Source organism: Papaver somniferum, chromosome 1 (genome assembly GCF_003573695.1).
Source record: "Papaver somniferum cultivar HN1 chromosome 1, ASM357369v1, whole genome shotgun sequence".
Taxonomy (NCBI): domain Eukaryota; kingdom Viridiplantae; phylum Streptophyta; class Magnoliopsida; order Ranunculales; family Papaveraceae; genus Papaver; species Papaver somniferum.
In genome coordinates this window covers 83542758-83614846 of record NC_039358.1, presented here as the reverse complement: position 1 = coordinate 83614846, position 72089 = coordinate 83542758, and the positions used below count along the sequence as shown (strand labels likewise).

Here is a 72089-nt window from a genome sequence, read left to right as displayed (position 1 = left end):
AAGGTAGTAGCCCCAAATTCAAAATTTTCAAAAACCAACAGAATTTTGAATTTCTCTATTTGCACAATCGGTTGTTTCGTGATGTTTATTATCTACTGATTGTACAATCGGTAGTCTGACGATATTATTTTATCTACCGATTGTGGTAGTTGCCCCAAATCCGAAATTTTCAAAAACCAATGGAATTTTGAATTTATCTATTTGCACAATCGGTTGTTTCGTGTTGTTTATTATCTACAGAATGTACAGTTGGTAGTCTGGTGATGTTCTTTTATCTACCGATTTTGGTAGTTGCCCCAAATTCGAAATTTTCAAAAACCAATGGAATTTTGAATTTCTCCATTTGCACAATCGGTTGTTTCGTGATGTTTATTATCTATCGTGATGTTATTTATCTACCGATTGAGGTAGTAGTCCCAAATTCGATTTTTTTCAAAACCAATGGAATTTTGGATTTCTCAAAGAAGAGAAGAATATAGTCACAATCGGTTGATAAAAAATAATACTAAACTACCGATTATGAAGGGACATATAAGTATTTTCAACCTATTTTGTCTTATCTAGTCGCCCCTAATTCTTTCGGGGTTGCCCCTAATGACGTCAGGCTAATTAAAACATTAGTAATTTTCATTTTTTTTTTGCTGAGAAACACACCACTGCATTAACTTAAAAGAAAATTACAAACTTCAGCCAAAGGCTCTTTCCTCAACAAACTGTCTAAAAAATGAGGCAAAAAACCCGAATATCTTTCAAACTGAACTTTCTAGCCCGACGTGCAAGCCGGTCTGCTAGCTTGTTCTTAAGACGCTTAATATAAACAACTTTGAAACTATTACGACTAGAAAAAGAAAACCGACACTCCTTAAAAGATCATTGCAACGCCAATCTACTTCACCTTTGCCTTCATTAACAAAATCCACCAATTGAAGGCAATCACTAACAAACAGGACTTTTGAAAGATTCATCTCCAAATCCCGGGAGATAGCCAAAATTAGGGCAGCTGTCTCAGCACCAAGAGCACCTGAAATCCATCCAAAGTCCGCTCTAGACTGTTTTATTCTTCCTGCATTGTCACAGAGAATAATACCAATACCCATATTAAAATTATTGAAAAGAGCCATCAACGAACATAATATGATCAACAACTTGAATGGAAGTTTTAACATCCAATCTAGTAGTGTTTTTTTTTGCTAAAGGAGGAGCGACATAAGTATTAATAAGTCTTCTAGCATCCATGATAACTCTATCCAGATTTATCAAAACATTTCTAAACACTACATCACATCTGATTTTCCAGATACACCATATTACTATAGAACCAATGCTTGGCCAGTTAACAACAAAAGGAGAGATACCCATAATTTTATCAAACCACCTCAGAAAAACATCTTCAATCTAATTACAATCAGTAACAACTAAGTGTTGCAGGGAAAGCGCAAACCAAATATGAGAATCTATAGGACACAGGAAGAACAAATGCATGCCAGATTCAATATTATTCCTACATAAAGGACAACAGTCATTAACAGCAGGATTATAAAGTACAAGGGTAGAATTTACTGGTAACATCTGAGCAAAAACTTTCCATATGAAGAATTTGATCTTTGGAAGACAGTCTAAAGACCAAACTTTTTTCCAAAAAGAAGCTTCCTCCACCGAACTAGATTCATTTGTATAAACATTGTAAGTTGTCTTAATTGTGAAATCACAATTTTTCGTATGAGCCCACATAACACTATCTTTTTCATTACTATTTATTCTTAGAGACCTTATCTTTATAATATCATCAGGAGCAAACAAAGAATTTAGAAGACCAATATTCCAGTTGTTATTTTGAACATCTATAAGTTCACTAACAAAAGTGTAATCATTAAAATTAGGATTAATCGAAACCGGTGGTGAATTACTACAAGGTAACCAATTTGAAGACCAGATTTTCGTAGAAGTACCATCATTAATCTTGCTCACAATATTAGCTTTTAAGAAGACCAAACCTTTAACAATACCTTTCCAGATCCAAGAAGAATTTTCAGTTGCTTTATCTATTTCCATCAAGTTTTGATTGCGAAAGTACTTATCTTTTAAAAATCTAGAAAATAATTGATCTGGGTTTTTACAAATTCTCCAACCTAACTTTGCAATAAACACCCTACCTAATACCCATACCTAATACCCCTAGTAGGAACAAAAACCTCTCTAGGCGATCCATTAACTAAAACAGAATACGAAATCGTACTTATACATTGAAATATCATTTGACACCATTCATCCGAAAAACCAAGTTTTTTAAAGACAGGGAGAATAAAGGGCCATTTTAGCCTATCAAAAGCTTTCGACAGATCTAACTTGATGGCCATAAAACCATTTTTATTATTTTTTTCTCTTTCTAGTTTTGAAGGAATGCAAGATTTCATGACTAATTATGATATTATCCTGAATTTGTCTATTTGCAATGAATGCAGATTGAAAATGAGAAATAAGAGAGTCAAGTAGAGGTTTTAATCTATTTGTTAAAAATTTTGAAATAATTTTATAAACAGTATTAGTTAAACTTATAGGTCTAAAATCATTAGGAGAGGAAGGGTTGTTTACCTTAGGAATAAGCGCAATTAAAGAATGGTTCAACTGCTTGAGAAGAAACCTATTGAGAAAGAAAGATTGAACATGATTTATAACCTCAACTGAAACTACCTCCCAATTATCTCTGAACCCCCACCCCCGGAAAACCATCAGGTCCCGGCGATTTCCAAGGAGCCATATTGTTAACAGTAGAGAGAGTTTCTTCAGTAGTAGGAATAACTACTAAATTATCATTCATTTCTTTTGTAATAATTGGCTGAACATCTTTGAGGACTTCTTCTATATCAACATCACTTGGTAAGGAAGAAGTATAAATACCTTTAAAATGATTGGTTAATAGAGAAACAACTTTCTCTCTGCTCTCCAACCAATTACCCTGACCATCTCTTAAAGTATGAACTGTATTATACATGTTCCTTAGCTTAATTGAGTTATGAAAGAAATTCGTATTCTTATCATATAGGGTAAAGTAGTCACTTCTCGATTTTTGTTTATAAAAAGAGTTTTCAATTTCATACCAGAAATCCAGCTGTTTAGAATAATTCAGAATATAAGAACTAATCTGTGGAGTATAAGGCAAAGACTGGAGCATTTCAATTTCAGAATTTAACTTAGTTATCGTAGTTTTAATATGACCAAAAGAATTTAAGTTCCATTTTCCAAGACCTTGCTTAAGATTTTTAAGATAACCATCAACAACAAAACTTGGCGAACCATTAAATCCTTTATTCCAGGAATTAATAAGAACATTCTTAAAGTCAGGGCTCAGTTGAAAACATTTATAAAACTTATACGGAATATGAAGACCTTGTTCTTGATGAAAACACTTAAATAAGATAGGACTATGATCAGAAAAGACCCTTCCGGAATTTGTTACCCTAGTATGAGGCAGAACAGAGACCCATTTATCTTTCATAAAACCCCTATCTAGTTTTTCAAAAATCAATTCAAAAGGATTCTTGAACCTACGATTACACCACGTGAAAGGATTACCAAAAGAAAAAATTTCATTCATTTTTAATTGAGTTAAACTATTTCTAACAAAATCCGGTGCAATAGAATTATCAGGATTACCACCCTGCTTCTCCGAAGCATGCAAAATAAAGTAAAAATCACCAAATAAAATCCAAGGCCTATTACCAACTTCATACATATGATTTAAATAATTCCATTGATTCCTCATACCCAAAGCGTTCAGAGAACCATAGACAAAAGATACTAAACAATTTTTGATGACCGGAGTTATATCACATATGATATGAATCATATTAAAGGAAGAACCTATCACTTCAATATTTGAATTTGCAAAATAACCTACTGCCAAACCCCCAGATTTACCAACAGCATGCACCACATACCACGAATCATAAGGAAGATGATGTTTGAACTTGTTTACGATTTCAGAGTCTACCATAGTTTCTAAAAGACAAATTACATTAGATTTAAATTTTCTATAAATATTCAACAGATGAAGCCATTTTTTATCCGAGCAACAGCCATTCATGTTCCAACAGAGAAATTTCATGATTCTATAAAAAATTAATATGCAAAGAAAGCAGGGTATTCTAATAAAAGCTTAGAAGATTAACAGATTAGGATAAACTTGCAAGGTTATGAGCAAAGGAAGGCTCAGCATCCATAGTGTCCAAAGAATCCACCATCATGAGATTTACTTCATTTTCAAATTCTTCTTCTGTGATAAGAGGACCAGGAGTTAATACTGCAATATGCATAGGTTGATAGACAACTTGTTTTTCCATACAGCAAACTACTACTTGACTGCTTGACCCTGAAATCTCCGAAGACTGATTGACAATCAAATCTGATGTATAGCTAAGTTCAGTTGAAGAGTTAAAACATAACCACCAGAGCTAGAAAAAAACTGTTTGAGATACAGTAGTACACGAAGCTGACCAAAAGACATTAGAATCTATACTTTCAGTATCCGATGACCCACCCCTACCCAAATTGAAAGATTCTAAACTTTCTGAGTAAGTTGTAATTAGCTTACCCAAAAACCAAAACTTCACTCCACAGTCCAATATACCATCAACAGAAATAACAGAACCTAGTTTTCAATAGCAAAAATGGCAAGTGTTAAATAGATTTGATCACTACTAGTCACCAGAAAGAATGAAATTCATTAGTTTAAACAGGAATGATTAAAGAATATCCAATCATAATTCTTCTAGTGATTAACTAATTTTATACTTGCACAATTAAAATGAACCACACTGAAAATAACAACTTCCAAAGACAAACCCTTAGAATTCTTTAAACAAAACAAGCAACCAGCAGAATCTATAAGTCTAGAGAACAGGCGATCATAAGCTGGAACACTGTCTAAGCATAAAAACTCTTAATAATTGCATCCAAGAAGTAGTCCAAGTTCAGAACTGAGAAACCATTTCAATAAAATCAAATCCCTACAAGAAGTAGGATCTCATAATGCTAAGAATAGCATCTCCAAGCAACATCTTCAAAGAAATTTCATTCAAACCAATAAAGCAGCTTAGATAGTAGCAATGAACCATACCCGGAAGTAACCTCTATGCATCAAATTAATCATGTATCACTTTGTTTAATCTCATGATGGTGAAAACCCAAACCCTATGTTGCCGCCTACCTCATCTCATAACCTATCAGAAAAAAAAAGAGTTAGAAATAGACGATAACAAGATTTACAATCAGAGTAACACAGAGTCTAAGAACAAAATCAATACACAAAACAACTGATAATAAGAAAAGAAATTAAAGATATTGGATTGATAAGACTAGACCATCAGCAAACTAGGGTATTCAAAATTAAAACAAAAAATAAGAAAACTAGGGGAACTATTAAGACAATTAGACCTAAGAGAAGATAATGATTAAGAGAATATCATAATAACAGAGAAATTGGAAAAATCAAGAAAAAGAAGAAAAATTAAGGGAACATTATCTAAATACCCCTGTTATGAGGCCTTTGTAAAAATACCGTTATGAACTTTACAAATACCTCTAAGCTTAATACATTACTAAAATACCCTCTTTATATGATGTATATACAAATCATTACCACTAAACTATTCAAAAAAAAAAAAAACTCTACTACTCACCACCACTGTCCACGCCGCCCTCCACCACCACCGTCACCACCAACCACCACCACTTTCCGCCACCGCTATCCACCAACCACCACCGCCGTCGACCACCACCTTTTTCTGCCACCGCCAATCACCACCACTGCCGCCGCCAACCACCACTTTCCGCCACTGCCGACCATCAGCCACCACCAAAACCGACCATCAGCCACCACCACCATCGCCGACCACCACCACTTTCCTCGTATCCTCCACCCACCGCCGCCATCAACCACCATCACCGCCGCCAACTACCACCGTCATGTGGAGTCAACTTGCTGAAGTTGTGTCCATATCATAGGAAACTAGCTCAAGTTGTCTCCAACAAATAGTGTACAGAAACAAGTTGCAAAACAAAATGGAGCCAACTAACTCAAGTTGTCTCCGAATCTGAGGCAACTAGCTCAAGTTGTCTTCAAAAGTGAAGGCAACTAGCACAAAGTTGTTTTCAAAAGTGAAAGCAACTAGCCTAAGTTGTCTCCAAATATGGAGGCAACTATCACAAGTTGTCTCGGTGCAACTACACTATCATCAATTCATTTACAACCTACACTTCTAGCTCAGTGCAACTTCACTATCACCACCAGTAACAGCTGCACTATCGTCACCAGTAAGCATACCCACATCTTCAATTGCAAACCCAATAAGCAGACTCACATATTCACCATACTGCAAGTCTACCTGCAACAACTCCATGACCACAACCATCTACAAACACTTGCAACATGAGCCAACAACTGTAATCACTTCCATATCCCTTACTCAAACACCATCAGCAACACACAAGCGGCAACAAATCCTTGTTCTGCTCTTCACTGCCTGGATACATATTCAGTCCCTGATCAACTTCCTAAGCATTCATCTATTCTTTTGACTTGAAAACATAAGTATCAGCAACACAACCATCTTCTTCATTGTCTTCTTATATTATGCCTTCTAATCTCCATGGCATCATCATTCCAGTCAACATCACATAGCACAAACAACTCCTTCCATCAGCTCATTTGTAACTGTACTAGCTCCATAGTTATCTCCTTATATGTAGTTATATGGAGGTAACTGGCCAAAGTTGTCTTCGTATATGGGGGTAACTAGTTCAAGTTGTCTCCAAATTTGGAGGCAACTAGCAGAAGTTGTGTCTAACGACATGAAGTTATCTTCAAGCAATACATTCCTTGAACCACTATTCCAACTGCACCTTTTCTTCAAGTGCACAACTGCAACACATACACAGTGCAACACAATCCTTGGCTGCAACACCTTTTCTTCAAGTGCACGATGCATCATGGTGAATTCTACACTCTTCCTTGGAAGTTAAATGAAACCCATGTCAGTACCTCAATCAATAGAAGCAGCATTAGCTCTCCCCACTCATCACTCAACCAATGTAACTGCAACACCAACATAGCCTTAAGCCAATGTCACTACACTTTATACAACCCATTGCAGCTCCAACAATCTACAACCATCTTCTGTTACTGCAACACCCATTCTCATCTGTTACACAGCCACCAGATTCCAATTACGGCACCACCAACAACCACCTGCAATCTCCCATACAACCACTGCATAAACATTTCAATTCCATTAGTACCACCAGATCCTCCACTGTTGCATTCTTGACCTAGCCATCTGTAACAGCAAACACAAATTCCCCCTTCAATCAATCAGCAACCTGCAGCTTCCTGGTTTCACCAACACTGACTGTCAAAATCCAATGTCATCTGTAGGATCAGAATCTCGCAACAGTTATGTCTCAGCGAAGTTAACAATGGTATTGCACAAAAGCGTCGCAGAACAATTTCAGAAACGACATCAGCAAGGATCATGAGAAAGGTGTGATAGTCTCGCGAAAATTAGAAAGCTTGCGAACTCAACATTTGTAAGGTTGCGAGAATGTCGCAAACCATATCCGAAAATAAAGGATAGATTAGTTGTCATCCACTATGTATTTCCCTTATAAATAGTCATTCGAGTTGTAAAGGAAAGGGAGATCTTTTTTGAGTGAGAGATAAGTAAATAGGAGAGAGAAAGTTGAGAGCAGAGATCATTCTTGATTTCTTTATTTTCCTTGTAAGAATATTCAGAAATTAATCAATAAAATTAAGAGTGTAAACCTAAAAATAGGTTGGTCAACGATAAAATCATACGAGGGGTGTATTGTAGGATTTCCTGCAACTACATAATGGCGCTAGAAACAGGGAGATTGAAGATCGAAAGTTGAAGATTGTTGATTGAGAAAATTCAAATCAAGAAAGTGATTAAACAAATCAGTGAATCAGTTGGATGAAAGATGAATAGAATTAATGAAAATGGCAAAAAATTGGAGTGTAATATGATAACAAAAAGCTTGGTTAATGAATTCCATGCAAACATCAAAGGAAGAATACATAAACGAAATTTTGAAGGAAAGAAAATTATGGCGGTAGAAAAAACTTCACCTTTGAAAGATTGGGAAAAGCAAAGAATTGTGTTCATGGCAGAAGAAATACCAAAAGAAAATTTGAATCATACATCTCCATTGGTTGTCACAATGCCTATTACACGAAAATAGAAGGATACCGCAATAAAATCCACAGGAGAATGGATGTTGAACAGAACTTTAATTGATGCAGGAAGTTCAATTGATATAATATTTTATCATGCATTTCGGGGAATGGGATTTAAAGATGAAGAAATGTCCAATTCAACATATTTTGTTCACGGATTTGGAAAATCCACAACAAAACCTAAAGGAGAAATAGTGGTACGAATTCCACTTGGAGAAATCGAAACACATGTGACATTGTGCGTGGTGGATATGGAATCGCCATATAATATGTTATTAGGAAGATCATGGATACATGCAATAAAAGTTGTGGTATCAATGTTGCATCAATGTATTAAATTCCTCACTCCAAGTGGAATAGGTGAAATCAGAGGATATGTTGATAATACGAAATTATGTCATCAAATTGAAGTAAGGCGTTATGAAGAACAAGCAAAAAGGAAACAATTTCGCAGAAAATTGGTAAAGGAAGCAAAGAAGGAAGAAGAATTTAGAGTATATATGATAAGGGTGAAAGAAGGCAAAGGAATACCCAGCGAAATTTCGGAAGAAGGAGAAGGATCCATAAAATCAATTAAAGAACCCACACCAATGGGAGAACCTAAACCCAGTTACACTGCCGCAGAACCAACAAAAGAAATAAATGTTGGGACTGAAGAGGAGCCTCTAGTGTTGAGAATTGGAACCAAAATGGATATAGAAGAAGAAGAAAGAACTGTCAATTTACTGCGAGAATATAAAGATATTTTCGCAGGAAACATGGATGAAATACCAGGAATAGATCCAACAATTGCTTGCCACAGACTGGAGATTAACAAAAATGTGAGACCATTTAAACAGAGAATAAGAAAAATCGCAACAACTTACCATTCCCAAATAGAAGAAGAATTACAGAAAATGCTGGAGGCAGGAATTATAAGAGAAGCTAAATACCCAGAATGGATAGCGAATATGGTCATTGTCCCAAAGAAAAACAAGGGAATCAGGATTTGGATAGATTTCACTGATTTGAACAAAGCTTGCCCTAAAGATAGTTTTCCGTTACCCGATATTCCTCAAATGGTGGAATCTGCAGCAGGAAATGATAGGGTATCATCTTTAGATGGGTACAAAGGGTATAACCAAATTCCTCTCGCTGAAGAAGATCAAGAACATACTGCTTTCTTTGCTCCTAGAGGTTTATATTGTTATACGAAAATGTCGTTTGGTTTGCGAAATGCGGGAGCAACATATCAAAGAATGGTAGAGAAGGTGTTCACAAAATGGATACACAAAACATTAGAAGTATACGTGAATGACATGTTGGTAAAGAGTAAGGAATCTAAAGACCATGTACAAGACTTGAGGGAGATTTTTGAACAAATGCGGCAGTATAACATTAAATTGAATCCCGAGAAGTGTAGTTGCATCGGGAAAATTTTTAGGCTACATTGTATCAAAGGAAGGAATACAGGTTGATCCGGAAAAAGTGCAAGCAGTTCGTGACATGCCAACACCAGCAACAATAAAAGATGTACAGAAGTTGAATGGGCTTCTAGCTTCGCTGGGGAGATTCATTTCGCGATCATCATACAAATGCAAATATTTTTTTCGATATGCTCAAGAAGGGTGCGAAATTTAAATGGAGTGATGAATGTGAAAAGGATTTTCAAGGAATCAAAGAACATCTTATGAATAAAACTATCTTACAAAAGGCAGAACCAGGAGAAGAATTATTGATTTACCTTGCGACAACGTCGCATGCATTAAGTGTTGTATTATTGCGAGTAGACGCAGGAGTGGAGAAACCCATTTATTACATTAGCAAAACTTTTAATACCGCAGAGAAGAATTACTCAAAAATTGAAAAGTTGATCTTAGCATTAGTTTATGCATCATTTAAGCTCCGCATATATTTTCAAGCACACAAGATAAGGGTATTAACAAAAGTACCAATTGAATCAGTAATGAAGAATTCTAAAAGATCAGGAAGGGTAGAGAGATGGAATGCACAAGTAGGCCATTTTGATATTAAATATGAAGTTTTATCTTCACCAAAATCACAAGTTGTTGCGGATTCCTTGGCAGAATTTCCTTTAGAAGAAGATGAAGCAGTAGAAGAAATGATGGATGTAGAAGACGAACATGGAGATCCAAAAGATTTATTAACAGAACCAAATAGATGGGAAATACTGGTAGATGGATCATCAAATGGAGAAGGAAATGGAGTTGGAATTGTTTTAATTTCTCCAGAAGGAATAAAGATGGCTTTTTCATTCAGGTTGGAATTTGAATCCACTAATAATGAAACAGAATATGAAGTTATGATACATGCATTAAAATTCGCAATAGAAATGAAACTAGAAAACGCCAGGATCACTAGTGATTTGCAGCTAGTTATTCGCCTAATAAAAGGAGAGTATACTACAAATGAACCATCCCTGAAGAAATACAAGAAGCTGGTTGAGGAATTGTCAGCGAAAATCCCAAAAATAAAATGAAGGCACATTTCAAGAAAGGATAATAGACTCGCAGACGCTTTTTCTTTCATCTCAAGTATGATGACAGATCCAACTGCGAGATGCATAAAAATACAAACACTTTTGTCACCATCAGTCAATAAAGAATAGGAAGATGTGGATGTGATGGTCATAGATAATGAAAAAGAAGAACAAATAAATAATGTCGCAGACTGGAGAATGGAGCTTCACGCATATTTGGCGAAAGGAGAAACACCAAGAAATAGATTGGAAACACACAAGTTAAAAAGCCGAGCAACGAATTATGAATTAAGAGATGGGTTTTTATACCGAAAATCTTTTAGTGGACCATCACTCAGATGTTTGACACGAAAGGAAGGAGAAAAGATGCTGAAAATATTACATAGTGGAGACGCTGGCAATCATAGTGGAGGAAGATCTTTGGCACATAGAGCAAAAATGCAAGGTTATTACTGGCCATACATGCATGAAGATGCAAAACAAATATCAAGACGTTGCGAAGATTGTCAGCGGCATGGAAAGAAGATACATGCACCAGGAGCACCATTGTCATCTTCAACCAGTGTGTGGCCCTTTGGAAAATGGGGCTTAGATATTGTGGGGCCATTTTTACCAGGAACTGGACAAAGAAGATACTTAATAGTCGCAACAGATTATTTCACAAAATGGACAGAAGTGAAGGCAGTACAACATATTCGCGACAAAGATATCTTTACATTCATATTCGAAAATATCATTTGCAGATTTGGAATTCCTGCACAGTTGGTATCTGATAATGGGAAACAGTTTGAGGGGCAGAACATAGAAATGTTACTCAATGCATTCAAGATAAAATGTGGAAAGTCCACTCCTTTATATCCACAAGCTAATGGGCAAGTAGAAGCAACAAATAAAACAATTGCAGATATATTAAAGAAGAAATTAGAAGGACATCACAGATCATGGTGTGAACAAGTACATAATGCAGTATGGGCTTATAATACAACTAGAAGAGAAGCTACTGGAATGTCACCTTTTTGTAACATATGGAGTTGAAGCGGTGTTACCAACAGAAGTTGTTATTCCGACAACAAAAAGAGAAGCTTGGGAGAAAAATCTTAGTGCGGGTTTAATTCTAAACAAACTTGATGAATTAGAAGAAAAAAGAGAAAAAGCTTTACAACATATGGAGAATTATCAGCGAAGATTGGCTCGAGAATATAATAAACGTGTCAAGATACGTGAATTTCAACCAGGAGATTTAGTTCTGCGAGAAACACCAATATATCAGCGAGAAAATGGTGGAAAATTAGCGAAAAAATGGGATGGACCTTACATCATAAAGGATAGTTGGAACAGAGCTTATAGATTAATGGACCCAGAAGGAAGAGATTGGTCATAGATTAGATAGACCATGGAACAGATTGTACTTGAAAAGATATTATCCGTAAGAAGCTTTGAGAAGTTATGAATTTGAAAGAATAATTGCAGGATTATTCATGACAAAACAAGATCATGATGTGCGAAATTTTCGCAGAGAACAATGACATAAAAGAAAGGGGCGAACCTTTATGGCGTACACCCTAGTTCGCGAATAAAATTTCGCAAGAGGCAAATGTAAGACCTAAAGTACGTCATATTAGGGGGTACCTGTTACATGACTCAGGGAAAGGCTATACCGCCACCGGAACCTGAGTCATGGAGATTTGGGGTCAATAAAACCCATCCGGGAGAGGCACCTTGGATTCTCAACTTAAGCATATGACTTAGGTTGGGCGACTAAGGTAATAAGGACTCTCCCAAGGAGTGCAGATCTGATCAAGGCGCCGAGGTACACGGTTGAGTCAAGAGTGCCGAGGGCGTTTGAAGCGTCCTTGCCATTCTTGACAAGTCTTGGCTTATACTGCACTCGGCCTGAAGAAAACCCCACTTAGGGTGCAGTCTCGTAACCATAAGCCCTATAGGTAAAAGGGATAAGAGGCTGCGAAAACAACTGGTTGTTGTTAAGACTGGATGGGAGGAGCTAACCTTGTATGGTAGAAGTACGCCTCCTTGAAGGGGCAACCAGGGGAAGATAAGGGCGGCACCCTCCATTAGGGAGCTGATAAGTGTCTTAAGACGCAAATGTCATGAGGCTTATTATTCGCAAGGATAATTAAGGCTTGTCATATTTGTGCAACATTCCTGAAGAGAAATAATACAAAAGAAAAAGATAAGATGAGATCAATGGGTTTTCGCATGAAAGTGCGAAGACGTCCTGCGATTTCATCGCAAGACGGCAATGTCATGGGGCTTTATTTTCGCAAGAATATTTAGGCCTGTCATATTGTCGCAACATTCCTGAAGAGGCCATAATACAAAAGAAAAATTAAGACAAGATCAATGGGTTTTTGTATGAAAGTGCAAGGACGTCCTGCGATTTTGTCGCAATGACAAGAGATGGCATAATAAGACCTTTAATTAGGAAGGCAAAATAAGACCATATATAAAACAAACTAATTATAAGCATTTATAACAGATTATTTTTCGCAAGAAAGATAATGAGAGGCAAGTATGGGAATCGATATACAAGAAGCATTATCTTTATCAACAAAATATTAAAAGAAATAGTTGACTCCAAAGTCGATTGAAAAATGTAGCTCTCAAAAGTAATAAAAATAAGACAGCTCAAGAAACAACTAGAAAAGCTAAAAAGCTCAACTTCAATATCAGTAGCAGGAGATGACAGAAGTTCTTCGCCAACATTCTCGCAAGCTTCTCCTTCATTTCGGCTTTGATCTTCGTCATGACTAGCATTTTGATTATCGCCAGCAATTACTTGATTAGCATCTTGAGTATCGCCAGCAACTACTTCTTCGGAGAAATTTCTTTCTCATTCTGATTAACACCAGCAGATACTTCTTTAGAAGGAACTTCTTCTTCATCTTCCAGGAAATTATCCTCTGCACCGCTTTCATAATCGTAATCACTATCAGCAGGACGAGGAACTTCATCATCATCTACTTCTAAAGGATCAATTGATGTAGGAGGAAGAGAGTTGGACAATAAAATGTCATTTACAAGGACTTCAGCCCGGAGATGAACTTGGCGAAGAAGTGCTCTTTGATGATTCCTATCTTGAATATCCTTAAAATAAGCAAGATAATCAAGTCTTCTTTCTGCCCGGTCGCGAGAACCAGTAAGATAGAGACAAGTAATGCATTCTCTTTGCGAATTTTAGCATATTTAGCCTCCAAATCAGAAATAGAATATGAAGATTCTTCTCAGACTCTGCGAAAAATAGAATACAAAATTTTATTAAGATAAGGAATTCAGAGAGATATGACAAAGGAAAGATAATTAAGGCAGTCAAACTATTATGACTACCTTCCTTTTGCGAAATAAGATGTTGAACCAAGGATAGACAACTATTCTCCCAATGATCCATTGCGTCATCAAATTTATCTCCAACTAAACCTTTAAGTCGAGACTGAAGATTTTTCTCTTTAGAAACAAGGAAGGCATTTTTCTTCGCAAGAGAAGAATAAGATTCTTCTAATTTGGAATATTGATCTTTAAGCTGATTTGCCTCCACACTTAAAGCTATTCTACCTTGAATGAGTGAATCTCTTTCAGTGATAGATGATTCTGTTACTTCTTTAAGTTCATTTCTTAAAGAGAGAAGAGATTTTTCTTGGTCAGCACATACTTTTTGGAGAATATTAAGTTGTTGCGAAGATATCGCCATCTTGTTTAAATAAATTCGCTTCTCTTGAGACAAGGTTTTATTCTCATCTGATAAAGTTTCCATCCCTAAATTAGCTTTGGTTAAAGAATAAGAAAGATGAGATACTTCATTACTTAATAGATCTTGTTTTTCAACTAATTGGGTATTTTCATTGGTAAGGTTATTTATTTGATCAAGAGAATATGAATAGAGATTATCTAATTGGTTATATTGATCCATTAAGACTTCTTTATCAACACGGGCTTCTTCAACAACAGATTCAATTTGATATCTCTCCATTACTCGTTTCTGATTTAATGCTTAACATGCGAAAGAGGGATTTAAAGGATAATTAAGCAGGGGAAGGATAAAACCATCGAAAAGGCAAATTAAAGACATAGATGAGGAAATCATACCTCTTAACTCATCATTCTTCTTGCGAAGATTATCACGATTCAGCAAAACATTCTGAAGTTTCTGATTTTCAAGACGAAGAGCATTACATTCTTTTTCTAAAGTTGTCTGCGAAGCAGCTTTGTCAGAACCCAAATGCTTTCTCAGAATTTCGCAAACATTATACTTGATGGGATCAGTGGAAGACTTCTTGCCATCATCTAGAATCTCAGATAAAACCTTGAAAGCAATATTTAACCACCATCACCGCCGCCAACTACCACCGTCATGTGGAGTCAACTTGATGAAGTTGTGTCCATATCAGAGGCAACTAGCTCAAGTTGTCTCCAACAAATAGGGTACAGAAACAAGTTGCAAACCAAAATGGAGCCAACTAACTCAAGTTGTCTCCGAATCTGAGGCAACTAGCTCAAGTTGTCTTCAAAAGTGAAGGCAACTAGCACAAAGTTGTTTTCAAAAGTGAAAGAAACTAGCCTAAGTTGTCTCCAAATATGGAGGCAACTATGAAAAGTTGTCTCAGTGAAACTGCACTATCATCAATTCATTTACAACCTACACTTATAGCTCAGTGCAACTGCACTATCACCACCAGTAACAGCTGCACTATCGTCACCAGTAAGCAGACCCACATCTTCAATTGCAAACCCAATAAGCAGACTCACATATTCACCATACTGCAAGTCTACCTGCAACAACTCCATGACCAAAACCATCTACAAACACTTGCAACATGAGCCAATAGCTGTAATCACTTCCATATCCCTTACTCAAACACCATCAGCAACACACAAGCGGCAACAACTCCTTGTTCTGCTCTTCACTGCCTGGATACATATTCAGTCCCTGATCAACTTCCTAAGCATTCATCTATTCTTTTGACTTGAAAACATAAGTATCAGCAACACAACCATCTTCTTCATTGTCTTCTTATATTATGCCTTCTAATCTCCATGGCATCATCATTCCAGTCAACATCACATAGCACAAACAACTCCTTCCATCATCTCATCTGTAATTGTACTAGATCCATAGTTATCTCCTTATATGTAGGTATATGGAGGTAACTGGCCAAAGTTGTCTCCGTATATGGAGGTAACTAGTTCAAGTTGTCTCCAAATTTGGAGGCAACTAGCAGAAGTTGTGTCTAACGACATGAAGTTATCTTCAAGCAATACATTCCTTGAACCACTATTCCAACTGCACCTTTTCTTCAAGTGCGCAACTGCAACACATACACAGTGCAACACAATCCTTGGCTGCAACACCTTTTCTTCAAGTGCACGATGCATCATGGTGAATTCGACACTCTTCCTTGGAAGTTAAATGAAACCCATGTCAGTACCTCAATCAATAGAAGCAGCATTAGCTCTCCCCACTCAGCACTCAACCAATGTATCTGCAACACCAACATATCCTTAATCCAATGTCACTACACTTTATACAACCCATTGCAGCTCCAACAATGTACAACCATCTTCTGTTCCTGCAACACCCATTCTCCTCTGTTACACAGCCACCAGATTCCAATTACGGCACCACCAACAACCACCTGCAATCTCCCATACAACCACTGCATAAACATTTCAATTCCATTAGTACCACCAGATCCTCCACTATTGCATTCTTGACCTAGCCATCTGTAACAGCAAACACATATTCCCCCTTCAATCAATCAACAACCTGCAGCTTCCCAGTTTCACCAACACTGACTGTCAAAATCCAATGTCATCTGTAGGATCAGAATCTCGCAACAGTTATGTCTCAGCGAAATTAACAATGGTATTGCACAAAAGCGTCGCAGAACAGTTTCAGAAACGACATCAGCAAGGATCATGAGAAAGGTGTGATAGTCTCGCGAAAATTAGAAATCTTGCGAAGTCAACATTTGTAAGGTTGCGAGAATGTCGCAAACCATATCCGAAAATAAAGGACAGATTGGCTGTCATCCACTATGTATTTCCCTTATAAATAGTCATTCGAGTTGTAAAGTAAAGGGAGATCTTTTTTGAGTGAGAGATAAGTAAATAGGAGATAGAAAGTTGAGAGTAGAGATCATTCTTGATTTCTTTATTTTCCTTGAAAGAATACTCAAAAATTAATCAATAAAATTAAGAGTGTAAACCTAAAAATAGGCTGATCAACGATAAAATCATACGAGGGGTGTATTTTTGATGATTGAGTCTCGTTGTTGATGAAGGGGATCTGAGATTGTGGTCGGGAATCGATGACGAGAAGAAATTGTGAATTTGTAATGGAAATGGAAACCAGGGTTTGAGTTGTTGTTTGAGCTCATGGAAGAGATGGCTGCGGTTGTTGTTAGAAATGGAATTCGAATTTATGAATATTTAGGGTTGGATTCTGATGCCGGGAATTGAATTTAATTGAATTAAATTGAACAGTGGAAATTGGAATTGAGGTATTGTTTAGTGGATGTAATGGTGAAGCTGAAGGCTCGGAGCAGATGATGTAGTTGCAGGAAATCCTCCACTGCATAAACATTTCAATTCCATTAGTACCACCAGATCCTCCACTGTTGCATTCTTGACCTAGCCATCTGTAACAGCAAACACACATTCCCCCTTCAATCAATCAACAACCTGCAGCTTCCCAGTTTCACCAACACTGACTGTCAAAATCCAATGTCATCTGTAGGATCAGAATCTCGCAACAGTTATGTCTCAGCGAAGTTAACAATGGTATTGCACAAAAGCGTCGCAGAACAGTTTCAGAAACGACATCAGCAAGGATCATGAGAAAGGTGTGATAGTCTCGCGAAAATTAGAAATCTTGCGAAGTCAACATTTGTAAGGTTGCGAGAATGTCGCAAACCATATCCGAAAATAAAGGACAGATTAGCTGTCATCCACTATGTATTTCCCTTATAAATAGTCATTCGAGTTGTAAAGGAAAGGGAGATCTTTTTTGAGTGAGAGATAAGTAAATAGGAGAGATAAAGTTGAGAGCAGAGATCATTCTTGATTTCTTTATTTTCCTTGTAAGAATATTCAGAAATTAATCAATAAAATTAAGAGTGTAAACCTAAAAATAGGCTGATCAACGATAAAATCATACGAGGGGTGTATTGTAGGATTTCCTGCAACTACATCATCTGCTCCGAGCCTTCAGCTTCACCATTACATCCACTAAACAACACCTCAATTCCAATTTCCACTGTTCAATTTAATTCAATTCAATTCCCGGCATCAGAATCCAACCCTAAATATTCATAAATTCGAATTCCATTTCTAACAACAACCGCATCCATCTCTTCCATGAGCTCAAACAACAACTCAAACCCTGGTTTCCATTTCCATTACAGATTCACAATTTCTTCTCGTCATCGATTCCCGACCACAATCTCAGATCCCCTTCATCAACAACGAGACTCAATCATCAAAACCCATCTTAAAAACAAATCTAAACCGAAAATTACCAGAAATTGAGATCTAAAACCAGATTCATCTCCTAAATTTTCAATTGATATTGATTTCTGCATCTCCTAAGATAAGAGAACTGGTTGTTCTCTTCGAAATAGTTTTGGTGCTGGTGGCGGCGATGGAGATGATGGTGGTGGAGTTTTGTTCGATCGATTTTTGTGGTGGTGATATTGGCAGCGGTGAAGGGAGGGGAAGAGGTGGCTGAAACATAAGAGAGGCGGAGTTTTGAGATATGAAATGGAAATCAAAATAAACTTAATCTGGTTTAATGGGTAAAACTGGAATAAAAATATTTTTTTTATTTACTTGTGGAATGTGAGGGGTATATACATAATGGATAAGGGTATTTGTGCTAAGCCCATGGATAATAGGGGCATATATAACATTCCCATAAAAATTAATCGAAGAAGATGATGACATTTTTTGAGATTGACTGAGTCAACGTCGCATGACCAATCGCCCTAAAATTGCCCAGAGCTTGCTCAAGAGTCTTGGTCATCCAGAATGTATCTAATTATGATAATTTTCATTTCATTCAAGCTGAAATAATATTCCGTAAGTATAACTTAGAACAATCCTCTCAATCTCCTTTTCTAGTTTGAAAAATCCTCTCAGTCTCCTTTACTGGCTCACTAAACCAAATCATCAATGAAAGGAAAACTAGTTTAATCTGGATTTAGGTTCGTATTCCCTTTTCTTCTCTATTGATTTCAACCACTTTATTCTTTTTTTGAATTATTACGATGATTCAGAGTTGATTTTGGTAATATTTTGTTTGTTGCAGTTTCTAGTCTCCGAAAGTTTTACTGGGTTATTATCTTCTTCATCTTGGATAATAAGGTATTATAATTGTCCCTATTTTCTCAATGAATTGGATGAGTAGCAGGGCATAAATTTGGGGTTTCTAATGATACTGATTAGAAATTTAGATTGGTGTTCACATTTGTTATTGATCACACCGCCAATGAGTTAATGGCTAACTTATTGTTGGAAGTTAATTTTGTTGACGAGACCTCCATAAGTGAGCTTTGAGATTTGGGTAAAAGAATTCATGGAGGAATGATTTGTAAACAACACAATAACCATTGCATAGAGTAATTCATAACTCATCAAACCTTTAGTTTGGGAATCAAACCTATAACTTTAAGCATGAAAATCGAGCCCTGACCAGCTTGGTTAACTGAAATTGGTTATATAGCAGTTGCTAGAATTCAGTAAGCCATGAATGATTCATAATTTCATATATCTTTCATGCATGGTTGAGTTATGAGGGACAACAAGAAAGTGGCAAATGCATTGTTGGTTGACTAGTGAGCTTTGTTATTGCTATTTGTGATTTATAAGGAGTTGAAGAAACACTTGTCAGCAGTTGCATATCTAATTCACATGCCTTATCTTAAACAAAAATTCATTCATAAATCATAACATCAGTATCCAATGAAATGTAATTGCGTGTCAGTGTTGATATTTTACTTCTTAGACATTTTCAATTCCTCAATCAAAGCAGTAAATTGAACATAAGACGAGCCGTCTTCTTTTACAGCTCTTTTCGCCTTTTCACCAAGTTCGGTCACTCGCTTTCGCATATCCTTGTTTTCTTCTCCGTCATCACTCATTAGCTGAGTGACTGCCTTAGATATGTGCTCCTTCTTCACAGATGCATTTGCCGTTTCTATCCAGCCGTTCCATTCCCCAGCTCCTACTTGGCTTCCAATTTTCAACACTTGAGTAACTAACTTCTCATTATAGAACTGTTCCGCAAACATAGGCCAAGTTATCATAGGAACACCTGCAGTTATACCTTCCAAAATAGAATTCCATCCACAGTGAGTCATGAATCCTCCAACTGCTGGATGGTCGAGGATGAGCACTTGCGGTGCCCATTCCCTAATTATCAATCCCTTGCCTTCCATTCGCTCTTCAAAGCCTTCGGGTAAGAATTTTTCTTCCTCTTCGCTATTCGTCTTTCTCACAACCCAAATAAATGAGCATCCTGAATCTTCTAGACCGGTTGCTATCTCAGTCAATTGATCATTAGGGAGTTTAGACATACTACCAAAGGACACATAAATAACTGAGTTTGGTTTCTTGGAATCGAGCCATTTCAAAGCGCTATGCTCTTCAGTAGTTGATTCATTTCGCCTTTCAGCCTTATCTAATGTACTATCACTATTTTGAAGCGAAAGAGGACCAATCTGCCATGCTCTTATTCCCATAGCATTCTTGTAATGGTCAGCATATGCTGGCTCCAGCTCGTAGAAGCTGTTCACCAAAACTCCATAGCTCTTCTGCTCCGATTCTCTGATTTTCTCCATCAATGCACTAAACATGGAATCGCCAATAATATGTTGAGGCACTTGAGACTTGGTCATCTCTATCTTGTCAGGAAGATCAGGAACCAAAAAAGATTCTTTATCATCTGTGATGCTCTCGAATGGTTTGTTAATTCTCAAGTTCTCGTCGACACACTGACAAAATATGTTTATTCCATGAAAGATTAACCGAGGAATGCCAAATTTTGCTGCTGCCTCAGTTGCCCAAGGAAAGAACATATCAGCAACAACAATATCTGGGCGGTATTCTTCCAAGAGTTTTTCAAATGGCTGATGAAGCATGCTAACGGCCAAAAAGAATTTAGGTATCATGTCAGGTGAAATAAGTTGGTTAACACTTTCTGTTCCTTCCGGCAACCCGACCTCAACTGCAGGGAATGGAATTGTCTGAATATTAATATCGAGACCAGATAATCTATCATGATTGATAGTTTTCGAAAGGGTTATCGCGTGAAGAGGTGTGCTAATAATAGTGGTTTTAACACCACGAGCAGCAAATAGCTTCGCAATGTTGATCATTGGGATCCAATGACCTTGAGCTGTGGCAGGGAAAATGAAGACATGAAGTTGATGCTGAAGGGAAATTTCAGAAGCCATTTCTATTTGGAGTTGAAGCTAACTTTGGAAGTGGAATAAAAGGGATTGAAATAAGTATGTGTTTTGAATTACAGAGAAAGACGAGATGAATTAATGCTTTGATTTTAGACTAATTATAGAAGAATGCAAAGGGGAGAAGCCGAGAAGGGTCATTTCTAATTAAAAAAAAATGTAGAATCAAGAAAAATCTTGTGTCTCTATTGTCTAAGTTCAACTTGTTGACATCTGCATTTTTTAATTGTACCACGAATAGGGTCTGATGCAACATCATGCGTCACCTTTACTTCTTGCCTAAGTATTCGAAGAACTTGTTTTTCTCATTAGATTCCATGTTCTCGTTAGATTCATGACCAGTAGCGAATTAAATCATTATAAATCTAATGAATGGCGGCAAACTTTGTTTGAGTCCTCCATGTATATACGTTGTAGTATGAACTTTGCAAGTGGGATTCGTACCCCATACATCGACCAACTCATACTAACTCAATTTAAACCTTAGTCAATTTTGGTTGACTTTTTCTCTGAATTGTCATCTCTTTTATGCCATCCTGCATTTTACTGTGTCTATAGACCTCAATCCGGTCAGGGACTCGGGTGGAATAGTCAATTAGTAGATTGAAATATTTTTGTTACCAAAAACTTTTTAAGGAACATCATTTATCTTATTTGTTGGTAAATGAATCCCGGCCTCAGAATCGAAGAGGTCGACACTCACTCGACAACATTGTACTATTACTACCCTGGACCTGGAGAGACATAAGTAACATGTTACTATGTTAGACTTTCTAGAAGCTGAATAATTATTAGATTTTAAGATAAAAGATTGAGAGGTTCAGCTTGTTTCGGCAATTGGCATCGCAAATATCTCTTAATAGAACTATCACATCTCACAAAATAAGTGGCTCTCTCTTATCATTGATGAGTAGATCACGTCAACGCTATCTGCATTCTAGAAGCTGGATAATTTGTTAAATTTGGCACATTTGTTAGTTCTTATTGTACTAACATTGAATTGATTCCACTAAGAGAGAAGGAAATCTAGGAACCTCATGGCAGCCATCATCTTAATTTGTTTTCTTGTTGTCCTCTAAGCTTCTTATTTTTGCTTTTTTCACACTTATAATAATATAGTGTTGAGTTACTTCAAATCATTAAAATGTTCAGAAGTGCTTACAGCTTAAATCTTGCAAAAGATAAAAAAAAGTACATACATAAACGCATCCAACATGCTAGCGTTGGTTTATTTCTTGGAATAGACTTTCATTTCCTCAATAAAAGTAGTCAAGTTGGTATGAGATGAACCGCCTTCTTCCACAGACCTCTTGGCCATTTCGCCAATTTCTTTAGCTCGTTGTCTCATTTCCTTGGCTTCTTCTCCGTCACCCATCAGCTGAGTGACCACCGTTGATATCGTCTCGTTCTTCACTAGTGACACTTTTTTCGCGTCTACCCACATGTTGTACTCTTTGGCTCCTAATGGGGCCCCAATCTTAATCACTTGAGTGTTAAATTTCTCGTTATGGAACTGTTCAGCAAACATTGGCCAAGTTATCATAGGAACCCCTGCACTTATACCTTCCAACGTTGAATTCCATCCACAATGAGTCATAAATCCACCAACCGCTTGATGATCCAGAATGAGTACTTGTGGTGCCCAGTCTCTAATTATGAGACCCTTTCCTTCGATTCTCTCCTCAAAACCTTTTGGTAAGAAACTCTCTTCATCATCGTTCTTTATCTGCCGCACAACCCAAATGAATGAATATCCTGAATTCTCAAGACCCATTGCTAGTTCTAGCAATTGATCATTACTAACACGTGATACACTCCCGAAAGAAACATAAAGAACGGAATTCGGTTCCTTCGAGTTCAGCCAGTTCAAAACATAATGTTCATCAATGGTAGATTCCTTTCCTCTCTGAGCTTTATCTGAAGTATCAGTGTTTCGAAGCGAAACAGGGCCAATATGCCAAGTTTTTCTTCCCAAGATGTTTCTGTAATGCTCGACGTAAGCTGGCTCCAGCTCGTAGAAACTGTTAACCAAGATTCCATAGCTATTTAGCTCGGATTCTCTTACTTTTTCCATCATCTCAGAGAACACATTCTTAACTTTGACATTGTCTGGTAACTGTGCCATGGTCATCTCTATCTTGTCTGGAAGACCCGGGATCACAAATGAGGAATCTGGGTCAGCATCGGTACTGATTGCCTCGTAAGGTTTGTAAAGTCTTAAGCTCTCTCCGACACTGAGTGAAAAGCAGCTTGTTCCATGAAAGACAATTCGAGGAATATCAAATTTAGCTGCGGACTCCGTTGCCCATGGCAAGAACATACCCGCAATGACAAAATCTGGGCGGTGTTCTTCCAAAAGCTGCTCAAATGGTTGTTGAAGCAATGCAATAGCAATCATAAACTTGGGAACCATCTCAGGAGAAGTGAGCTTATCCATACTTTCAATTCCTTCAGGTAATCCTACTTCCGCAGCAGGGAACGGAATGGTTTGAACATTGATATCGAGACCGGATAGTCGATCTCTTTCTGTTGTTTTCGAAACGGAAATTGCATTAAGAGGAGTACAGATTACAGTAGATTTTAAACCACGAGCAGCAAGTAGTCTTGCAATATCAACCGTTGGAATCATATGACCCTGAGCTGGGACTGGGAACAGATAGACATGAAGCTGCTGATGACCGGTCATAGTTTCAGAACCCATTTTAAAACTTAAAAAATTTGTATAGAACGAATGAAGTGATTGAAACTTGGGTTTTGAGTATGATAAAGAGATTTTTTAAGAGATTTTACTTCTACTTATAGGCAATTATTTTCATTGAGGTTAAAGATTTTAATATCAGAAGAAATGGGGAAGAAAGATCATTTTGAAATTTGGTCCATAAGAAAAAGCATTATTGACAGATCTAGTTTGATAGATTGCTTTCTTGTCTTCAGTCTTTGTACGTACAAGAATCTTCTGAGTTCTGATAACCATGGAAAAAGGCTGATGATGCACTCTCTTACGTCAAATTGTTTGTTTGCGGACTTTAAGTAAACGCCCCATGCGGTGCATGTTGCTTGATAGATTTTGTAGACATCTCTAATTCTGTAACTATCTTTACTGTTCCATTTGGTTGTATATAGTACCAGCCATTTCCCGAACAATTACTTAGTTATACTCGACTATAATGTGGACGCAATGCTGAGCATTTATGGTGTACAGTAAATTGGTTATAACCCTCCAAATCTTGATTTTGGGTTTATAAGAAAACAAATTCTCTTTAATAACTAAATTGCTAAAACATATTTCTACAATATCCTAAACGACATTCTCCATATATAACACTTCCAAATTACAGGACAATTTAGTTAGCATGATCACCGAGATGTACTGGATCATGAAGGGTGTTTCGATGATCACCGTTAGCCTTAAAGTTACGGATCGACCCTTGATAAAAAACAGTCTACCTTGATTTCTTTGTGGATGGTGCTCGGTATATCTAGGGTATGGGGCGGGAATCTTGAATCCCATCCCTTCTCCGTTCAAAAAAAATAAAATCCTTCTCTTACCCTTATTCCTAAGAATTTGGACAATTTGGACGGGACGAGACGAGGGATGAGTATGTGAAGTAGCCTTAGGAGGCGGATTCTTATAGGGATCTACTTTACAAGTTAGCATAAAAACAGATCGAAATCTTTAAGGAAAGAGATTTGGATCGCGAAGAGTAGAATTTTAGAGAGAAGATAATTTTTCTGATTAATTTTTCATGTCCTCCTCACAGCTACAAAAAGAGAATAAAAGGATAACTAGAAATACAACTCGTGTGACTCGCACAACAACAACTAAAAACATCTAATTAACTGAATTAAGACTAATAATTACTGGGTACCATAAACAGAGTGGACAACCCTTAACAAGACTAATTTTAGTAATCAAGATGAGCTTGAGTACTAACAAATACCCTCTACTCCTCCAGATGCTTGACCTCGAGGATCAACTTTGGAAACCGATGTGCCATGAAGTCCTTGTCCTCCCAAATAGCATCTTGAACTGATAAATTCTCCCATTGAACCAACACCTGAATAATGTTATGTTTGTTCTTCTTTAACTTGTCTGCTGGCTAAAATCTTCAAGGGGGTAATCTTCATTTGCTTGTTCTTATTTAGATTTGGCAGTGTAGTTTGGGGAAGCATTCCACTACCTAGCTTTTCCTTCAGCTGAGAGACATGAAATGTAGAATGTACCTTCGATTCAGGGGTAGTTGCAGCTTGTAGGCCACCTTTCCAATTCTCTCTAGCACCTTATAAGGGCCAAAAAACTTAGTTCAAGCTTCAAATTTCTCCTTAGATGTAATGATGACTGTCTATAGGGTTGTAACCTTAAATATACCCAGTTCTCCTACCTTGAACTCTCTTTCAGTCATCTTATTATCAGCTTGTTGTTTAATCCTATATTGGGCTTCCTCAAGAACACCCTTTAGTACTTGTCCCATGACTTTCCTTTGCTGAAAATAATCTTTTGCCTCTAGATTAACTCCAGCATAGGATGAAGTTACATTAAATTCTGGGGGAGCATACCCATATAAATCTTCAAACGTGGTCAATTTAAGACTATTATGGAAGCTGGTATTGAACCAGCACTCAGCCAATGATAACCAAGATACCCACTTACTAGGTTTGTAACTGGTCATACATCTTAAATAAGTTTCAAGGCATGCATTCATCCTTTCAGTCTGACCATCTTTCTGTGGGTGATAAGTAGTACTCAAATGCAGAGATGTGCACATTCCTGATAGATTGCTAAAATTTACTCAAAAATACACAATCTCTATCAGACACTATGGTTTTGGGTAATCTGTGTAGCTTAATAACTGAGTCTAGAAATACCTTACCATTGATGTTGTTGTGTAGGGATGGTTGAGTGCTAAGAAGTGGTTGTACTTTGTATATATGCCTACCACCACCAGTATGATATCTCATCCTTCAGATTTTGGAAAACCAAAAATAAAATCCATGTTAGTGCCACTCCAGGCTTGTTCAGCCACTGGTAATGGTTGTAAGAGTCTAGCTGAAATAGAAGTGAATCCTTTATGTTGTTGAAATATATCACATTCTTGTACCATCTGTGTTATGATGTGCTTCAGTCCATTTCGGTAAAAATAAAGATTTCATTTTTTATAACTAGTCCTAGAGCCAGAATGTCCTCTTACTGATGGAGCAATTACTAAGGGGTAACCCATTTCCAGGGAAACTACTACTGGCAGACTCGTATAGGATAAGGGGAGGTCATCTTCTTAATTTGAATTTCAGATTTTAGCGAGAATAGTTGCAGCGAAGAACATATTTTAGGGTTCGATCTCTGGGCAATTTCTGAGGAGATTTAATCGGAGAAATTCGTTGGTCTGGACTTGAATTGACTAAACAAGCCTGGTATGGTCGTCGGAATCAAGGAACTTGGGCTGGATCGTTGGGGGGAAGCAAACAGAGGACATGAGTTCTTCACGGGTTCTGCTTGAGTTACACTGTGTTCGTAATGTGTTCTGTGTGTGTTTGGAGTATGTTGAGTCGCAACAGAGGCATTGTGGAGATATTATACGCATAAGTGACAGCTGCAGATACGAAATCATGAAGAAAATAAAAAAAAAGGGGGAAACAAAATATTCCCGAGTTATGAGAGAAGATTTTGTTGTTTAATGCGATATTTGAAGGTACTGAGAGTATATATAGGTGTTACGGGACTCAGAGAAGGGGATGAAGAGTTTGGGAGAGTTGCAGAGCATCAGAAAGTCGAGATAATCAAGTGGCAGGAAACCACCATTTCTGCTGCTGTGAAGAAAACGAAGAACATCGACCCACTCATTGGACGCCTAAGGACAGTCGTTTATGCTACAGTGGTCACGACCCACAGCCGAGGGTCGTAGTTCAGGAGACATTCTTAGAGCAATAGTAGTTTTCTGGTTTGTAACAAGTATAATTGTTACAAACCCGATTTTGAATTATTTCTCCATTTTCTCCTTGTAAACACCTTTTTGAGCAATGAAAAATTCATTTGAGTGTGTTTTCACCATGCGGAGCTAGACCCCATCACTGGGACAACGGAGGAAGCAACTTTTCATGATTGTGGTAAATGAATTAATTCTTTTATTGACTTTTTGCATAGATTTAATTGCTTTATGATTTCTATTAATTATTTGTTATTTTGTTAGATGTCGCATGCTTAGTTCTAAATACTTTAGATGCGTCATGCTTTTAACTTACAAATAATATTTTACGAAATCTATTTTTGGCAAAGAACTAGAGTCACAACTTCTTTTATTTGAGCTATATTGTCTAGAGTTAATGACTGAACCATAACAATATGAAAAGTAGTGGAATCCCGCGTCTCAGCGTCTCTTCATCTTGTGACAAATTGTGTATATATATTTTTCCTTATTTTCTTTATTAAGTCTTAAAACAAATTCTCAACAAATCTGAGTGAACGAATCATCTTACTACAACATCATTGAAAAATATAATCATTTTGGCGTCGCCGACGCGGATTTGTTTATAAGTTTTTTTATAGGTTTTATTTTATTTGTTCTTTTTTACGCGTTTTGGTATTTTTGTTTGCTTTCAGATTTGGAGCTAAGATAAAGAAAAGGGGAGAAAGTGTTGAAAAGAAAGGGAAAGCCAAAAAAGGAAAGAAAAGAGAAATCCAAAAGGAGTGAAGAAGAAGATTTTGTATATTATTTTTAGAAATTGTAATTAGGGTTATATTTTTGTAATCTTTTATTTTTGGACCTTTTTTTTCTTTTTGGACTTTTATTTTTGGACATTGGACATTAATATTTTTTTTTAAACCCTACGGAAGGGTAGTTTCAAATATAAACTGCACAGGGAAGGATGGCGATTACAATATCCCCTCGGCCCCTCGGGTTCGTACATGACATAGGAGTTGTGGCCCGAGTCGACTTCAACGGTTCATCCCCCATCTGGAACGGGGGGTAAGAATTCTAAACACCCACGAATCCCCTGTCAGCGGGTTTACTGGATGATTTTGTATGCATATATGATGATGACCTGAAATCGGATTTAATTTTCTAGTAAAGGGCAAGGACTGGCCAAATCAAGATAAGGACTCGGATTTCATCACTGTTTCCTTCTTTCCCGTCTTAGGAACACGTAACCTACGCGAACCTAAGCTTAAAATACTGACTAGAACGAGACCGATAGGTCACGAGCTTAATAGGAAAGTCATTCGAAAAATATTGGTTACTCTTTTAGACATACTTCAAAGTTCATGATGGTTTCTGTGAGTTGAATGCGTGACTGCGCCGCCTTGTAATGCGGTGAGGCCTTGGGTATCAAAGCTTCATGCAGCTTCCCTCGCCTCTATTCAACTTACTTTGACTCGGATTGATTCCAGAGGGGTTTTCTTAAATTGTAATGAATTCCCTTTCGAAGGATTAGAAGCTGGTCTAGAAACAATCTAAGTGGAGCCATCATGATTTTTGTTTGCTAGATAAATTAGGCTTGTTGTGGTCGAGTCAGCTTTCTTTGTGTTTGTTTAGAATTCCCTTGCAGTTAGGATGTCAAACTGGTATTATAATAGCTATCACAATGAATATGATTATCCAACTGAACAATATGGACATTACTCTTACCATAGTGTGAATAGTGGTTGGGAACGCCAACCTTTGGAAGGATATGGTTCATACCCTGGTGAGCCCAATTACTATCCACACATGCATCAGTATTACGAGCAAGAAGATTATAGTACTAGTTCTTCGTCTCTAGAGGATACAATCAAACTATTGAAAAGTAGTCCTTTGTATGATCCCTCTGTTCCTATTCCTCCTTTAGAAGAGTCCCTCAGGAAGTTAGCTGAGTCGACGCGTAAGTTAGCTGAGATGAATAGTATAATTATAGACGAAAGAACTATAATAATGAGTGAACCTTCTTTAGAAGACCACCTCAAGCGGATAGCTGAGACGAACGAAAGAATTGCTAGAAATTACTTGAATTGCTAATATAGTGTATCCAATAATACCCTTGAGAATGAAGATAGTTATTTACATAATCAAGATAACGAGGTTCGAATTGGTATCACTACTTGTTTTGATGAGGTTCGATCTTTTTCATGTTATTATGATGAGGATAGTGTTGATGGAGAATCATACTTATGTAGGAATAGTGATCAGGAAATGGTTACTCCAATTGAGCTTTACGATGATAATATTATTTCTAGTTCAAATCCAAATAATTTTAATAATTATTCACCTATTCAAAAGGACGAGGATTTTACTAGAGATACCCTCGTTTTAGACGATGTAGTATTTCCTGTTTACAAAGTTGATAATGATTTAGAGGACCGAGTATATTCTGAGAATAATGTTTTAGAGTCTAGCGATTTAGAAACAATAGTCTTAGACGAAGAAGATGAATTCGTAGAGATTTTAAATATGAGTGAGGATGCATCACCTGAGTATAACCTAAAAGAAGCAATTGACCATTTTCAGGATTCCAATGATCTAGAAATTGTAGTTAGTCTATCTAGAGACACCCAAAACTCTAAGTTTGGGGGTGATTATCATTCTCCCTGTGCTTTACCTTTAACTCTTAGAAAGTTCCCTCGTGTAGGACTTAACATTTGTGCCTCAACCATCTTACAAGATTATCTCCATACACGTTTTCCCGAACCTAGTAATGTCCAAAAAGAAGCTCATTTGTTAGAAACCCATCCTATGGTTGATATGGTTAACCCAGGCTATGATACCAAGATTGACTTTGTTTTCCCACCAAAAACTTTTCAACCAATTTTGGGAACATATGATTTTCAGATGTGTCAGTTATTAAGTTTTGAGGCTAAACCTAATTACTTTAGGATATTAAGGTCGACACATTTTCTTATGGAAGACCACCTTTTTAACTGTGGTCAGCTGTGTGAGTCAAATATAATTGACATAGAGGATCCCCAATTATTCAGGTTGTTGTTATGTGCTTCTAAGTTCTTAGTTGAGTTTTTCCAGACTCTAATGCCTGAACCGGATCTTAGCTTTGAGGAAATCCAACCGATGAAAACCTTTTATTTAGACCCTTTTATAGAGCCTGAACATGAACCACAACTAGATGTAGTTGTCTTAAGCAAGGGTATGTTCGGTATCTTCTTGGTCTGTTGCAGTTTCCTCTTCTTGTGGGTAACACTTTTTGATCCAGATGACCCACAATTATTTCGGCTACTGCTATACGATTCTACGAGGTGACTAGTTTTTCCAATGTCTGGCTGAAGACTTTAAACTTAGCACTTCTTGGGAGGTAACCCATTTTCGTGCGACACGGTAATATTCTTCCTTATTTCTTTTCCCTCGAGTGGTAATAGTTTCTCTTTGTTCATGTTTTTAATTTTATCTTTAGAACATTGAGGACAATGTTAGATTTAAGTTTGGGGGTAAGGGAGAAACTTCTAGCGTCACATAGTATCCGGTTAGCTAAGTTTACATACTTTTTCTCACCGAAAAGATGGAAATTGGAATTGCTAGGGATAACATTCTATTGAGACATTAGAGAAAAATACATTGTGATCTTTGAAATTCAGGAGAGAACTTGTTCCTTTTAGAGGGTAATCGTGATGGACCTAACCATCCATGATGGAAATGCAAGTAGGTCAGGAAATGCCAGAAAGACAAAGCAACCTCACAATGTAGTCTTAGTTACTCGATTGCGACTCTCTCTCTCTCAGTAGAAACTTATCATCATCAACAAGCAGGGCGACATCAAAATCTATGAAAAAAGTTGAAGACGTTTAAAGTTTAGAAGCAACAATAGAAGAGAATAATTCAAAAATCAAAGTTGAAGACTTAGTTACAAAAAGCTATAAGAGCAAACGATTTAAGTTGTTGAAGTTCATGATACCAAGACATCACAAGTTGCGAAGATCCAAGTTCTAAGTCCTTCTCTCATGGCCATGTAAATTTTTGTCTTGTAATTGTTTTGTTTCCAAAAAAAAAAATGGAAAAAAAATGGAAAAAAAAAAGAAATAAAAAATCATCATTGCGTTCTTTTTGTTATATAATTAGTTTTTTTTTTTTCAATAAGGCCATAGGGAAGTAGAAATTTTTAAGTCAAGCAAGAAATCGAAGAGAATAGTTAATTGTCAAGGCTCTATGAGGTTCGATAGTTTATCATCAACAGTTGAAGACCGAATAAGACGTTGTTTCTACTGAGCACGATGAGAGAGTCGAAGAAAGATACATTTGGTTTCTTTGTTAGTCCGCTTTCAATCTGGCACAAGATCTTTCTAGCACTGGTTTAACTCATCACACGTAATTAGTCCAGCTGTGTAGAAGATGTCCCTCTCATCTTTATCTCTCTCCTAATCTTATCCAGCTGTAAAGCAGCGGACGCATCTTACAATGTTTATCTAGTTGTGTAGCGGATATCTCTTTATCTAGCAGTGTTGCGGATGTGTCTCCCCTTTTCTTCAGTCATCTTTAGAGCTGACACCTTTAATTTCTCTGGCATTCTAGTTACTTGGAGATAGGTTGAGAATATGTATGTCCTCATAGCTCGTTGGATACTTGTGACCAATTAGAAGTCATGGTTTTGTGGGTACACATCTGGTAATCCCTCCCGAGATTAACTCGGTTTTATTTTTTTGTTTTGCTCGAGGACTAGCAAATAATAAGTTTGGGGGTATTTGATAGACGCATTTATGTGTCTAATTTGTCCTCAATGTTTCGTATTGTTAGTACTCGTTTTCGTCCTTATTATGGTATTTTATGTGTTTGTAGGAATTTTGGAATAAAACATTTTTGGAAAATTCGGCTCGAAAAGGTGGTTAAGGCGCCCGCAAGACACTTGTTATTCGGGCTCCCAGTGTTGGTTAAGGGGCACCTAAATTACTAAGGGGAAACCCATTTCCAGGGAAACTACTACTGGCATACTCGTATAGGATAAAGGGAGGTCGTCTTCTTAATTTGAATTTCAGATTTTGGCGGGAATAGTTGCAGCGAAGAACATATTTTAGGGTTCGATCTCTGGGCAATTTTTGAGGAGATTTAATCGGAGAAATTCGTTGTTCTGGACTTGAATGGACTAAACAATCCTGGTATGGTCGTCGGAATCAACGAACTTGGACTGGATCATTGGGGGGAGCAAACAGAGGACATGGGTTCTTCACGGGTTCTGCTTGATTTACAGTGTGTTTGTAATGTGTTCTCTGTGTGTTTGGAGTATGTTGAGTCGCAACAGAGGCATTGGGGAGATATTATATGCATAAGTGACAGCTGCAAACACGAAATCATGAAGAAAAAAAAAAGGGGAAACAAAATATTCCCGAGTTATGAGAGAAGATTTTGTTGTTTAATGCGATATTTGAAGGTGATGAGAGTATATATAGGTGTTACGGGACTCAGAGAAGGGGATGAAGAGTTTGGGAGAGTTGTAGAGCATCAGAAAGTCGAGATAATCAAGTGGCAGGAAACCACCATTTCTGCTGCTGTGAAGAAAACGAAGAACATCGACCCACTCATTGGACGCCTAAGGACAGTCGTTTATGCTACAGTGGTAACGACCCACAGCCGAGGGTCGTAGTTCAGGAGACATTCTTAGATCAACAGTAGTTCTCTGGTTTGTAACAAATATAATTGTTACAAACCCGATTTTGAATTATTTCTCCATTTTCTCCTTGTAAACACCTTTTTGAGCAATGAAAAATTCCTTTGAGTGTGTTTTCACCATGCGGAGCTAGACCCCATCACTGGGACAACGGAGAAAGAAACTTTTCATGATTGTGGTAAATGAATTAATTCTTTTATTGACTTTTTGCATAGATTTAATTGCTTTATGATTTCTATTAATTATTTGTTATTTTGTTTGATACTGCATGCTTAGTTCTAAATACTTTAGATGCGTCATGCTTTTAACTTACAACTAATATTTTACGAAATCTATTTTTGGCAAAGAACTAGAGTCACAACTTCTTTTGTTTGAGCTATATTGTCTAGAGTTAATGACTGAACCATAACAATATGAAAAGTAGGGGAATCCCGCGTCTCAACGTCTCTTCATCTTGTGACAAATTGTGTATATATATTTTTCCTTATTTTCTTTATTAAGTCTTAAAATAAATTCTCAACAAATCTGAGTGAACGAATCATCTTACTACAACATCATTGAAAAATATAATCAGCTACCAATGTAGATCCTGCCTTTGTATCTAATAATACCCTGTTCAAGTGAAAATTCTCCAGAGACATCATTTTCCAGTATCAATTTTGGAAGTAAATCTTGTGTCATAGAATCCTCCAAATAACTCTCTTGCACCTCTATCAAGTTGGCTGCAATTGATAAATAACATTACATGAGGCATTTTCTGGGAGTTGCACTCTAGATAAAGCATCTGCCACTTTATTATCACTTCCCTTCTTTTACTTCAGCTCACAATTGTATCCTAGCAATTTGGCTAACCATTTCTGTTGTAGACGTGAATGAACCCTATGCTCCATGAAGTATTTGATACTTTGGTAATCAGTATAGATAGTGAATTTATTGCTCATTAAGTATGATCTTCATTTTCCAAAATCTATGAATATAGCCATCATTTCCTTCTCATATGCTGGCATTGCCAAAAATATGGTACCCATTCATTTGTTGTAGAATGCAATTGGTCTTTTTTTCTGCATCAACACAACCCCCACTTCCAAATCACAAGCATCTATATCCAGATCAAATGGTTTACTAAAATCAGGAAGAATTAGTACTAGTGTAGTAGTGATGGCTTCCTTTAATAGCTCAAAGGCTTTGAGGGCATATGTATTCCATTGAAAACTGTTTTTCTTCAATATTTCTATAAGAGGCTTAGCAATGAGACTATATTTTTGTACAAACTTCTTGTAATAACCAGTTATCCCAAGAAATCCCCTTAGATCCTTCAATGTCTTGGTAACTGTCCATTTCTTCATGCACTCAACCTTGGATGTATCAGCAACAACCCCATCTACACTAATAATATGGCCTAAGTATTCAATTGAGGACCGACCAAAGGAACGCTTACTCATCTTAGAAAATATATTATGCTTTTTGAGTAACTCCAGTGTGAGTTGTAAGTATTGAGCATGAGTCTCCATGTCAGGACTGTAAATCAGGATGTCATCAAAGAAAACTAATATGAATTTCCTTAAACAGGGCTTGAAAACATCATTCATCAGTGTCTGGAAACTAGCTGGTGCATTGGTTAAATGGAATAACCAAGAACTCATAATGTCCTTGATGAGTCTTGAATGATGTCTTGTGAGTATGTGGAGGATACACCCTGATCTGGTGGTAACCTGCTTTCAAGTCAATCATGGTGAAGATTTTAGACCCATGTAACTCATCAAGTAACTATTCTGTCATTGGAAATGGATATTTATCCTTGATGGTGAGCTCATTCATCCACACAGAATCTCCAACTCTCATCCTTCTGCTCAACATCCTCTTTTTGTACATATGGAATTTTGTGGGGCCTTTAGTTTAGAGGTATAAAAATCATGGTTTCAGAGGTATATGACGATCATGAGATCTTTTGGGAGTTAAACTAGTAGGCTCTTGAAATATTGAGTTGTATGAGTTCAAAATGGGTTGTAATGGTTCTGGGGTGTTAGCCTGAGTTTCAATGGCTAAAATAGAAAAAAGGTGTCCATGAGCCCATGTTTGTTCTTCTTGAAATATTTTTGACATTTATTTGCTGACATCATAGATACCTTTGGTGTATTTGCGCTCCCTTACAACTTAACTTCTTCATTGCTTCTATTGAAATATATAGTCATCTCCTTGAAATCAAACTTGATAGCACTGATTCCCTTAATCCAGTCCACTCTTAGTACCATGTCACACCCCTGAGGCCAATAACCTGACATCAAATTGAAACTTATGCCCTTGCATGCTCCATGAAAAATTTGGGCACCTAGCATCACTGAGGAGCTTGTTCCTATCAACCACGACTATATTAAAGGATGATGCTGGCTTTATATATGCGCCACTATATTTAGCTAACTCGGGGTCCAGGAAAGTATGGGTACTCCCACTATCCACTAGTATTGTCATAGGTTTTTTATTCCTAGTCATTCTTTGTATCCTTATAGTGTTGTGAGACACATTACCTGACAGGGCATATAGGGAGATCTCAACTTCCTTCTCCAATTCCTGAATTACGGGAAATCTGACTGGTGATGCTTCTTCAGATGCAAAATGCATAAAAAATTGTTTCCTAGTGCACCTACGTCCTATAGTATACACTTTGTCATAGTCATAGCATAAGTCTTTGTCACGTCTAGACCTCATTTTAGCTTAAGTGAGCTTCCCAATTGGTGGCAGTCTTGGACTAGTGTTGCTCTTTGGAGAAGGAGAACTTATCTTTGGAGATGTCACAAAACTCCCACTGTTGATGCTGCTTGGAATGGAGATAGGTAGAAGTTTGAGTATGGACTTATCCAACTTAATGGTCTTCTCCAATATGGATTCTCGCATCCTAGCCAAACACATAGATTATTTCAGACTAGTTGGTGAAAACATTTGTACTGCAAGCCCCAATTCTTCCTTGAATCCACTCACAAAACTGGAAGTGAAGTAATCTTCAGTCAGATGTTTGTTCTAAGCAAGGATGACAGACTTTAATTCTTCAAACACTTCCTGATATTCAACTACAGTCTCTTCTTGACTCAGCTTATTAAATTCTCCGACGATATCATTGTGTCGAAGCTCTTGGAATATGAAGTTGATGTCCAAAGCAAACTCTCCCATAATATGATATCTTTCCCTCTTGATAGTATTGGAACCACACAGCTTCCATTCCATCCAGGGTAAAGTGAAGCTAACATGACCTTTTTTCCATCCATAACATGTAATTGAAAAAACTTTCTACACTTCCGAATCCACGATCTAAGGTTATTATCATCAAACCTAGGAAATTCAATTTTAGGCTTATGAGGGTTAATAATTTGATTTAAGATTTGACGGTTACCTCCTCCATTATTATCCTCTCCTGACTTTTTTTGCGAGTGAGATCCAAGTCTGTGAATGATTCTATCCTCCATGGACTGCATCTCAACGTTTAACGAGTTTGAAATTTTACCCTGGTGTAGTAAGGTAAAAACTGATTCTGCTGAAAGTGGTAAAATGGGTAGGTTGATGAGAAACGAGTCTAAACCCTAAAAAAATGTACTGCATATGAGTACTTTAGATTCGAGAGATCAATTTGTACAATTCTGGCCTAAACCAAGAAATGGACGTTTCAGTCTTGCTTTGGTCACAAAGGAAGGAGAAGGGTTGATCTTAAGGAGGGAAGCAAAGGAAGTGTTGATATCATAGTAATAGACTATAATAGGTGAGGTTGTTAACAATAACCCTAGATCGTGGACGGTTTAGATATTTCGCAGATATTTATATATAACTTTTAAAGGATCCCGGCCGTCCCTCTTTGGTCGACCATTGGTAGATGTACACGTGAGCTATGGACGATGTGATTGGTCTTTCGAGAAGAGGGATGACAAGTAGCAATCACGGCATGTCATTGGTCGATCAGGATTGAATCTAGACCGGGTTAAATCAGCCAGCTAAGTCGAGCGGTTGAGATCGATCTGCGGCTGACATACACAGTTTTATTCAACCTAATAAGGTTTTTCTGGCAGCTCGACTAGCCTAGTTTTGCTAGTCATTGGGAGTGGAGCAGGTAGGCTATAAGAAACCTGGTTGGCTGAATAAATAGAAGGGAGACATGTGGTCACCATGGAGCTTGATCGGTCTAGCATAGCATGGGTCAGGCTCGTTAAATTGACCGGCCAAGTTAGGTGGTCGTGATCGTTTTACGATTGACTTGGGAGGTCAAGATCTAATTTTAAATAAAATTAGGTAGCTCGACTAGCCTACTTTGGCCGGCTATTGGGAGCCGAGCAAGTAAGCTACGAGCGATCTTCCACAAGCTTGCATTGGCCCAATGCAAGTATTGTCCCAAGTATTATTTTCCCACCCATGGCACCCACGTTTGTATATCCATAAAAGAATAGTTATATAGTGGAGTTCCTCTTTAGTTTACCAAATGTGGGACTAAAGGCCCATTTCATTCACTCACAAAATGAGTAAGTATCCTTAGACCCTTAAGTCATTATATCAAACCACACCAAGACCACTTTTTTTTTATTAAACTCATTTTCTCCAAAAATCACTCACATGAATGAAATCTCGGTAAAATATGAAAAATCAGAAAGCGGAAAATACCATATAAGGTCTTAAACCATTTCTTAGTGAATGCGATGTGTTAAACTTCTAGCGTTTAGTACAATTTGCAATTACAACCACGCATGATATCCTCTTGGCATTGCTAAGCTCGTTCCGTTGTGTCCATTTTGGACCTGGACGTATCCCGTTTCTCAAGATGCTCTGGAGAATCAAAGCTATATTCCAATAGGAAGCGGCCCACTTCCTTATTCAGGTAGGTGAATCATCAAGAGAGTTTGCTGCTACACCCCACTTAAATCTTAAATTGAAACTATAAAACTCATTAAGACTTATTTAATGCTCTATAAGATTTTTGACACCAATCTTCCTCAAGCAGGCAAGCCTATTTTATTTCCCTTTTGATTTTTCAATCTAGGTTTGGAAATATGTTTGCAGTAGACAAAGTCCAGCAAACCTCACCAATAAACAACACTTACTCTCAGTTAGTCGAGAAGCCTGGATTAGTAACCACCTCTCAAGAACAATCCAAAAAAATCAAATAAGAGTTTAGGTATTTATCTAGATGAATCACAAAGTCTGAGACGAAGAGAACTTTGTGATGTCTATCTATCTCATTTCTGATCTAAGATTACTAAAACTTGAAATATCAATAAGAACAAGATCTGGATACACGAACTATCAGGTAAAAGATAGCCTGACCAGGCTTCACGAATCCTAAGTGAAGTCTGAAAGGGAGAGGGTACAAAGTACACCACCAAATTTTTCGTTACACAACCTGTATGGACAAAACCTAATACAATAGTATACTAACTTAATGATCCTTGAAAATATGTACGTAGAGTTTACATCTCTATCTCTTCTCAGTCAGAACTTATGGATTGTGTAGTCCGTTAACCTGATTGTTAAGAAGAGTACTTGGACGATCTCAAAAATCAATATCCAAGATAAATCTAGTCTTATCCAAATAATCCAATCGAAATTCTGCCAAATAATTAAACTTGTTATCTATCTTTCAAGATACGAATTCTACAAGAAACTAGTCTTGGACATATCTACTAGGATTGAATACATACAACTTGTGTGAATCCGATTAAAAAGATAAAAAATATAACGCCGAAAATGAAAAAATCACAGGACCTCGTCCAAACACCGAACTATATTAAGCCACTACAGACACTAACCTACTATCAGATTTTGGACTGGAATGTAGGTGAGACCGAATCCACCCTCCAAGCAATTCAGTTATAATTGCGTTCATTACGTTTCTTGAACCTGGCAAGGCTCTACACGATTGATTCCCTCAGATGTCTTTCTTTTACATCCTAAGAGTTGCTTCAACCCCAGTAAAGACTTTTGACACCAATCTGCCTCTAACACATAAGCCTATTTGATTTCCCTTCAGATCAAAGATCAAGGCTTGGAAATCTACTTACAATAGAAAAATCTAGCAAACTTCACAAACCCGGAACACTTACACTCACTTAGATGAGAATCCTAGATACTTTACCACCTCTCGAGAACAATATTTAACTTATCAATTAAAAATAGCTTTCAGATATCTATCTTGAGGAATCACAAAGTTTGAGACGAAGATAACTTTGTGATTACTATCTATCTTGACTGAAAGAGATTACAAGAACCTTGATAACAAAAAAGAAATATCAGGATACATGAACTATCAAGATAAAGATAGTCCGACCTGGCTTCAAGAATCCCCAAAGCGAAGTCTTTTAGTCGTAGACCTAATTATGTTTCTCAGAGAAAACCTAGTGCAATAGAGGAAGACTCTAGCTATCAACTACGACACAAAGTGTCAGGGATTGATTTTTCTAGTTAAAAGAACATCTCTATATATCGTTTTTCAAGACGTGGGGTTTCTTAGAATTCAAGTTAAGATAACTTGAGAATCAAACAAATACTTTTTATGTTTAGATGAAACTCTAATTAGGATTTCAAGTAAGCATGTGAGAAATTGTCTTGAAATCACATTACAAGAATATACACAGTGGTCCGGGTACGTGAACCATGTACAATGACTGTTCTTTGGAAAATATGCCTTATGAACTATAAGCAATTTGATGTTCATTTAAACACTTAAGAATTTAATCATGATACACATACACAAGTGTTTTAATGATCAATGATGTTTTAGAGGTGTTTAATACAGTCATAATTAGCAATGCTAAATATATTTAAAAAATAAGTCTTTGAGCTTCTGCTAAACTCTATTAGGACAATTGGTGAAACAGCTCGTGAAATGTAAGGTTAAAGTTCAAGAGACAGGGTACTATGGTTCGTGAATCGGGTTCGCCATCCCTACTCGGATCGAGAACTCATATGGCTACGATTCGTGAACTGGGGTTCGCCAACTGATAACCTTTTACACCAACTTGGAAATTCAGCTTACCGCGGTTTGTGAACATTCCCCAAATGGACTTACGATTTGCGAACTGGATCGACAACCTTTTTTGTATTTCTGAAACTGAGATATATATATTTTTGCGAAGTGGTTCTCCAACCTATCATGAGCCAAAATATTAGAAGTTACGAATTTCTATCTTTTGATGTTTGAAACATTCCCAAATGATACAATCATTTGCATGGGAAATATTCAATTGATCCACAAATTAATGCTTGAACAATAAATTGCTTCGAACTAATATTTTTAAGGACCTTTGAACATATGCTTGAATCATACTTGGATATATTTAACAAGACAAGCTTGACTCGAAATTTCTTCTTGCGATAAATGAAGTATAAGTCATGCGACATGGTCTCAAACGATAGAGTGGTAAGATAGTGAGTAAAATAGAATGTTTCAATCTTCACATACCTGAATAATGAACTTTTCCAAATGTCTTCGTCGATCTTCCGTCTTCGAAGGTGATGTATGATACTCAACTACCAAATTCCTACCTAGTCCGAGACTTGATTGAGTAGACTAGAAATCAAGAAATAGTTTTGTGCAACTAACATTGATAACAGGCTTGAGATAGCATGTGGTTGTCTGTATATTGATTTAGATGTGACAATTCCCTCAAGTGTTATGTTCAAACTTTCAATAATATGTTTATAGGTCAGATCGCTACAAATACAGACCTATTAGGTTTTTACAGTGTTTGCCTTCTCTGACACCAATTGAAAACGAAGGGGTACTAAATGTACGCCACCAACTTTTTCGTTTGGACCTATAAGACAAAACCTAAAACAATAGCTAGCAAGTAGACCAACTTAATGATCCCAGAACAATATGTATAAACATTTTATTTCTCTTTTACAATCAGTAGTTTAGATCAAAGATTTGTGAACCTGATTGGGTACAATAACTCTTGGACGATCTCAAAAATCAATATCCAAGAACAACCTAGTATGTACCTTAACAGTACACGAATCGAAAACAAAAACAAGTCTTGTAATTTATATTTCAATATTTGAACACAAGTTGTCACACCAAATTCCTAGCAGAACACCAATTCTCCTTAGGAATTCCTCTTGTAAATCTTCTAATGGAACACCAATTATCTTAAAAAAAAACTCTCGAAAATCCTCTAACAGCATGTTAGTTCTCTTTAGAAGATGTAAAACACCGTTAATGCTTTGTTTGTGGGTGAAAACTGTTTCTGCTGATTTCGGTAATTTCGTGTGTGTAGGTGTGAAACGAGTCTAAACCCTAAACAATGTACTGCACGAGAGTACTTTTGATTCGAGAGATCAATCTGTACAATCCTGGCATAAACCAAGAAATGGTCGTTCCATGCTTGCTTCGGTCACAAAGTGAAGGAGAAGGGCTGGTCTTAGGGAGGGAAGCGAAGAAAGTCTTGAGACCAGAATAGTTGATTCTGGAAGTGTGGGTGTTTCGTGACATGTATCAGAAAGTTGAACTGGTAGCTGAATGAAAAGCTATCAGATGATTTCTGGATGTTGTATTGTTCTCCTGACCAAAACTTTTTGTTTGGTGGAAAATAGGTGAGATCTATTTATACAAGTCGCAACAAAACGTACCCTGGTCTCGTGGGAAGTGAAAACGATTGAGTGGTGGAAGAAGGGAGTAACGGGTAACGCCTGGAATTTATGTTTCCATAATGAAGGATACGTTTGCACCATTACTTCTTGCCATTACTAACCACCCCGCTTTATGACACTTTATGCAACGGGCGTATTGCACGCCGCACGATGTAAACCGCCAGACCAATACCCTGATGAGTATCCCCCAGTTTGTGACATGTTTTGATGTTTCGAGTGTTTTCGTGGAAAACATGTAGCACTTTGCTACGTGTGGAGAGTTAAAATGAGAGGTTTTCCATAGGTAAATAGCATATGTGATGCTAGGCTCGTTTTGGCTAGTCGCCTAAAACTTGTCATGAGTTGAACGGCTCGGTGGCGAATTTTGATGGCTGAGATTACATCTCATGAGGAAAAGTGGCCATTGATTATGGCCGCATCTTGTTGTATAACGAAGTGGCGCCATTGGCATAGTAGCGCCTAGTAGAGCCATGGCATAACGTCATGCTAGTGGCATGCCAGTGGCGTAGCCGCGGCGTAGCGGCATGCTAGTAGCTGTGGCATGGTGGCACGCCAGTAGTCGTGGCATAGTGACATGCTAGTAGCCGTGGCATGGTGGCATGCCAGTGGCCGTGGCATAGCGACATGCTATTAGTTGTGGCATGGTGGAATTAGGCATGTCAATGGATATCCATTATCCGTTAGCCAAATCCGATTACCCGGTTTCCGTTAGGTTTAGTTCTGTTATATCCGTTAGCCGTAACCGATAATGTAGCGGTTAATTTTATCCTACCGTAACGGTACTGGTTGGGCTATTTCTGTTAGCCTTATTTGCGTTATCCGCTAACGTGTGACTAGCACGTGTAAATTCCTATACCCCGAGAGAAAACTTACCTATCCATTCTCTTCCCCGTTCATATCTTTACTCCCGAGAGAAAACTTATCTATCCATCATCTCTTCTTCATCTGAATCTTCCTCTTCTTTATCTATTTCGTTTCATAATCCCAGTACCACCATCATCTCCTAATATATCATGTCTAGTTATTTTTCTTTCTGAAATTCAATTTTGTATTAATTAAGATTTTGAAGCTTAATTTAGGGTTTTGGAATTGATTTGTGAAACTAGGATTTGGTGGAGAGTTTGGTTTGATTTAGTGGAGAGTTGGGTTTGAATGTGAATTCGAGAATGCATATTTTGATTGATGATGTTGATTTCGAATTAGGGAGGAAGAAGAAGTTGTTGATGTAGATGTCCATATGGGTTACAAAAATTGATGAATATATGAGGTTTCAGAAGAAATCAGAGATGGGTTTGTTTCCAATTGGATTTTACAACAAGAAATTGAGAAAACAAGAAAGAAATTGCTTATGTCGTAAATCTAGATCGATTTACATGGAAGATGGCTTTGTTGTTATGCTTGATTAATGACAAAGATGATTCAAATGGGTCTGTTGTGGTCTAATGATGTTAGTTGAATGGTTACAGGGATATGGTAGTGCTAATTGCAGCTGCAGTTCCATGAAATTGTGGTGTTGATGAACTGAAATGGTAGTGAAGAATCTTCAGTGAAGATGGTGGTGCAGCTGTAGAGTTTGATAACGGAAATTATCGGAAAAATATATGTTATCCGGTAAGTCCAACTTAATGGTAATGGAATTGAATTTCAGATTTCCGTCGGAACTTAACGGATATCGGTTAACCAATAATTTTAATGGCAACGGCAGCGACAGCGGCAGAGCCAATATCCGTTACGTTTAGTGTCGTTGACAGCCCTAGGTGGCATAGCGACATGCTAGTAGCTGTGGCATGGTGGCATGCCAGTGGATGTGGCATAGTGACATGCTAGTGGCCGTGGCATGGCGGCACGCCAGTGGCCGTGGCATAGTGACATGCTAGTAGCCGAGGCATGGTGGCATGCCAGTGGCCGTGGCATAGCGACATGCTAGTGGCCGTGGCATGGTGGCATGCCAGTGGCCGTGGCATAGCGACATGCTAGTAGTTGTAGTATGGTGGCATGTCAGTGGTCGTGTCATAGCGACATGCCAGTGTCCGTGGCATAGCAACATGCTAGTAGTTGTGGCATGGTGGCATGCCAGTGGTTGTGGTATAGCGACATGCTAGTAGTTGTGGCATGGTGGCATGCCAGTGGCCGTGGCATAGCGACATGCTAGTAGCTGTGGCATGGTGGCATGCCAGTGTCCGTGGCATAGCAACATGCTAGTAGTTGTGGCATGGCGGCATGCCAGTGGTTTTGGCACAGTGACATGCTAGTAGTCGTGGCATGGTGGCATGCCAGTGGCCGTGGCATAGCGACATGCTAGTAGCTGTGGCATGGTGTCATGCCAGTGGCATGTACACACCTGTAGTGTTTAGCATGTCCAAAGTTAAGATTTGGCTCCGTGACTAAAGTTAAGGCTCGGAGGCATGGTCAAGGCTATGGCTCGGCAACATGGCCAAGGCTAGAGCTTGGCGTCGTGGCCAAGGTTAGGGTTTGGCACTGTGGCCGAAACTAGGGTTTGGCGGCGTGGTTGCTCAAAAAGTTGCCACAAGCCTATTAGTTTGGTGGAGAACTTGGATGGCTGAGATTGCATCTCAGGAGGAAAGGTAGCCGTCGATCATGGCTACCTTTAATTGGCAGTGGCACCATTAACTTGCGCTAGCGGAATCGCGGTATGGCTGGCATGACTGGCATGGCTCGTGCATGCCTTTGGTGCAGTTGCGCTCGTAGCCATTGCCACTGAAATTTTGGCACATTGGTGTGGAAATCTTGCCTAAATTAGGGTTTGGCTTGTCGAAACCCTAATTAGCCTCTATGACACGTCACATGGGGTGAGTGGCCATGTTTGGCGCGTTTGGCATGTGCATCTGGCATGTGTGCCTGGTATGTGCGTTTTGCATGTTTGGCATGCTGCTTTGGCGTGCTGGTGCGTTTTTGGGAAACCAATTGGCTTTGCTGCCGTCTGGTGCGGTTTCTTTCTTTTCAACACTGTGGCGAGTTTAAAGTAACCTGATTGGTTAATGTAAGAGGTCCGGATAGGCATGGGCGCGGCTACACTTCTGTGTGAGTGTGGCGGTTTTAAAGCGACCTGATTGGTCGATGGGAAGTGGGGCCGGCAAGCTAGGGCGTGGCTACACTTCCAGTGCGTTGTGGCGGATTTAATCGCCGAGTTTGGCTAAGCATAGTTTTTCGACCAACGGGGTCTAGTGTACTGCGCGGGGCACGAAACCCTAATTTGGCAAATTAGTCGGGTTTATGAGTTTTTTGTGAGTTATCACAATAATTGGATGGATTTTGCATGCTGCCACAAAAATCCTTATCTACAGAATGCAGTGTGCTTTCCGTCTGAGCATTTCGTGCGATGGCCTTAACTTTAGTACTTGGAGGTTCATGCTACTCCGCTGCGAGTGAACATAAATCCGTCATGCCATACCGATATTAAGGGTTCTGCCGGGGAATATAGCACAAGAAAGTACTCATGTGAGTCTTGTATTGGCGAGGTGTCGAAATTTACAGAGTGTTTGGGATGGTTGCTACATTCGCCAGTCAGGATAAATTTCATGTAAATACATAGAATGGCTCAATAAATATGCCGGTGGAGGGGTTAGCACTCACGGCACCGTTTTCTTGCAGAGTGACGTCAGATGCAAGGTTTTACGATTTTAACCCTAAGCTAAAAACCACCATCAACATGCTTTTTGATATTTTGCTTTCACAAAACACCGATTTGATTTCCCTTTAGATATGAATCAAGATTTTGGAAATCTTGTGTTTGTTTCGAACAACTACCACGTAAAAGTAGATATCAAAAGAAACTTGTAGATAAGGGATCATTATACTCTCCGAAACGGGAAGAGAAACCTAATTATTCTACAACAAGAACAATTAGAATAAATCTAGAGATATCTTTGTTTGTACCATGAGTAAAAATGCCACATATTGTGCCAGATTGCCATTCGCACCACCATTTAGCCCTCATTCAAGTCTGCGGAGCAGCTTCATGGGAATCCAGTTTCATGCAGCTACTCCGCTCCAGTATCACACTTCCATTGCATACCAGTTCGACCTTCAGTCCAATTTTTGTCTACGACAACGGTTCGTGTTCAATTACTTCCCGTCGATCTTCCAATCACAATGACCTCAATTGGGGGCGACTTGGTTATGATTTCCATAAAAAGCGAAGGAGGATTTCCATTCAATTCAGCAATAATATTCCACACTTGGGGGTGAATTTTGTCATTAATTAAGGAAAACGAGACTTCTTAACCCCACAACAAGTTGGGAGTTAAGAGGGGGTGATGTTTGTACCATGAGTAAAAATGCCACATATTGTGCCAGATTGCCATTCGCACCACCATTTGGACCTCATTCAAGTCTGCCATTCATCCAGCCAATATTGTATACAGGTTAACCAAGTCAACGACCGGTCAAAGTCAACGACCTGTCAATGGTCAAATTCAACCTTCGGTCAATGGCCAAAATCAACCATCGGTCAACTGTCGAAGCCAAGTTGCCACTCGTGCTTCTAGCCAGTTTCCAACCCAAGTTGCCAGTCGCGCTTCTAACTTGTTTCCAGCGCTGTTGTCAGCCAGCCGTCATCCATGTTGCCAGACTTGATGTCAGCCAACCTCCCATCTAATCTCCAGCTATGTCTCCAGTTAAGGATCAATAGTCGCAGTCAACAACGAAAGTCAACCCTGCCAGTCAAAGTCAAGGTCGTTGGTCAAACCCGCAAGCCCATGTCGATTTGGTCAGTTTCCACCGATCCAGTGCAAAAATCTTGTATGAAGATTATGGAAGTTTCTAGATGATTTGTTGACCAAGTTGCTGCAGAGAAAGTTCTGGAACATTCCAGATAACTTCCTGACCAAGTTACTTGCAGAGGAAACTTATCTCGAAATTAGGGTTTAACCCATGCACTTCAATTGTATAAATAGATGAGAGTTATAACCCTAAAAGGACACGCCCTGATAGAGGAAAATACACCAGCAAACCCTAAAAGGGATCAGAAATCATTGTAATCCATACATCAATAAAATATCTCTCCCTACAGGGATTCGTCCGTGGATGTAGGCAAACCATGCTGAACCACGTAAATTCGTGTCTATCATCTTTATGCATGTTTTGTGTTAAACCCTAGATTTCATCTTCACCACCAAAATCATCGTGTTTAGTGCCTGGAAATATTTCTAGGTACAAACAATCTTGTTAAAAATTCTTAAGGAATTTATGAGACACCTTAATTGAAGTTTTCTTTCTAGTCAATATTTTGACCAACTAGTGTCGGTATACGATCATGAATTGAAATCTATCAAACCTAGGTTTATGATCAATAATCCTTGAATGGTCTTATATCAGAACAGAACGACCTTAGAATAAACAAGAATCATTGATTAACCTAGATTAGAAGTTGCGTAACTATCAAAGAGATTATTACCAACTCGGATTTGCGATCCCCAAAGTAAAGACCTTTCCGTCTCATTCTTGTTCACGAAGAACAAAATTAGTGAAAAATAACCTTATGATGTACACACAAACTTTTCAAAGGATGAATTGTGTATCTTACACGAACCCTTTATTTATAGTGAACAAGGTAGCTTGAAACTTTAGCAAGTCCATGAGTTATTTTCCTTTTTCAAGACTCTCCATACTTTGAGAGTCTTTCCTAAGTTACAAATCTTGCATTAATAATTAAATAAATAATTGTTTTAGCATAAATTGTATTGTTATAAAATAAATTATAATTTAACTTAGGAAGGAGTTTAAAACACCACACAATTTTTAATATGGCAATCAATTGTGTGTGGAAGAATAGCCATCTTGACTAGATAGGGAAACATCAAAAATTTGATTAAAAAAGGCATCTAGTTATAATTTTACGCTCAAGTATGTGAACCGTTAAAACAGTTGGTGGAGTGTTTCATATTCACCAACTGTAACAACAACAACAACAACAACAGTTATTACCGTTGCTTCAATAAATCACTCATAACTTCTTTGTTATAATTCGGAATTGAGTGATTCTTGGCTCGTTGAATTCGTATGCTCATTCATTACAATATGAGAACCTTTCCGGTAAAAGTTTATTATCACTAAAGTCATGTCCCCGAGTCCATACATAAAAGCGTGTTTACCGTCATATGAGTTGTTCAATAAAGAGAACACTTGTTTCGATAGATTAGAAAGGCAGTATTGAACAAGAGTCCAAATAAAATCAGTCACCACATACCTTTATTGATATCTTCGTTTGATATTCAATCTTCAATCTTCGAGGGTTATTCAATGATGTCTGATACTCAACTACACACTTCTAATCCTAATCCGAGACTTGACTTTAGTAGACTAGAAATTAAGATACAGTTTTGTTCAACTAACATTGACAACAAAATTGAGATAGCATAACTTGTGGGTTTAACCGAACATTGCTCTAACCCTTAGCCCTTGGTATCCCTTATCCCTTCATCTGAGTCCACTTAAAATTTGGTATGCCCCAATTAATCTGGGTATACCCCAATCCGGCCAGTATTTTGTACACTGAAATGTGAGAGCACTAAACGAAAGAAATAAAACAACTAAGTTGTTACAAGAAACTACATATACCAAATAAAAATTACCAGTTTCAAACAAAAATTAACATGGAAGTTTCATGCTTCCAGGAGGTCCCAGGTTCGAGCCTCCAATAGCGTAATATTGCAGAAATTAACATGGAAGGTAGAGTTAGTTCCCCCCCCCCCCCCCTCTGTGACACAATCTCAGCCCCCCATCCTCTTCGACTTCTTGGCTAGGTTACCCATGAGGCTCGCTGGTAGGCTAGCATAGCAACCTGTTCAATTAATGTTGTAGTATGTTGGTGGAGCTTAGCTTGTTAGGCTTCAAATTAGTTAATGTAATAGTCTTTATCCAATGATAAAAATTAAACAGAAATAACCATTTAATCATATGGAATTTAGTAACCCATATGAGCCATGAGGTCTGATGCAACCTCATGCCATGCGTCATGGATAGTAAATTTTGTTTGCACTGAAAGTTAATTCTTACTCTCTTTAAGTATTCAGAGAACTTTCATGATCGGTTTGTTAGAATATGGGCATCCAACTCAAAACCTATTGGCAATGAGTGGAGAGACTCTAAGGATTATAAACCGCAGGATCTTAGATTGCCCAAACAGAGAACTTTCATGATAGGTTTGTTAGAATATGGGCATCCAACTCAAAACCAATTGGCAATGAGTGGAGAGGCCCTAAGAATTATAAACCGCGGGATCTTAGATTTCCCAAACAATGTGGGACTAATAATCTCAACATGTCCCCTCACGTATAACCTCGTTGGGTCTAACACGTGGACAATTAATTCGGGTGACGCGGAGTAAAGGCGCGGTCAAAATGACTCGTCGCAAATAGCCTGCTCTGATACCATGTTAGAATATGGGTATCCAACTCAAAACCAATTGGCAATGAGTGGAAAGGCCCTAAGAATTATAAACTACAGGATCTTAAATTGTCCAAACAATGTGGGACTAATAATCTCAACAAGGTTCGATAGTGAATAGAATCCTTTATCCATCCAAAAGTAAATCTTGTTCGACTCCTCTATGTAATTTATATAGCGTTATGGATTATATGTAGTATGGAATCCCGACATTAACTTTCTTGATGCAGTGTCAATGGAACCGGGACTAGAATGCCTTCTCATTTGAGTGAGAAACTTTTCTTGGTCATTATTGTTCCTGCTCAGCATCCGTATCTACCCCGATTGAACGTTGATCAATTTTGGATGATTTTTTTTTCTTAAAAAAAGAAAAATGCTCGACACGGTGCATATACTATCTCAAGGATAAACACTCCACTTTTTTCAACCTTTTTCTTGCATTTAAGTTTTTATTGTGTATATATCTCAATCAAGTGAAATAGTTGTTGAGATTATTAGTCCCATATTGTATGTGAAATTTAAGATTCTGTGGTTTATAATCCTTAAGAGCCTCTCCACTCATAGCCAATTGGTTTTGAGTCGGATGCCCGTATTCTAATATGGTATCAGAGCATGCTATTTGTGTCGAGTCACTTGACTGCACTTTTACTCTGCGTCACCCGATTATTGTCCACGTGTTAGACCCAACGAGACTACACGTAAGGGGGCGTGTTGAGATTATTAGTCCCACATTGTATGGGAATTCTAAGATCTTGCGGTTTATAATCCTTAAGGACCTCTGCACTCAGGTTTAGTCTTATGGTGTGCTAATCTAGCAACTAGATTAGCAGTTCACGTCAGGTATGACAAACTCCTAAGTCTTATGGAAGTTCTAATCTAGCATGCTAGTCGTAGAATAAAACAGCGATGGGCGCTGAACCAAACAGCGCTTGACCAGTCAATTAGTTGACTTTGGTGAACCAAACAGCGCTACACCATTTTATTTTCCAAAACAACTAATTATTTTCATTATCCTTGCCATCTCTTCTTCTCTCTCCATCTTTTCCTCCCTCTCCAATCTCATCACGTTCCTCTCTCCATCACACTCTTCCACATAATCATTATAATTTTCTTTTCCATCTTTTACTCTCTCTTTCCATCTTTTTATCTCTCTCCATCAGAAACATTTAGTTAAAAAGCATCCAACGCTGGATGGTTCAGCGAAAAGGTGATTTTTGCTGTGTTGAACCATTCAGCGCAACTATTTCGTTGCTAGTTGAATTACGAGCACATGCTAGAAGTGAGAACTAGTGTTAACAAATAGACCACACTTTTTTTTGAACTGCAACACTTTTCTGCTAATCTAGCCGCTCAATCTAACCCATAAAACTAAGTCTCATATCCAATTGATTTTGGATTGGATGCTCGTATTCTAATAATAGTAACATGCTAGTCTTTTGGCATCCCAAGTATCTCTCGACAAAACTATCACATCTCACAAAATAAGTGCCTTTGTTGTCATTACAGTTACATTTATTAGTGGAAGCTGGATAATATGGTTTTGTTTTACTTATATTCGTTCAAATGCCATTGAATATAGCTTGAAATCTTGCAACAACAAAAAGAAAACATGCATAAACACCAACAGCATCAGTACCCATTAAGAATTCTGATCCACACATGTTAATGTTGGTTTATTTCTTGGTATAGACTTTCATTTCTTCAATCAAAGTAGTCAAGTCGGCATACGATGAACCGCCTTCTTCCACAGACATCTTGGTCATCTCACCGATTTCTTTGGCTCGTTGTTGCATTTCTTTGGCTTCTTCTCCATCACCCATCAGCTGAGAGACCACCATCGCTATTGTCTCCTTCTTCACCAATGACACATTTTTCGCATCTATCCACATGCTGTACTCTTTTGCTCCTAACGGAACTCCAGTCTTGATCACTTGAGTGACAAACTTCTCGTTATAGAACTGTTCAGCAAACATAGGCCAAGTTATCATCGGAACCCCAGCACATATACCTTCTAATATAGAATTCCATCCACAATGAGTCATAAATCCGCCAACCGCTGGATGGTCGAGAATAAGTACTTGTGGTGCCCAGTCTCTGATTATGAGACCCGTTCCTTCGATTCTCTCCTCAAAATCTTTTGGTAAGAAACTCTCTTCGTCATCGGTTTTTATTTGCCTCACAACCCAAATGAAGGAATATCCTGAATTTTCAAGACCCATTGCTAGTTCTAGCAACTGATTGTTGCTAACGCGTGATACACTCCCGAAAGAAACGTAAAGAACTGAGTTCTGTTCCTTCGAGTTCAGCCAGTTCAAAACATAATGTTCATCAATGGTAGATTTCTTTCCTCTTTGAGCTTTATCTATAGCATTTGTATTTCGAAGCGAAACAGGGCCAATATGCCATGTTTTTCTTCCCAATGTATTTCTGTAATGCTCGGCGTAAGCTGGCTCCAACTCGTAGAAACTGTTAACCAAGACTCCGTAGCTATTTATCTCGGATTCTCTTGTTTTTTCCATCATGTCAGCGAACACATTTTTACCTCTTAAATGGTCTGGTAGTTGTGACATGGTCATCTCTATCTTGTCGGGAAGACCCGGGATCACAAATGAGGAATCTGGGTCAGCATCGACACTGATTGCCTCGTAAGGCTTGTAAAGTTCCAAGCTCTCCATGACGCTGTGAGAAAAGAAGCTTGTACCATGAAAACAAATTCGTGGAATGCCAAACTTAGCTGCGGACTCAGTTGTCCATGGTAAGAACATGCCCGCGATGACAAAATCTGGGCGGTGTTCTTCCAGAAGCTGCTCAAATGGTTGTTGAAGCAATGCAATAGCACTGAGAAATTTGGGAATCATCTCAGTTGAAGTGACCTTATCCATACTCTCAATTCCTTGTGGCAATCCTACTTCGGCAGCAGGGAACGGGATGGTTTGAACATTGATATCGAGACCGGATGATCGGTCTCTTTCTGTTGTTTTAGAGATAGAGGTTGCATTAAGAGGAGTACATATTATAGTAGATTTAAGACCACGGGCAGCAAATAGTCTTGCAATATCAACCGTTGGAATCATATGACCCTGAGCCATGACTGGGAACAGAAATGCATGAAGTTGCTGATTATCAGTAATAGCTTCAGAACCCATTTTAGATCTTGAAAATTTATATAGAATGAAGTGGTAGAGACTCGTGTTTAGATTGAAATAGGATGAAAAAGAGAGTGTGAGACTGAGAGATTGATTGGTGTGTTCTTGAGTTGCTTGAGTAGTAGTAATACACTATACTACCCCTACTTATAGGAGTTGTTACACAAATGCTTGTTAAAGAAACTAATAATATAAAAAATGGGAAAGAAAGATCATTTTGGAATTTGATCCACAAGAAATGGAATCCATATGGACAGATCTAACTTGATAGATTGTTTAATTTCTTTATGTGTATTTACGTACATACAACATCTACAGATAGCCAGGCAAGAGTTGCTGATGCATTCTCTTACGTCATTTTGTTTGTTTGCCCAATTCAAGTAAATTTGCTTGATAGATTTTGTTGACATCTCTAATTCTCAGTGTGTCTTCAATGTTCCATTTGGTTGCATATACCAGGCTTACCTAGTTATACCACACCATTTGGACGTGCTTTTGAACATTTACCGTCAAGATATAAGAGAAGCTGGCATGTTAAGCACTCGTAAGAAAGAAATAGAAGAAGAATATGCAAACCAAAGAGAAATATGAACTGAGAAAGTTCATTTAAAAAAAAAAATTGTCGTGAAATTCTTGTACATCTCTTTTGTTTAAGTTCTACTTGTTGGGCCCCGCGTTCTAATATTTTAATATTAAGAAATAGGGTCTGATGCAACCTCATGCCATGCGTCATGGATAATGAACTTTGTGGGCACTGAAAGTTAGTGCTACTACTTACTCATTAAGTATTCACAGAACTTGGGATATCTCATTAGATTCATATGACCAGTAGTGAATAAAATCCTTGTAATCTATCCAAAAGTAAACCTTGTTTGACTCCACTATGTTTTTTGATGCAGTGTTATGAGCTACATTGAACTGCTAGATTAGCAGTTAAGTGTTGCAGTTCAAAAAAAAGTGTTGTCTATTTGTTAATACTAGTTCTCTTCTACCAAGTGCTCGCAGTTGAGCTAGATTGAACTGCTAGATTAGCAGTTAAGTGTTGCAGTTCAAAAAAAAGTGTTGTCTATTTGTTAACACTAGTTCTCTCCTACCAAGTGCCGCGAGATTGAAGTGCTGAATGGTTGAGCGCTAAAAAAAACACCTTTTCGCTGAATGGTTCAGCATTGGACGATATATCTTTTAATCTGACGGCTGAGATTTAAAGCGCTGAACCATTCAGCGCTGGGCTGACGTGGACTGCTAATCTAGCTGCTAGATTAGCACACCATAAGACTTAGCCTCAATGAAGCCACACTAGGATGCTTCCTCTGAGTCTTTTTGAGTGAAATTCTTGGTCTTTACTATTTCTGCCCCTATATCCATATTCATACACCCCCAATGAACCTTGATCAATTTTAGATGACTTTTTGAAATGGAGAATTTTGCTTTTTACAATCCATCTCCTATCTCAAGGATAAACAATTCATGTCTTCAATATTTTGCTCGCATTTTTACGGTGCCTATACCTCAATCAGGTGAGATTGTATAGTAGTGGACTGAAATATTTGTGTAACAAAAATCTTATTAGCCAATTAAGTTTTATGACTCAATGTTGGCATTTAAATCTCATTTAATGGTTATTTTGATTGAGAGACTCTGCATACATTGAATTTAAGAACTAATTGATGTTAATTGTTAGACCATAGCTCGGTTGAACCCACCAAGCGTTGGAATGTCAAGTTTGATTGTCATATTTTAGTGAATCAAAACTCATTTAAAGAGTCGCTTGATTATTTACTAGAGTCAACTTCGTATAGGTTAGCTAGAAAGTTACTAGGATATGAGACTTATAAATATTATATGATGACTTGAAGAATGTGAAGAAGTAGGGAGATACATCGACGACATCATCCTTCCTCTTGAGGTTAGTAATATTTGACTTGAACTGTTTCATTCCTAACGTATCTTTCAAATCGTGCATATTGAAAACATAACTGTGAAGCTGTGAATGATTATACTCTAGTTAGACATAGTATTAAGGAATTACAATACGAAGTATAACGTCTATCTTTTGAACTTCGTATATAAGACATCGACATAATCGTATGAATGCTATTGTGATTATGTATGGGTATGGGTGAAGATTTCTTCCTAGGAAACAATGTTTTACATTTGTTTAAAGGAAGTACAATTCATAAACTTGTTTTGTGAACCGAAAAGGAAATCACTAGGCTTGTTGGTATTGTTATTCATTGCAAATCTTTGGATTACCAATATGTGTGTTTAGTATAACCGCTCTAACTTGTTTATGTATCTTTGTAAAACTATTCAAAATGCCTGATTTTTGTATTGATATGACTTTTATTAGTGAAATTGATCTTAAGTAATCACCTGAGATGTTGTAATCGATATATTGTAATTGGTATGACCAACTCTAGACATTGGGGAACCGATCCTAGTAAGAGGTGCAACCGATCACAAGTATGTGGAATCGATCCTTGTAAGAGATACAACAGGTCTTAGTAATTGGTAACCGATCCTATGACTTGTGCAACCGATCACAAGTAAAATACCATAATAATGTGGTAACCGATCCTAGTATTTAGTCAACCAATTTTCGGAAAGCTAGTGTGACCGATCCTAGTACCCACATGAAGGTAAAACCGAAGCTTTGTGTTTTGGTAGAACCGTGAAACATATTAATGGTGATTTGATAGGATAATCAATCACATAGTTCTTGGAAGTCAGATGAACAAATTCTAAACTCGTTTGGAAGTGTGGCAAATCGGTTCCAAGATTGTAAATATGAAAAAGGATTTACACAGTAAAGATGTCGACATAATTTGAACATGTGCAGTAATTCTTATCTTTTATTGTTCAAAGATATTCCTTAATAACTAAAGGAGAATCCCGGATCGAAATAAATTGAGAATCTTTTAATTAAGGTTTTTAGTTTTATATGCTTTTAATTTCCAGCAATTAAAAGCATATTTTTAGAAAATAAAAATTGGTAATGTGCATTTACTAATTGGAGAATTTCTACTGAGATTTCGGTCAATATTTGGACAGTACATTTCCAGGAATTATGAAAACCGATTTTGGATTTATTGCATATCTTTGAGAATATTCGGTTTTGGAAATTCCTTGGGGCCCAAACTTCCTTGGTCAATAAATATTGAAGTTTGCATTTTAAGCAAACTAATCCTCAGATCCAGCAAAACCACCTAGTTGTGTTGTTACTGGTGGAGCCGTTTATTCGGAGAGGAATGCACCCTAATTAGGCGAAATCTCTTACGACCGCTCGTTTTAAAGACTTCTTTGGGATTGGGAAGCTCTACGAGTACCGTTGGTGGGAAACTAGATAATTGCAGTTTATTATTAGTTTTCGATTGATTTGATTGACTAACGGTTATTGAACTTTGATTGCACCTAGTTTGTTTATGCTTGAGAATCTTCTCTTCTGATATAAGATTCACCCACACTAGATCGAAGTATCGACGGGGATCTTTAGAACTGTTTGTAGATCTAAAGACGTCTTGTGATAATCCATCGTTAACAGACTCCGTTCTGTGTGTGATTGATCACAAGAGATTCAAGTTGTTTGTGTGCAGGTGTTTATTGAAGATTTAAGAAGATTTGAAGACAAAGAAGATTTCTTATTTGAGTTTATAATCTTTGGTGTGCACAAAACTTGATCGGTTGGGGATCCAACTATAATCGGTTTATCTTTGTGATAACCTTGATTGATTAGTTGAGTAGATCGGCATCAATATATTTCTTTGTGATTAATAATGTTGATTGCATAGTCTAAGCAATTACTTTGGTAGTTGTTGAATAGACTGATCTAAGAACCTGACAAAGGAGTTTATTGGGATAAACGGAAGAGCCTTTTGTCAAACTCATATCACGTTGTTTGAAAAGAGTTGTTACCGAACAGATTTGTTGTTCCTTTACTGTTTGGAATACGAACCAAAGGAATTGTTCCAAGTGCGTGACTTATTGCAAGTTGGAGGCGCAGGGATACTGAGGGAACTAGGTGAACTATAGGTTTTGTTGCTTGGTCTCAACTATACGAAGTTGGTTTAGATTTTGTCTAGCGGCTTAATTCCGAGAGTATTCAATTTTGGACAAGGTCCCGGGTTTTTCCGCATTTGCGGTTTCCTCGTTAAAAAATCTTGTTGTGTCTTTTACTTTTCTATTTCCACAATTATAATTTTTTATTATAATTTGAAGTAAAATACACAAACATTAATTCCTAATTACTTGATAGCAATCCTATAGTGTTTGGTTAAGTCCGAACCTATTATCAAGTAATCATACTTCGTTGTTGTATTGTCTCGATCTTGTATCCATAGTCAATCACACAAGTTATCTTGTTGTCGTATTGTCTCGATCTCGTATCCATAGACGATCACACGAAGTGTATACCGATTCGTTGTATTGTCTCGACTCAGTCCATAGACAATCACTTTCGGATAAAGGACTTATGAATGGAAAAGTTTTAGATTGAGGTATATTTGGGTACCCTCGTCTTTTCATTAATGGTTGTACTTAATGGAAGTGTTTTTGCATAGTGTTGTTAAGCTTGAATCTTGAATATTAAATGGATGAAAGATACATACATAAACGCCTTCAACATCATGACTATGCATTAGAAGTTCAAATTTTATGCCAACGCTGGTTTACTTTTCTTACTAGTAAAGATTTTCATTTCTTCGATCAAAGTAGTCAAGTTAGCATAAGACGAACCACCTTCTTCAACAGACCTCTTGGCCATTTCACTCATTTCTTTAGCTCGTTTTCTCATTTCTTTTGCTTCTTCTCCTTCACCAATAAACTGACCGACCACCATATTTATCTTGGCGCTCTTCACTAATGAAGCATATTCGACATCCACCCACAGGGTGTACTCTTCAAATCCAACTCGAATTCCGGTCTTTATCACTTGAGTGATGAACTTCTCATTATGAAACTGGTCGGCAAACATAGGCCAAGTTATCATCGGAACCCCTGCACTTAAACCTTCTAACATAGAATTCCGTCCACAATGAGTCATAAATCCGCCAACCGCTGGATGGTCGAGGATGAGTACTTGTGGTGCCCAATCTCTAATAATCAGACCCTTCCCTTCTATTCTCTCCTCAAAACCCCATGGAAAGAATATCTGACCGTCATCATTCTTCATTTGTCTTACAACCCAAATGAATGAACATCCTGAAATCTCGAGACCCATCGCTATTTCTAGCAACTGGTTGTTACTAAACCGTGATATACTCCCGAATGAAACATAAAGAACAGAGTTTGGTTCCTTCGAGTCGAGCCAGTTCAATATATAACGTTCATGAATGGTAGATTTCTTTCCTCTTTCTGACTTATCTGAAGCGCTCTTAATTATTTCGAAGCGAAACATGACCAATATGCCACGCTTTTTTTCCCAGGACAGTGGTCAGCATAAGCTGGTTCCAACTCGTAGAAACTGTTAATCCAGACTCCGTAGTTGTTTACCTCAGATTGTCTTACTTTTTCATTTATCTCACTGAACAGAGTTTCACCTTTATAGTCCTCGGACAATTGTGACATGGTCATCTCTATTTTGTCAGGAAGACCAGGGATCACAAATTTGGAATCCTTCCCATCAGTTTGAGTAGGAATTGCCTCCCAAGGTTTGTAAAGTTTTAAGCTCTCGCCGGCACTGAGAGCAAAGAAGCTTGTCCCGTGAAAGACGATTTGAGGAATACCAAACTTAGCTGCGGACTCAGTTGCCCATGGTAAGAACATGCCAGCGACGACAAAATCCTGGTGGAGAGCTTCTATGAGCTCCTCGAATGGTTGTTGAAGCATGTTAAGAGCATTGAAAAAATTAGGCATCATTTCAGGTGAATGAATCTCATCAACACTTTCGACTCCTTCTGGCAATCCTACTTCGGCGGCAGGGAATGGAATGATTTGAACATTCATATCTAGACCGCATAATATGTCTCTTTCGGTTGTTTTAGAGACGGTGATTGAATTAAGAGGAGTTGTAAATGGTGGATGTTAGGCCACGAGTAGCAAATAGTCTTGCAATGTCTACCACTGGAATCATATGCCCATGAGCCATTGCTGGGAATAGAAATACATGAAGTTGATGATTATCAGGCATTTTAGAACTTGAAATTCTGGATGGAATGAAGGGGCTCAAGACTTGGGTTTAGATAGTGAATGTGGGATTGATTGGTGTGTTGTTGGTTTGGCTAAGAGTAGTTGTAACTTGAAACACATTACTATGGCTACTTTTGTAGGCGTTACAAAATCATATTAGTACTATTAAAAAGATACTTATACTTGAAGAAGACCCCGACGACAGGAGAAAGAGATCATTTTGCAATTGGAACCACAAGAAATGAAGGGCATTCGGTCCTATCTGTATAGATAAGCAAGGAATAGCTGTTGATGTATTCTCTTGCACCATTTTGATTATGTCACTGTGGCACTATCTAGAGCATTTTTTTTCTTTTTGGTAAAAAGTTAGTAAAGAAAAATCTTAACAGATCTAGTAATGCCATTTTCTAGGATGCTGCCTGCTTCCGAGGAACATGTTAATGTTTTTTTCTCAGATTTAACTCATTATATATCCAAAAATTATTAAATCGGAGGGTTGCTGAAAACTTTGAACCAAGTCTGATATGTGGCCTATGAATTAGGTCTGACTCAAATATTTAGAGTCAGATATGTTTAGGTAGAGTCAGATGTCGAGTTAAATTTAGATCTCGAATCGAATTCAAACGGAAAGGCATAAGCATCAGTATTCAGTACTACGCAGACCCTGCGTCACGGAGTCACGCATCTCCTAAGGTGAACAATACGTTTGATTCTCAACCCATCTGTATACGGTGTTGTTCACCCATCTATAGACGCAGAATTTACAAAAACGAGTTTCGGGTTTCATCTCGCACAGTTCCTCCTTCCACCCTGTTTCACCTCAAACTTAAACATGGACGATATGGCCGGCTATTACCCTCCACCACCTTCACAACCACCACCGATCTCCCATCACCACCACAATCCAATCAATCATTCCTCTTCTTCTTCTCACTACCCATATTACCCTCTTCCACCGGCGCCACCACAATCCCACTTCCCTCACTGGCAGCACCACCACCACCAACCACAGCGGTTCTCATCTCCTTATCTACCAGGACCCAGTAGTGGCTATATACCACCACCTACTTATCTTGATTACAATTCTCAAGAAGATGATGTTAGAACATTATTCATTGCTGGTTTTCCTCAAGATGTCAAACCCAGGGAGATTTATAATCTCTTTCGTGAATTCCCTGGTTATCAATCCTCTAAGCTTCGTGATGCAACCAAAACTTCCCAGGTTTAACCCATTCTTTATTTATTTGTTTTAATTTACTTATATTAATTGAGATTTAATGTAGAATTTTACTCAACCCTAAGATTGTATAGGGGTGTATTGAATTTTCTTAGTACTAAACTTGGTTTTCTGATGGTAACAGGCATTTGGGTTTGCTACATTTGCTGATCGAAATACTGCGCTTGCGGCTCTGCAGGCATTGAATGTAAGAACTTCACTGGCACTAATGTATGTAGTGAAAGTGGGCGAATGTATAATAGCTTAGGACTAGTCATATTTGTAGAGGAAACATGGATCCGTAGCTCAATTTGGGGATAAGTCGTCTGAATGAATTAGAATGACAAGATTCCAGTGTTTTGAATGGAGCTGTTCCACTCAATTCTTGTTTGTCGTCTTTGAGTACTGTTATTTCCTGGCTAAAGGAGTGTCTGATTCACTTGAATACTTTGATCTTGTGAATGATATAGAGTGGGTAAAGAGTAATAAGCAATTTCATATCACGCCTGATGATATTTAATGAATTAGGTCATATCACGTTGTTAGAATACTTGTGGGTACGGTATCCAGTATCCAGTTACAGTAGCTACTATCAAAGGCGTGGTAGAAATCCAAGTAATTCACTGACTACAGGTTAACATGTCTAACCCATTCTGTGATCTAGTTTATCATATAAAGGCCAGTTGTGATTTAAATTTTAATGTGTAGTGTAATTCCAACAAATCTGCTTTTGATGCTGCTGTTGCCAACTCTTACAGCATTAGTTAGAGTTCTTGCATCTCTTGTTTGCTTGGGATAATTGACATCAAGCTTAAGGTTGCTGCATTTGTGTTTAATTGGAAGTTTAGTAGGATCGAAGGACCCATGGCACTTAAAAGAAGATTGAGGTTAACCATAGGCGCATTCCATCCAATTTAACTTCTCATTATCACCATCCCTTCTTAGTATTACTTGTAAATTTACACAAATTGAAGCGGTTGCATCTTTTCCAACTAGGTGACCGGTGAATTCACCCATTTCCTCTTGTGTTCTGTTTTGTCCTTGTTTATTTGTAATATTCCTTAGTTAGATAATTTTTGCTAACTAGAAAGGTTTGTTCCATTTCTGTAATCATGTGATTCTGGTGCTTCACATTCGTAACTCATAAGGCTTATAGATCTGCTAACAACATTGATATATCAAGGGAAATGGTTTTTAATGTGAAGAAGCCCATTAAAGTGACCATTCTCTGAAATCTGTATATAGCATGTTTTGTTTGTACAGTTTATATTACCGTTGCTGTATTAGTGAATATTGAGCTAAAACCTTGTCTTCAGGGGATGGTGTTTGACCTTGAGCAGCCTTCAACTTTATACATTGATCTGGCAAAATCCAACTCCAGGAGCAAGCGCTCAAGAACAGGTTTAGGAGCAATTCTATCACGGGTCTTCTGTTTAGATATGATAGTTCTCTATACTCCTAAAAATAATGAAGTATGTGTTGACATTGTTGATTCCAGATGATGGGAGGTCTGGCTTTGCTGATAAGAAAGTCAGAGGAGCTTCGTCAGTTTCTGCTTCTAGAGGCCCCCTTGATAGTGGTAAGACTTTTATTGCTGAGATTTAGGACTTAGGAATTGGTGCTATTATGAAGGTTCTGTGTTGAGCACTTAGTTTATGTCACTTATGTTCAATGGGAAGATGAGTATATTGCTTTCAATTGTTTCAGCAACCTTAGTCTCTGTATGCGTCTGTGTAATTTTATATACTGGTAATGTGATCCGGTATGTAGTCATAAGGAGACCACTTCCTACCTAGAAGCTCACATTGCACATTTTTCGCACGCTTGGACACTAGCAGGTCATGGAGGCAATATTCACATGCCTGGAATGAGTAAGACTGCTTACAACATCACCGGTTATTCAACTACACAAAGGTCATTTGCACTACTTATGCACAAATTTTCTTGCTGTTACTTTATCAGATAATATATATGATTACTGATTCATTGTGTATCCTTCCAAATCCTAGCCGGTAAGACGTTGGTCTTTTGTAACACCCAACTAATGCCCCTTTTCCATGAAGTGGATTATGATACTGGCGTACTGTTGTAATTTCTACTTCTTTTGACAATCTCTTGTAACTATATTTCTAGGCATGGGTTCGATGATGGAGCTGGCAATGATGCAAATTCTGAGAAATTGGTGAGTCTTTCTCCTCCTATTCAATTGCTCTTTGAAGTAAAGTAAAATCTTTATATTAACCTACAACAGTTCTGCTCAAAATACTTAATTGGGTTAATATGCCTGCTCAGTTGTTTCTAGTGATTATTTGCTGAAGAATTAGTACATCGCTGTATCTCTGGTGTGTCTGTATTAGTGACAATGTTACTGCGTTTACAGAACTCTGAAGGATTTCACGGTCCTAAGAATGGCACTCCGTGTCCAACACTTTTCGTTGCGAATCTAGGCCCAACTTGTTCAGAGCAAGAGCTAAATCATGTCTTTTCAAGGTATTGTAGAATACCGTTTTATCATTTTACTTTGTGTTTGTGAACTAGGCTAAGGGACTTACTATACATGTTACATCACTGTCATGGTTAGATGCTCTGGATTTTTGAAATTAAAGATGCAAAACAAGAACGGGGCTCCAGTTGCATTTGTTGACTTTCAGGTACATCTATTTTAATTTTTCTTGTCAAGTAGGATGCTGCTTCTTGTAGTCAGCAATACGCTGAGATAAATGAGCCATTTTTACACTTCAGTCTTAACTCGTTATGCTAGCTTTGCATTTCACTAATAAGCTGTGAATTATGCTGCAGGACATTGCATGCTCAACGTCTGCCTTAAATAAGTTACAAGACACAGTACTGTATTCATCCGTTGGCGAAGGAATGCGTTTAGAGTATCCTTTTGATATTTTCTGGAGTCAACTATTTTTGCTACTTGTTATGCTCTTCTTCCGGCAGGAATATATTTCTCCATTGCTTTCCCTTAAAGAAATAATACAGGTATGCAAAATCAAGAATGGGATTGCGTAGGAAAACATAGTGGAATCAGTGGAGAACCAGGTGCTCTGATAGTCGTGCAAGTGGACGGGACACATTTACTGCACCTGTGACTACTCTTTGCATAGTAACTGTAATAGCATAAGCCGCTTTATAAATGTAGAGGGATTGCATGGGAAAACATAGTGGAACCAGTGGAGAACCAGGTGCTCTGATAGTCGTGCAAGTGGACGGGACACATTTACTGCACCTGTGACTACTCTTTGCATAGCAACTGTAATAGCATAAGCCGCTTTATAAATGTAGAGGGAAAGTTGTGCCAATAATCCCTTTATGTTTGCTATTTTTATTTTCTGAAGAGTTATTCCATATTGATGTTGGTTGACAAATCTTTATATATAGTGTTTGATTCCTTGCATATGGTTTTTTGTTCAATTTGTGTCCATGTACTTTGCGGTCACTATTGGGGTGATGTAATATAATTTGCACCCTTTTCATTGATCATAAAAGTATTCATCAACTTAAGTTCATTCATTCACTTGCCTTTATTTTTCTACTGATTTTATGAGGTTTAAACTTTAAACTACAGGGCAATCTAATGAACTGTGCAGGATTGTCAAGCTTACGAATGATGAGATGAACTCATCTTAATAATTTGATAAAGCAGATCTAGTCTTGGCAAGGAGCTAGTGTCACACGATCACACCTGCCCACAGAGTGAATGCCTTGCATAAACATCTTCACACGGTATTTTGGTCTGCCTTAGCTCCTGACATCAAGATTGATTTCTTGCTTGGATTGACCATAATAACAGCACTGAGTTTCAACAACTCATCATCGTGTGGTATACCTGGTAGTTGCATTATAAATCTTGCAAGAACTCAAGATGCATAAAGCCATTCCATAACATAAAATTTCATGGTGATCTCACGTCATAATCAATTCACGTCATTTACCTGTAACAATTCAGGATGATGCAGGGATATGTTGCAGCAAAAGCTACAAGCTCCAAAGCCAGGAGGTCGGATCAGGTCTGACAAGCTGGTGGCAAGATAAAAGATGGACAAGGTGTATGTTGAAACTGGCAGGGGATGGTGAATGCCATCTCGGTCTAATCTTAGTAAATTTAGGTAAGATATCTTTAGTACAGTAATGATGGTAAACATCTTTTGGATAACATATCCAGTTGGGTTTGTAAATATGTCAGTACGGTTGGCAACCAGGCTGTTGATGCTGTTGCCGAGTTTAGTAGGTGATATGACAGGGGTCCGGAGATTTATTTATGGATATCCCTCCAAATCTTTTGGCGTGTGAAATCCATCTCCAGCTGGACAATGTTAATGCTACCGACTAATATGTACCTTTCTGCATTTCTTTCACAAAACAACAAACAGATCCTCGTCTGGAGTTTAGATGAAATCTTCACCTGTTTATTTACTGCCAAGTTTGGCTTGAAAGAAAGAGTTAACTGGAAAAGTACATTATACACACTGCATCCTGCTCCCAACTGGAGAAAAGATTAAGCTATGCTACTTGTTGCTGTCTCAGTAACAAAAATATATATACACAGATCATACATGATACAAACACTGGAGTTACACTGGCAAAAATGTGCATGTATACCTAGCTACGATTTCCCTTCCTTTTTATATATTTTCATCCATTCAACTATGAATTGAAACTGTTAGGACTGTATGACACTGATTTCATTGTATGTGCTAATATTGTGAGTTTAAGTAAAGTTAAACTTCGCTTTTATGTATGCCAGTGTGTTTACTCTGCTCCAGGCTTATATCATAAAAATCATCCGTGTCAGTTTCTCCTTCGATGGACTGTGATACATTGTCGCTGTGGTAGCTTTCGTTGTAGTGGTAGTGGTTGTAGGTTTGCGAATTGATTCTTCCGAGAGAGAAAAGCTCTTGGCTATCTTCATTTCCAAGCCCCAGAGCTCCAATGAAGCATGGGTTCGGAGTCCGTTCAGCATTTGCTGGTTCATACCTGAACTCCGCTTGCCCGAAATTAATCAAAACTGTAGCTTTAACATTGGCTGCCAGAGTCGGAAAAAGTGGACCTCCAAATTCTTCAGATTTGCAATGGATAACATGTACCAATTCTGAGTCTACTGTGAAATACACTTTCTTCTCATCTGGATTGAATCCACAACCGATTACCTTGCCTTTAGTGCCCCATTTTGCTTTGTGACTTTCAAACATAAGATAGGTTCCTGATTTTAGACATAACGAAGGCATTTCAATACCCAAACCTCAAAAACAGTAAAAATTGTAGCATATTCAGTAATGGAAAAGACTAGAAACCAAAGTTGATTATGCAGAAGAACTAACCTTCAAGGTACACAGAACCATTAGAATTGAGTCCAATTGACCCAGGATAGCTACCAGGTAGTTTAGAAGGAAGGGTACCACCAACTGCAAGCCCCAATGACATCATTATACCTTCCTCTTTAGTTTCTTCCTTGTTTCCAATAGCTTTCAATTCTTCAAACCTTTTACTGTCCATGCTACTGGTAATTGTAATATGCGTTAATGAATCCGACCGGCCACTCGGGCTCCCACCTTCTGTTTCTTGCATTAGCTTAGTTTTCTCACCTTGATCTCCTTTTTTACTCCCCTTAAAATTCACATCATTTTCATCAGCTTCATTCATTGATAAGATTGTAATCTCAAAATAAGCTTCCTGAGGAAATGAATAGTTTCCTAAAGATGGTCCTGGTAATGGAAGTGCAGTTTTAATAACAGAAGAAGCACCTGAAGGTAGAGGAGATGAACTAATTATACCCTTCTTATTAATACTAACCCCTGAATTAAGTTTGATTTTCTGCATGAAATCTACTGATCCATTGCAGATTTCCCAACTAATTTCAGCTTCACTTTCTCTGCTTCCATGAAAATAATCACCAGATGAACATAAACCTAGTAAAACCGATCGTGCCGTCGACGTTGAAGAAGATAATGATTGCATATAGCCTGTAAATGCAAACCTTGACCAACCATATTCAACTGCTTCTGTAACAAGTGATGGATAATCTGACCAACTAAACAGAGGTTTTACTGGCAACCCACCACGTCTAAAAACATAATAATTAGTCCTCCTTTTCTTTTGATGATCATTTGTTGAGTTGTATTGTAGATGAAGCTTTGAAATCCCAGATTGTAAACTCTCTGTGTGTTTTAATGTTCCTATACGATCCTGCCGTCTTCCGGATGAATATAATCTTCTAAGAAATACAATCACAAGTACTAGTAAAAGCACAATTGGCAAAACCACCACTGCAATTTTCTTCCAGTTTTCCATCTCTTTAGTCTTTCTTCTTCTTCTGGGGAGTTCTTATCTCTGTCTCTACCAATCAGCTGCAGAAATTCCTTTACGCCATTTCTGGAAAGAAGAGGACGAAGTTGAATAAGAGAAGAAATATGAGATTGGCGATCAGGAAAGGCCGGCTGAGTAAATAGTGGGCTACTAATATTCAGCGAAAGACTTGTTCAAGAAAAGTAGGAAGAGAGAAGAATGGTAAGAACTGAGAAGAGGAGTAAATAGAGATGAAAAAGGTTGGTATTCAGTACGGGAGATGGAGTTTAATATTAAGGAAAAAGAAGGAAAAGTTGGAGAAAAGTATTAAAAAAGGTAGAGAAAATGTAAAACAAGAGATTTGATATTTAATTGGATGATTCTGTTTATCTTGATTAATTAATTTAATGGGAACCGACACCGGCTTCGATTTGTCAAAACAAAACGTTTGATTTGGTTCGTGTAAGTATCAATTCATTGATTTCGGTTCCTTAAAAACACCTCCACAGTTAACGAGGGGGTACTATTTTGGTTTCTACCCTAAAAATCTTTGTTTACTAATGCAGTGGAGAGCGTGTGCATTAGGCAACTCGGAAACTTCTAACATAAGTCAAAATCTACAATTGGTGATCTTGGTTTAAGCAGATACAAAAGTTGCATACTGGTTCAAAAGTCTACCTTATGACATAGAGTTTGTAATTTGACCAAAAACCAACGTAATTGTCATTCTGACTCAGCATCTGGCTCATGAAATGGAGGAGGCCGACCAAGGCGCTTCGGATCGATAAACACAAAATTGGTCAAAAAGATCAAAAGCAAGAATTCATGGGTGAAATAATTTTTAGGTTTAGATAGAGGAGGGATCCCCTCATACTTTTATTATCACACTATCTCACATGTTGGGCATCATTTTTGCGAATAAAACCAAACCGTAATGTATTTGAAGCTAATATTTTGGGGATATGTTCATCTTACCAAGTTCTACATGCCTACCAAAAATGAGCGTATTCCGAGACATATAACACCACCATCTACTACTTTGAAAATGAGCCGTTGAAAATCAACGGATTTCTGGCCGTCGAAATTAAGATCGGTAGATTGTGAGGTTTTATATTTCGGAATGTGCTCATTTTTGGTAGGTATGTAGAACTTGGTAAGAGGAACATATCCCCAAAATATTAGCTTCAAATCCGTTGGTTTGATTTCTATTCGTAAAAATGACGCCCAACGTGTGAGATAGTGTGATAATAAAAGTGTGAGGGGATCCTCATAAATATACTGTTTAAGTAACCAATTTGGATATTTCACTCAGAAAAAAAAATAGGTTCTACCTAAAATAACCTCCTGCCTTTTAAACAACCTTTTTTAAACCCAACCAAAAACAACAGCTTCTCCTATTTTTTTCTCTCGTCAATTTCTTCTTCTTCAGAATGATTTGAAATTTGGGTTTTCAGATCTGGGAGCGATTTTCAGAGCTCAATCATCAATCATGGTGGTTATCGTTTGTTGAATCGAAGTTAAACAGTATTCTACCTTCAAAAATCATATCAGGAAATCAGTAAGTTTCAACTTTCAATTCCACTAAGCTTTGTTGATATGATTTTGTTTCATTCATCCAATTTTAATTTGATTTTTGTTTAATTGTTGTAACGTCGTTCTTTTTGTGTGGATTTTGGGTTGAATTTTTATATTTTTGTTAATTTTTGGGTTCAGTTGGTGATTATCCAGGGTTTTACTAATAACCAATTTTTGGTTTTAGTTGGTGCTTCTAAACGTGATTATTTGTTTCTACACAGTCGATTGATTGTTCATCAAAGTAATTTTAGTTTAAACCTGCTGAAACAAACCAAATTGATTGAAGTTGATTCTGTAGTTTTTCATTGTTTGAACTGAATTGTTATAATATCATCATGTTTGTGTGTTTATGTACTTCTTTTGGTGGTAAGGAATTGTCCTAGCATCATTCATTGCATTGGCTTATTTTGATGCGTTGGAGGAAGCTCTAACTGGTTGCTATGATGAATTTGAGTGTCACAATTTATTTTCCAGTTTTTTAAAGCAGGATGAAAATAGCTTCATCCTGTATTTTTTAGTCATCCTGGTTTTTTAATTTGGTCATCATCTGCATTTGTCCATATGAATAGTATATTTCTGATTTCGCATACAAATGAATACATCTTCTCAATATCAGTAATTATCAATTTATGAACAGACTATTACATCAATTATATGCAGTAAGCTCATCAATGCAGTAAGCTCATATGGTTATGTTTTTTATTTTCAATTGAATACATCCAGATTCATAATTGTTGTTTGTATATTCCCTGTAGATGGATCGTCATTTTCTTTGTGTGGTTATCCGGGATACGGATGCATGTCCATACCAAGTTAATATGAAGTCAACAGTTGATGAGTTGAAGTCGCATGTCTGTTCTTATTGGGATAACATTTCACCGGACTCAGTTCAGTTTGTATTTGACCATGAGGGGAGAAGCAATGTTGTTGACAGTGATCTGAAGCTTCAGTCTTTCTTATCATTGTTTATTATTAAGCAGTTGTCTTTCTTGGAGCTTCGTTTATTTGAACGTATTCCTCTTCGTGTTCCTGATTTTGTTCGTGAACCTACAATTAGCGAGTTGCGTCTAGCATCAGACCCTAGCGCAGATTAGTTGGTTATTCCTCGTCATCTTCTGAACAGCAGTAGAGTTACTCGTAAACGTACAATGACGGAGTTGCTTTTAGGTAAAGACAATAGCTCAGAGCAGTCACTTATTCCTTCCTCTCAAGAACTTGGTTCGTCTCAAGATATCCCCATGTCTCAAGAACGTGCATTTAATGGAAAGATGTCAGTTAAAAGATCTTGCAAGACAGCTGAATGGGAGTTTATTATAAAAGGTGTTGGTCAAGATTTTTATGGAGGACAAGATGAAGCTCGTCTTGTTGTTGATAAATATAACCATTTTTTTGGTCGCAAGGTCAGATTCATCAAGAGCAATCCAGAACGGTATACTGTGGAGTGTTATTACAAGGAGAAATTGAATTGCGACTGGAAGTTTCATGCATCTCCGAAGACTTCCAATGTGAAGAGTCATTTATTCCTCAAAATCTATAATGGTGAACATAAATGTTGTGCTGGTTATAGTGACGGTACAAAGGATGATCCAGTTACGCGTGAACTTGTCAAGAGCTTAATATTTGACCAGATCAAACATAATCCCAACAAAAAATGCATGGATATTGTTAATGAGTTCAAAAGTTATTATGGGTTAACATTGAGCTATGATCAGGCGCATGCTGGGAGAGAATTATGTTTCAAGGAATTGTATGGCAATGACACTCAATCATACACTGACTTGGTTTGGTGGTGTGAAGCCGTGAAGAAAAACAATCCAGGAAGTCGGATGATTTAGTTATTGAAGGGGACGAGTTTAAGAGTTTGTTCTTAGCCTTCGATGCTTGCATCTCGGGTTTCGAGTATTGTCGCCCAGTATTGTTCTTGGATACTACTTTCCTAACTGGAAAATTTAGGGGTTGTCTTATGACCGGGAAGAATGCGAATAATGGTATGTCTTCTAGTTTATATTCATTTTTTATGTCAGATTATAAATTTGAAAGAAATTCAGAACTTGTTTTGATGTCAGATTATAGATGAAACCAGTTTCATCCTTAATTGGTGAAGTCGGATTAGAGAATGAAACTGGTTTTCATTCTGTACAATAGCAGTTTCAGTCAGTTTAATGATTTTATTTATTTACTTTTGTGTTTGTTTTGTTTCTGTAGGAATATTTCCTTTGACATACGGTATCGCTTCAGGTGAAACTATTGACAATTGGCATTGGTTCTTGGAGAAATTAAAAACTATCTTGGGTCCTCGTGTACTAACTATTATTTCGGATCACCATGAGGGTTTGATCCAAGGGATTCGTGATATTTTTCCAACTTTCCATCATGGTTAGTGTTACCAGCATTTGAAGAACAATGTCTGCAGTAAGACCAATAAGAAAAAGGGAGAGCATGGTGCTGCAATGGATTTGTTCAAACAATGTTTATATTCATCAACGCATGAAGGCTTTCGTGAAGGTATGCAAAAGTTGAAATATATGGGATGTGATGGTCTTCACAAATTAGCTTCACTTTGACAAATAAATAGATCAAAGATCTGAATAGATAAGTGTGCAAATAAATAGATCAAAGATCTGAATGGCCAACAAAGTCTCATCACTACCACAGTGGTCTTACCAAAGTTGTTTGTTATAAAATATCCGCACAACATTTAATACTAGAACCATCTAATTAGCTTATTAGGACAGAATTGATTCCATGTTGAATTTTATCTCTCAAATTTAGTCAAGTTTGTATCTTGTCAATAGATTTGTCTTTCAAGGGTTAGAACTCATACATATTCTTAACTGCTGCAGAGACACTATTCAATTGTAGTTCATATCTCCCTGCATTTATGTTGTTTTGAATTAATTATGTTTACCAAGTCACTCTTATCTACCATACAACTCAAACATTTCCTTGCTCATAATTTGTTAACTGGTTCGTGTCAGGCCTGTAATCTAATTTTTGGAAGATTCATTGTAGGACTAGTTGTTAACCGCTTCACCATCTATCCAACAATTAGAGAAGATATTAGTAACTCTTACGTGTTTTTTGTGTTTCTTATATTTACAAAATAGGAAAATATGATCATGTACTCATATGGATCGATAAAGCCTATGAGGCAACAAATCTACCACAAGAAAATCTACTAGCATAATCGATGCATGGTTATTCACATTGTAACGAAAAATCTTCCAAGGTGACTTAAATTTGTTAAGTGGTTACTCGAAATTTGTATCCGGAAAATGGGTCATATGACCACAAACCATAAAGTATGGATCTTTTTAGAGGTTTAAGACAGGGAGATCCTCTGTCTTCTTATCTTTTTATCATATGTATGGATGTTTTTCAAGAGCTTTAATCTATGTTGAACAACAAAATCTCACTCAAGGTATTAAAGTTACTACTTCTTGTCCTTCAATCTCACACTTGTTTTTTGCAGATGGTTGTTTAATTTTCACTTATGCAAATCCAGATCAAGTAAGTAATCTCAACTCTATTATTGAGAATTTTAGCAAAATTTCAGGACAGGTTATTAACTTTGATAAATCACGACTAGCCTTCAATCCCAAAACTAATAGTCAATCCATCAATACTATTACTAATACTCTTAATATTAAGAGATTAGGTCTTCAGGACAAGTATTTAAGAGTTCCTTTACTTCTGCAAAGAAATAAAACTGAATCCTTTAGTGGTATTACAGATGGCTTTGAAATTAGATTAGGCAATTGGAGATCCAAACATTTAAACCTTCCTTCTAGAAATGTTTTAACTCAAACTATTTTAGGATCTCTTGTTACTCATCAAATGTCTGTTTTTCCTATGCCTAAGAAATTGAAAGATAGGATGGACACCATTCAAAAGAGGTTTTTATGAAACAAAGCTAGTAATTCTAGAGGTGTTACATTAATTGCTTGGACAACTACTACTGGTCCTCAATGTAAAGGGGATCTAAATATTAGGCAGTCTGCTATTTTTAATATGGCCCTTTTGACCAAACTTGCTTGGAGAATGCTTGATGAACCTGATTCCTTATGTTTCATTATCCTTAAGCATAAGTATTTCTATAATCTTGACCCTTTAACTGATGATGTCAGCTCTAATGGTTCTTGGCTATGGAGAGGCATCTGTAAAGGTTTAGAGGTTATTAAGAACCACTATTGTTGGAAAATTTCTAATGGCAAAAGTATAAACATCTGGAAGGATATTCGGATACGAAAGCCTAGGTGCTAGAGTCAATTCTAGATTTAACGGTTTAGGTATGGTTACATTAGAACAACTCATGGATAGTGATACAAAAAGTTGGAACATGAACATATTGAATGCTTTGTTCTCTCCAGATACTGTGCAAGAAATAACTAAAATTAGGATTCCTATGTTGGCAAAGACCAGATTAGATGGACATGATCTAGAAATGGTAAGTTTTCTGTTAAATCTGCTTATAATGTTTTACTCAATGAAAGTCTGGATGGAAACAACTCCTCTAATAATAATTTTCCTTGGAATAGATTGTGGAAGATGAAATTTCCTCCTAGAGTTCAACATTTTTTATGGAAGTGCATTCATAATGGTCTTCCAACTAGGGATAGATTTACTAGATATTTGAGTAATGCTGAAACTGTATGTCCTTTGTGTGGTATCCATGATGAATCAATGAACCATTTACTCATTCATTGTGATATAAATAAGAGAATATGGTTTGATATGGACAATAATCTTGTTGTGACTATGAGTAATATTGACTTTTGGACTGGTTTAACCAAATATTCATGTCTCCTGTTTTAATGATGAAACTGTTCAAAAAAGAATCAGGTTTGTTTCTTACATTATCTGGTACATATGGATACTCAGATGCTCCATTGTGTTTGAAAAGAAGCAGTTTAAAAATGTTGAATTT

At 37.5% G+C, this 72089-nt stretch overlaps 7 protein-coding genes across 8 annotated transcripts; 1 reads left to right on the top strand and 6 right to left on the bottom strand.

Moving 5' to 3' along the window:
* Window positions 1-19642: 19642 nt before the first annotated feature.
* On the bottom strand, window positions 19643-21556 carry LOC113292719 (scopoletin glucosyltransferase-like). The gene has a single exon (XM_026541592.1). It carries the CDS (start codon window positions 21194-21196, stop codon window positions 19736-19738), a length of 1461 nt encoding a protein of 486 aa, XP_026397377.1. The 5' UTR covers window positions 21197-21556; the 3' UTR covers window positions 19643-19735.
* Window positions 21557-22313: 757 nt separating this feature from the next.
* On the bottom strand, window positions 22314-24087 carry LOC113292710 (scopoletin glucosyltransferase-like). The gene has a single exon (XM_026541584.1). The coding sequence runs from the start codon at window positions 23907-23909 to the stop codon at window positions 22437-22439; it is 1473 nt and encodes a 490-aa protein (XP_026397369.1). The 5' UTR covers window positions 23910-24087; the 3' UTR covers window positions 22314-22436.
* Window positions 24088-50349: 26262 nt separating this feature from the next.
* LOC113292700 (scopoletin glucosyltransferase-like) lies at window positions 50350-52491 on the bottom strand. Its single transcript, XM_026541575.1, has one exon. It carries the CDS (start codon window positions 51955-51957, stop codon window positions 50485-50487), a length of 1473 nt encoding a protein of 490 aa, XP_026397360.1. The 5' UTR covers window positions 51958-52491; the 3' UTR covers window positions 50350-50484.
* Window positions 52492-56605: 4114 nt separating this feature from the next.
* LOC113346621 (UDP-glucosyl transferase 73B2-like) lies at window positions 56606-57172 on the bottom strand. Its single transcript, XM_026590089.1, has one exon. The coding sequence runs from the start codon at window positions 57170-57172 to the stop codon at window positions 56606-56608; it is 567 nt and encodes a 188-aa protein (XP_026445874.1).
* A 158-nt stretch (window positions 57173-57330) lies between these two features.
* Window positions 57331-57897, bottom strand: LOC113346616 (scopoletin glucosyltransferase-like). Its single transcript, XM_026590082.1, has one exon. The coding sequence runs from the start codon at window positions 57895-57897 to the stop codon at window positions 57331-57333; it is 567 nt and encodes a 188-aa protein (XP_026445867.1).
* A 962-nt stretch (window positions 57898-58859) lies between these two features.
* LOC113292682 (phospholipase D beta 1-like) lies at window positions 58860-62790 on the top strand. 2 transcript variants are annotated; one of them, XM_026541568.1, is made up of 10 exons: window positions 58860-59302; window positions 59442-59504; window positions 60613-60697; window positions 60795-60875; window positions 61135-61210; window positions 61430-61478; window positions 61677-61786; window positions 61878-61947; window positions 62096-62178; window positions 62285-62790. In XM_026541568.1, exons 1-10 carry the CDS (start codon window positions 58913-58915, stop codon window positions 62322-62324), a joined length of 1047 nt encoding a protein of 348 aa, XP_026397353.1. In that variant the 5' UTR covers window positions 58860-58912; the 3' UTR covers window positions 62325-62790. The 2 variants fall into 2 exon arrangements, with proteins under 2 accessions (XP_026397353.1, XP_026397347.1); XM_026541562.1 differs by having other exon boundaries at window positions 61132-61210.
* Window positions 62791-63689: 899 nt separating this feature from the next.
* LOC113292670 lies at window positions 63690-65851 on the bottom strand. Its single transcript, XM_026541554.1, has 2 exons — window positions 64624-65851; window positions 63690-64505 (listed from the first exon to the last, which is right to left on the bottom strand). The coding sequence occupies exons 1-2, from the start codon at window positions 65591-65593 to the stop codon at window positions 64024-64026; spliced, it is 1452 nt and encodes a 483-aa protein (XP_026397339.1). The 5' UTR covers window positions 65594-65851; the 3' UTR covers window positions 63690-64023.
* Between the last annotated feature and the right edge of the window lie 6238 nt (window positions 65852-72089).

What these genes read in the sequence shown, in the direction of transcription:
- LOC113292719 (XM_026541592.1), bottom strand. Translation starts at nt 21,196, where the DNA reads ATGGCTTCTGAAATTTCCCTTCAGCATCAACTTCATGTCTTCATTTTC.
- LOC113292710 (XM_026541584.1), bottom strand. Translation starts at nt 23,909, where the DNA reads ATGGGTTCTGAAACTATGACCGGTCATCAGCAGCTTCATGTCTATCTG.
- LOC113292700 (XM_026541575.1), bottom strand. Translation starts at nt 51,957, where the DNA reads ATGGGTTCTGAAGCTATTACTGATAATCAGCAACTTCATGCATTTCTG.
- LOC113346621 (XM_026590089.1), bottom strand. Translation starts at nt 57,172, where the DNA reads ATGGGTCTCGAGATTTCAGGATGTTCATTCATTTGGGTTGTAAGACAA.
- LOC113346616 (XM_026590082.1), bottom strand. Translation starts at nt 57,897, where the DNA reads ATGAATGTTCAAATCATTCCATTCCCTGCCGCCGAAGTAGGATTGCCA.
- LOC113292682 (XM_026541562.1), top strand. Translation starts at nt 58,913, where the DNA reads ATGGACGATATGGCCGGCTATTACCCTCCACCACCTTCACAACCACCA. An exon ending in CGGCTCTGCAGGCATTGAAT is followed by an intron (nt 59,505 to 60,612) that starts GTAAGAACTTCA and finishes CCTTGTCTTCAG; the next exon opens with GGGATGGTGTTTGACCTTGA. An exon ending in ATGCAAATTCTGAGAAATTG is followed by an intron (nt 61,479 to 61,676) that starts GTGAGTCTTTCT and finishes CTGCGTTTACAG; the next exon opens with AACTCTGAAGGATTTCACGG.
- LOC113292670 (XM_026541554.1), bottom strand. Translation starts at nt 65,593, where the DNA reads ATGGAAAACTGGAAGAAAATTGCAGTGGTGGTTTTGCCAATTGTGCTT. An exon ending in TGGTTCTGTGTACCTTGAAG is followed by an intron (nt 64,506 to 64,623) that starts GTTAGTTCTTCT and finishes GTCTAAAATCAG; the next exon opens with GAACCTATCTTATGTTTGAA.